At 50.8% G+C, this 70,711-nt stretch overlaps 3 protein-coding genes across 3 annotated transcripts in view; 1 reads left to right on the top strand and 2 right to left on the bottom strand.

Moving 5' to 3' along the window:
- Positions 1-7,783: 7,783 nt before the first annotated feature.
- On the bottom strand, positions 7,784-20,382 carry LOC147096394 (zinc-binding protein A33-like). Its single transcript, XM_085975164.1, has 6 exons — positions 19,942-20,382; positions 19,756-19,851; positions 19,429-19,662; positions 16,886-16,908; positions 16,671-16,786; positions 7,784-9,847 (listed from the first exon to the last, which is right to left on the bottom strand). The coding sequence occupies exons 1-6, from the start codon at positions 20,347-20,349 to the stop codon at positions 9,618-9,620; spliced, it is 1,107 nt and encodes a 368-aa protein (XP_085831290.1). The 5' UTR covers positions 20,350-20,382; the 3' UTR covers positions 7,784-9,617.
- Positions 20,383-33,031: 12,649 nt separating this feature from the next.
- LOC147096393 (zinc-binding protein A33-like) lies at positions 33,032-56,498 on the bottom strand. The gene is made up of 6 exons (XM_085975176.1): positions 56,002-56,498; positions 55,816-55,911; positions 55,489-55,722; positions 51,092-51,114; positions 50,877-50,992; positions 33,032-35,098 (listed from the first exon to the last, which is right to left on the bottom strand). The coding sequence occupies exons 1-6, from the start codon at positions 56,410-56,412 to the stop codon at positions 34,539-34,541; spliced, it is 1,440 nt and encodes a 479-aa protein (XP_085831302.1). The 5' UTR covers positions 56,413-56,498; the 3' UTR covers positions 33,032-34,538.
- A 9,819-nt stretch (positions 56,499-66,317) lies between these two features.
- LOC147096384 (uncharacterized) overlaps positions 66,318-70,711 on the top strand; it is a 419,163-nt gene continuing 414,769 nt past the window's right edge. The window contains exons 1-2 of the mRNA XM_085973814.1: positions 66,318-66,365; positions 66,806-67,063. Of these exons, the coding sequence (XP_085829940.1) occupies positions 66,318-66,365; positions 66,806-67,063 (306 nt within the window). The remainder of the gene's footprint in view (positions 66,366-66,805; positions 67,064-70,711) is intronic.

The following is a 70,711-nucleotide window of genomic DNA, read 5'->3' as shown; positions in this document are numbered from 1 at the left end:
GGAGCATGCTCACTCTCAGCGGGGAAATCAGTGCGTTCGAGAGGGTGGTTTCTGGGGCGCGGGGAATTGTGGGTGCTGCGGCCGCCATTAATCAGCTGCAACTGGAAGAGTTTTATTGCAGGCTGACGGAAGGTAGGTCCCTGGCCACCTGCGTAGGTCTTTTTGTTCCTCCAGTTTGAGCTGGAGTGGAGATGAAGGAGAAGCTGCTGGGTTTAACCCCCAGTTCTTCTGAGCCCAGGAGCACCCAACAATTTCCAATGTGAGTCTGTCAAGGGAGGTGGATTCTGGGGGAGATTAGGTTGCTAAACAGACACTGTCCCTACAATAGGTTGGGGTTGTTTTCTTTGGAACAGAGGAGGCTGAGGGGAGACTTGATTGAGGTGTATAAAATTATGAGGGGCCTAGATATAGTGGATAGGAATGACCGATTTCCCCTGGCAGAGGTCAATAACCAAGGGTCATAAACTTAAAGTAATTGGTAGACGGATTAGACGGGCATTGATGAGAACTTTTTTCACCCAGTGGGTGCCTCAAAGGGTGGTAGAGGCAGAAACCTTCAACAGATTTTATAAGTACTGGAATATGCACTTGAAGTGCCGTAACCTATAAGGCTATGGAGCAAGGTATGGAAAGTGTGATTAGGCTGGATAGCTCTTTTCAGCCGGCACAGATAAGATGGGTGGAAAGGCCTCCTAAATTTCTATGATTCTATTAAAATAGAAACATAGAAGATAGGAGCAGGAGTAGGCCATTCGGCCCCTCGAGCCTGTTGCAGCATTTAATGAGATCATGGCTGATCATCCAAATTCAGTACCCTGTCCCTGCTTTCTCCCCATATCCCTTGATCCCTTTAGCCTTTAGAAATATATCTAACTCCTTCTTGAATGTATTTAATGAATTGGCCTCAACTGCCTTCTGTGGTAGAGAATTCCACAGGTTTACCACACTCTGGGTGAAGAAATTCCTCCTCATCTCAGTCCTAAATGGCTTACCCCTTATCCTTAGACTGTGACCCCTGGTTCTGGGCTCCCCCGCCATCGGGAACATCCTTCCTGCATCTAGTCTATCTAGTCCTGTTAGCATTTTATAAGTTTCAATGAGATCCCCTCTCATTATTCTAAACTCTAGTGAATATAAGCAAGATCGACCCAATCTCTCTCCCTACGCCATTCCTGCTATCCCAGGTATCGGCCTGGTGAATCTTCGCTGCACTCCCTCCATGGCAAGAACATCCTTCCTCAGATAAGGCGACCAAAACTGCACACAATTCTCAAGGTGTGGTCTCACCAAGGCCCTGTACAACTGCAGCAAGACATCCTTGCTCCTGTACTTGAATCCCCTCGCTATGAAGGCCAACTTACCATTTGCCTTCTTAACCACTTGCTGCACCTGCATGCTTACCTTCAGCGACTGGTGCACAAGGACACCCAGGACTCGTTGCACTTCCCCTTCTCCCAATCTATTGCCATTCAAATAATAATCTGTCTTCCTGTTTTTGCCACCAAAGTGGATAACCTCGCATTTATCCACATTATACTGCATCTGCCATGTATCTGCCCAATGACCCAACCTGTCCAAATCATACTGGAGTTTCTCGGCATCCTCCTCACAGCACACATGCCTACCCAGCTTTGTGTCATCTGCAAGCCTGGAGATATTACTTCTAGTTCCTTCGTCTAGTTCATTAATGTATATTGTGAATAGCTGGGGTCCGAGGACCGATCCCTGCGGTACCCCACTAGTCACTGCCTGCCACTCGGAAAAAGACCCATTAATTCCAACTCTTTGCTTCCTGTCTGCCAACCAGTTCTCTATCCAAGTCAGTACTTTACCCCCAATCCCATGTGCTTTAACTTTGCACGCCAATCTCTTATGCGGGACCTTATTAAAAGCCTACCAACTGTCCAAATACACCACATCCACTGGTACCTCCAATCCGTGGGAACTATTCCAGTGTCTATAGAATTTTGGAAGATGACCAGCAATGCATCTACTATTTCTAGGGCCACTTCCTTAAGTACCCTAGGATGTAGATTATCAGGCCCTGGGGATTTATTGGCCTTCAATCCTGTCAATTTCCCTAACACCATTTCCCTACAAATACTGATTTCATTCAATTCCTCCCTCTCATTAGACCCCATGTTCCCCGACATTTCTGGAAGTTTATTTGTGTCCTCTTTTATGAAGACAGGACCAAAGTATGTATTTAATTGGTCTGCCATTTCTTTGTTCCCCATTATAAATTCCCCTGATTCTGGCTGCAAGGGACCTACACTTGACTTCACCAATCTTTTTCTCTTCACATATCTATAGAAGCTTTTACAGTCAGTTTTTATGTTCCCTGAAAGCTTACTCTCATATTCTATTTCCCCCCTCTTAATTAATCCCTTTGTCCTCCTTTGCTGAATCCTAAACTGCTCCCAATCGTCGGGTTTGCTGCTTTTTCTGGCCAATTTATATGTCCACTCCTTGGATCTTATGCTATCCCTAATTTCCCTTGTTACCCATGGTTGAGTCACCTTTTTTGTTTTATTTTTATGCCGAATGGAGGAACAAATTCTGTAGTTCATCCATGCGATCTTTAAATGTTTGCCATTGCCTATCCACTGTCAACCCTTTAAGTAACATTCCCCAATCCATCCTAGCCAACTCGCACCTCATACCATCATAGTTTCCTTTGTTTAAATTCAGGACCCTAGTCTCTGAGTCAACTACTTCACTCCCCATCTTAATGAAGAATTCTATCATATTTTGATCGCTCCTCCCCACGGGGCCTTGCACAACAAGATTGCTAATCAATCCTTTCTCATTACATAATACCCAGTCTAAGATGGCCTGATCTCTCGTTGGTTCCTCGACATATTGGTCCAGGAAACCATCCCGTATACACTCTAGGAATTCCCCCTCCACATTATTGTTACTAATTTGGTTAGCCCGATGTATGTGTAGATTAAAGTCACCCATGATAACTGCTGGGCCCTTATTGCACGAGTCTCTACTTTCCCATTTAATGCCATCCCCGACCTCAGCATTTCTGTTTGTGGGTCTGTGTACAACTCCCACTAACGTTTTCTGCCCCTTGGTATTTCTCAGCTCTACCCATACAGATTCCACATCATCAGAGCTAATATTCTTCCTTAAAATTGTGTTAATCTCCTCCTTAACCAGCAATGCTACCCCACCTCCTTTTCCTTTTTGCCTGTCCTGCCTGAATATTGAATACCCCTGGATGTTGAATTTCCAGCTTTGGTCACCCTGAAGCCATGTCTCAGTAATTCCAATTACATCATATCTGTTTACATCTATTTGAGCAGCTAATTCATCCACCTTATTATGAATGCTCCTCGCATTAAGACACAAAGGCCTAGAAATTCAGTTTGGGGCGCCCAGCTCACCTGGGCACCGAAATTACCGCTGCGCGCGGAGCCACTTGCGCCAGCGGGATATTCAGTTTCAGCGCCCCAAGTGGAAGCCGGCCGCTAAACAAGCGGGGCGCTGAAAATGAATATCGGCGTGCAAAGTGCTGCAGCGCCACCCGCTGCAGCACGGCAGCCTGCGGTACTGCAGGCCCTCCTCTGACTCTTAAGGGGGAGGTGCCTGCAACAGCGCGATCCCCGCTCGCGAGTGCCGGCAAATGAGCCCGGCACCAAGGAGAAGTACCAGGCTCTCTGGAAACAGCCGGCAATGCCGCGGGGGGAGGGGGGGGGTGTAGGAGGCCGGGGACGGAGGTGCGGGCAGGCGGCCGCCGAAAAAGCGGCCGGCCGCACCTCCACCTTAACTCGCCCCACTACCGGCACAGGTAGGCCCCTGTGTACCGGTCGCTGTTTGCGGCCGGCGCGGAGGAGGTGGCAGCGACCAAATATGGCCAGCAGGGCGATAGCGGGGCACTGCACACACCGATGACGTCATCGGTGGCGGCGCAGCGCTACAGGCTAACGCCGCCATTAGCGCCCTGCTAAATATCGCGGTAGGTTTGGACACTGGCGCAAAAGCCCTCTTTGGGCGCAAACTGGTGGCGCAGGCCACTGAATTTCTAGGCCAAAGCCTTCAGGCTTGTTTTTTTAACACTCGTAGTCCTTTTAGAATTATTATTTACTGTAGCCTTGTTTGATTTACACCGTTAATTTCTCTGCATTCCACTTTTGCTTTTCTACTTCCTGTCTTTTCTTTCTATCCTTGCTTCCCTTTCCTCTGTCTCCCTGCACAGGTTCCCAACCCCCTGCCATTTTAGTTTAAACCCTCCTCAATAGCACTAGCAAACACTTCCCCTAGGACATTGGTCCCGATCCCGCCCAGGTGCAAACCATCCAGTTTGTACTGGTCCCACCTCCCCCAGAACCAGTTCCAATGTCCCAGGGATTTGAATCCCTCCCCCTTGCACCATTCCTCTAGCTATGTATTCATCTGAAATATCCTTCTATTTCTACTCTGACTAGCACGTGGCACTGGTAGCAATCCTGAGATTACTACCTTTGAGGTTCTATTTTTTAATTTACCTCCTAACTCCCTATATTCAGCTTTTAGGACCTAATCCCGTTTTTTACCTATATCGTTGGTACCCATATGCACCACAACAACTGGCTGTTCATCCTCCCCTTCCAGAATGTTCTGCAGCCTCCCCGAGACATCCTTGACCCTTGCACCAGGGAGGCAACACACCATCCTGGAGTTTCGTTTGTGGCCGCAGAAATGCCTATCTATTCCCCTTACAATAGAATCCCCTATCACTATAGCTCTCCCAGTCTTTTTCCTCCTGTCCTGTGCAGCAGAACCACCCATGGTGCCAGGAAGTTGGCTGCTGCTGCCTTCCCCCTATTCTTCTATGATGTGGGATACAGGGCACTGGAGCTTCTTCTTCCTTTCTCCCATATGGGAGTAGAATAGCCAATCAGATCTCAGGCAGATATCCAGGCCAAAGCTCCCGGTGTAACAGCGGATATCTTGTAGGCTGCCTGTGAATTTCCTCTGCGGGCAGCGCTCAATGATGTGCTCCAGGGTCTGATTAGGAGCTCCACAGTCACAGGATGGAGATGTTTTAATCTTCCATCTATGGAGAAGGTGGCAGCATCGACCATGAGCGGTTCTGGGGCGGTGGATGGTTGTCCATACAAAGCTAGGTGGGAATGTAAGTTGGGAGGAGGATGCAAAGAGGCTTCAAGGGGATATAGACAGGCTAAGTGAGTGGGCAAGAACATGACAAATCGAATATAATGTGGAGAAATGTGGTTATCCACTTTGTAGGAAAATTAGAAAATCAGAGTAATTTTCAAATGGTGAGAGATTGGGAAATGTTGGTGTTCAGAGGGACCTGGATGTCCTTGTACATGAATCACTGAAAGTTAACAGGCAGGTACAACAAGCAATTAGGAAAGCAAATGGTATGTTGGCATTTAATACAAGAGGGTTTGAGTATAAGAGTAACGACATCTTACTGCCATTATATAGGGCCCTGGTGAAGCTTCACCTGGAGTATTGTGTACAGTTTTGGTCTCTTTACCTATATAAGGATATAGTGGCCATAGAGGGAGTGCAACGTAGGTTCACCAGACTGATTCCTGGGATGGGCGGCTTGTCCTATGTGCAGAGACTGAATAGACTAGGCTTATATTCTCTAGAGTTTAGAAGAATGAGAGGTGATCTCATTGAAACATACACAATTCTTACAGGGCTTGACAGGGTAGATGCAGGGAGGATGTTTCCCCTGGCTGGAGAGTCTAGAACCAGGGGTCACAGACTCAGAATAAGGGGTCGGCCATTTAGGACTGAGATGAGGAGAAATTTCTTCACTCAGAGGGTGGTGAATCTTTGGAATTCTCTACCCCAGAGGGTTGTGGAGGCTCAGTCGTTGAGTATATTAAAGGCAGAGATCGATAGATTTTTAGTTTTTAAGGGAATCAAGGGATATGTTGATAGGGCGGGAAAGTGGAGTTAAGGTAGATCAGCCATGATCTTATTGAATGGTGGAGCAGGCTCGAAGGGCCAAATGGCCGACACCTGCTCCTATTTCTTATGTCCTTATGTCCACTGTTTGTGAGGAAGGTTTGATCTTTGGAGCTAAGGCGGGTAAATGGAGTTGAGGTGCAGATCAGCCCCGATCTCATTGAAAGGTGGAAAAACTCTCCAGGGGCTGAATGGCCCACTCCTGTTCCCACAACTAGCTCAGTCTGCTAATGGGCAGAGGGGCTGCCCTTCAGGTCAGATTAATCCAAGGCCGCGTCTGCCTCAAGTGGGTGATTCAGATCCCACGGCAAAGAGGAGCCGGGGAGTTCTCCCGGTGTCCGGCCCAACATTCGTCCCTCAACCAGCACCGCCAAAGAGAGATTAACTGGTCATTCATCTCATTGGCTCCCTGTGGGATCTTGCTGTGTGTAAAATGACTGCTGCAGTTTCCTTGCTAACCACGGCTACTGCACTTGCGAGTAACGCATTGCGGGTGCAGTGAGTTTCTGGGCTGGGTTGAGACGCTGTTTGATCACAAGTCTTTCATTGTTACAAAGTGCACCGCCAGCACCTGCTGGCAGGATATCAGTGCTGCAGGAAAGAATTCCCCATTAAAAACGGCCCAAGAAGTGGTGACTGTCTCTGAAGGTTCACAAGGACAGTGATGCCCCAGGAGGGGGAGGGGAGGGGGAGGGGGAAGGCCCCCATTGGCTCAGAGGATAAATGCCCCCAGGATTTAATGTCCTTCGGTTATACAACAGCCTTGGAGTTGATGGTGTTAGTGGAGGGTTTTGTATGGTTCGCGATATTTTCAGGCCTCCTTGGAGTTCTCCCCGGTGTCCGGGTCAATATTTCATAGAATCACAGAATCACACAGCACAGGAGGAGGTCACTCAGCCCTTCGTGCCTGTGCCGGCTCTTTGAAAGAGCGAAACAATTAATCCCACTCCACTGCCCTTTCCCCACAGCCCTTCTCTAGTCTCTCCACGTAACTGAAGTCCCGCATCCCTGGTACCAGTCCAGTAAACTGTATTTCCCAGAACTGGACACAATACTCCAGCTTGGGCCGAACCAGTGATTTAGGAAGGTTCAGCATAACTTCCTTGCTATTGTAATCTATGACTCTGTTTATAAAGCTCAGGATACCGTATATTATTTAGTACCATCTCACCTTGTCCTGCCACCTTCAAAGATTTCTGTACAAACACCCCCAGGTCTCTCTCTTCCTGCACCCCCTTTAAAATTGGACCATTTATGTTATATTGCCTCTCCCCATTCTTCCTACCGAAATGCATCATTTCACACTATGTTGAATTGCATCTGCCATGTGTCTGCCCATTTCACCAGTCTGTCTATTTCCTCCTGAAATTTATTACTATCCTCCTCACTGTTTACTGCCTGTCCGAGTTTTGTCATCTGCAAACTTTGAAATGTTGCCTTTTATACCCAAGTGCAATGGAGTTAAGATGCAGACCAACCAATATCTAATTGAATGGCGGAAGAGGCTCGAGGGGCTGAATGGCCTACTCCTGTTCCTGTGTCAGCCTAGAAACTGAGTGTCAGCAGGTAATGAGCTCTGGAAAATAAGCCGGACCCATTCTCAACAAAGATCCACCCAATGCCAATCACCAGATAGCGGGAGAAACAGGCCCCCTGGCTGATCCTTCCCCACCCCGGTATCCTAAGGCCCATCTCTGCACCTCCACTGTCTCTCTGCTTCAGATAGTGTGTCTCACCAGCAATCCAGCCTGGACCCTCCCTGGTCTGTGTGTCTCAGTAAACACACCAAGCAGTGCTCGGCAATTCTGACACCACCTTCTGATTTAGACACAGACTCTGCAGACAGATGAAGCAGATACTTTTATTTCTGTGTGCAGGATACAAGGAGACAGCACTTTACAATTTATTAAACACTTTCAATACTTGGTTACAATGATATACTTTGTTTTCTATTAAACTCTGCAGGATACAACATTTAAAGCCAGCTCATCAAACTCTGAAACACAGTTGCAATTTTAGAATATGAGGTTGATCTGAATATGAAAGACAGACAGACAGACTTGCATTTATATAGCGCCTTTCACATCCTCAGGTTTGCCAAACCGCTTTACAGCCAATGAAGTACTTTTGAAGTGTAGTCACTGTTGTAATGTGGGAAACGCGACACAGTTCTTGCACAGCAAGCTCCCACAGACAGCAATCTGATTTTGTTTTACTAATGCTGGTTGAGGGATAAATAAAACACTGATATACAACATGGGTTCAGCCCCAGCTGGAGCATTGGGTCCAATTCTGGGCTCTATCACTCCGGTTACACCAGGCGGGGGCTCTTAAAATCGGCCCGATCAGCCCAGGATGGGAATTGTAAGGATACAGAGTCTGGAGCAAGGTGCAAATAAAACAAACAACACGTTTAGTTCATGCTTCTGGGGTGTAATTAATCCCCGAATCGCTGTGTGCTTAATAAATGCCGCTTCTATTGTGCAGTTTAATAACAGCGCTGGGCAGCAGAGGTGTTGCACTAATTCATCTCAAACACCGCCATGTAGCGCCACCTTCCGCCTGTGGAGCAACATTACAGGCAGGAAGGTCACCGGGTTCCTGCAGCTCACAGCTCATTCCACCCAGTCAGTTCCTCTCTACAATTCACCATCCATTTGTTTCTTCTCTCCCCTTCCTTCTATTCCCCAGCCCTACACAGGCCCTTGCTGATCTTTCAGTTCCCAGTTCCGATGCAGGGTGTATTCCCGGAATGTTAACCTGTCTTCTCTCTCCACAGGTGATGACCTTGTCCACTCTCTATTCTAAACACTCCACACACTTGAATGTTCTGATCATTTCCATCGCCTGGGTTTTCCCATGTTTCTGACACTCCCTCCTGTTCCCTTTTGATTTCACTTCTATCTGGTGCCCCTTTTACTTTTTCCTTCCCTCGGGTATTATTTAATTTGCCGTGTCTCGGATGGTCCCTTTGTCATGTCCTTCCCACTGGTGTTCTATCTCACCCTAGTTCCTCTCCCCTGCCCCTCTTTACCTTTTAACTTCCCAGCTGGAGTCTGTGGTTCCCTTGGTGTATTTCTGCCCGTGTTTTAATTCTCCTCTGTCTCTGGGCCCCGATGATTCTCGATGTTCTTGAGGTTTTTATTTAATTTTATAGGAGTCTCTGGAGCAGTTGCCATGAGTTTGTTCCCCTGCACCGATTAAACAAACAAATCTCACCAACAAGACATTGTCAGTCGGTTGTAGCCGCCCTGACCTCAGGTGACATTTGGACCATCCGCACCACCTGTGACTGAGACCGACGCCCATCAGTTTGCAGCTGGCAGGAGGCAGGGTGAAATTATGGGATGGGCCTGTTAGTGACCTTTAACCCCGCAGATTGTCAGCGCGGCGGAGTTTTCCCCGCCGTCATTCGATCCTGGATTGAAGATGGGAAAGATTCTCTCAGTGAAAGTGTGGGTGTAAATGTGGAGATGGGACATGTCGTCCGCATTGTAAAATGACACCTGTCCGCCCTCATAGTCCAGGTACACCCCGATCTTCCGGGGCTTCACACTCGGGGTGAGGCGGGTCAGTGAGGGGGAGGTGTAGGCAAAATATTCACTCTCGGATTCCAGCCCCACAGCCCAGTATCCGGTCTCAGGTTCCAGGTCGATTTTCCCTTTCCTCCCGGCAGACTATTGGGTCACTCCGATCTCCCAGTTAGTCTTGTCCCCCACCTCCACCTCCCAGTAATGTCTCCCTGATGTGAATCCCTCCGATCCCAGGACGCAGAACCACCAATCAAACCTCTCTGGGTTGTCCGGGAGTGGCTGCTCATTGTCTCCGAGTCTCACACTGGTCCGGGCCTCAGACAGGATGAGCTCGGGATGGGCTGTGTTCGGATCCAGAGTCAGAGAGGCTGGAGCTGGGGGAAAGTTAAAATAACACAGTCAGTGATTAAAAATGGGCCACTGATTTACTATCGCCCATTTTGCGTTACCACCCAGACTCATTTTACCCGCAATCTCTCTGAGGCGTGACCCACACACCACTAATCAGCGCTGTCGATACGGGGAGAGGGGGAAAGTACCGAGAGCAGGAGAAGAGAGAAGGGAAGGAAAAAATTTAAAAAGAAAAAGAAATGACATGGGAACAACTGCAGAAAGGAGAGAAGCAATAAACAGCAGGACAAAGTAAATGTAGAAACCATCGCAGAGGAAGTGGGAAAGACAGGATTGCAGCAGCAAAAGAAAGAGATACCACAGAAGAAGGGAGGAAAAGAGCGAACAAAGGGGAAAAGGGAAGGAAGGGGAAGAATAAAGAATCCAAGAGGGAAACTAGAAAAGTGGAAGCAAGAGAATGAAGAAGTTGAGGAGGAAGCTGCGGCCCACATCATGAGCTGACCAACAGTCAGACCAGGAATCATCCTGTGGAGGCTCAAGTCGTTCAGTATTTTCAAGACAGAGATCGATAGGTTTTTGAATATTAAGGGAATCCAGGGATATGGGGATAGTGCAGGAAAGTGGAGATGAGGTAGAAGATCAGCCATGATCTTATTGAATGGTGGAGCAGGCACAAAGGGCCAAAAGCCGACTCCTGCTCCTATTTCTTATGTTCTTAAATTGGCCCTCCTCCAGTTCAGTATTTTTACACTAGATTGCTTCCTGTCCTTTTCCCTAGCTAATCTAAACCTTATGATACTATGATCACTGTTCCCTAAATGTTCCCCTACGGACATTTGCTCCACCTGACCCACTTCATTCCCGAGAATCAGATCCAGCAATGCATCCTTCCTCATTGGGCCAGAAACATACTGATCAAGAAAGTTCTCCTGAACACATTTCAGAAATTCTTCCCCCTCTGCCCTTTACACAATTACTATCCCAGTCTAAATTAGGATAGTTGAAGTCCCCCACTATCACTAATCTATAGTTCTTGCACTTCGCTGGAATGTCCCTGCAACTTTGCTCCTGTAGATCCTGCCCACTAGTTGGCGGCCTATAGAATACACCGAGCAGTGTAAAGGCACCTCTATTTTTCTAAACTCTAACCAAATAGATTCTGTCCTTGATCCCTCCAGGACATCCTCTCTCACCAGCACTGTAACAGTCTCCTTAAGCGATACTGCCACCCCACCTCCTTTCTTTCCTTCCCTATCTTTCCTGAACACCTTATATTCAGGAATATTTAGTACCCAATCCGGCCCTTTTGTGAGCCAGATCTCCGTTATTGCTGCGGCATCATATTCCAATGTGGCTGCTTGCTCTTGGAGCTCACTAACCTTATTTACCGTGCTTCGTGCGTTTACACACATGCACTGCAAACCTAGAGAGTCAGAGTCATAATGGCACAGAAGGAGGCCATTCGGCCCATCGAGTCCGTGCCGGCTCTCTGTAGAGCAATCCAGTCAGTCCCATTCCCCTGCTCTATCCCTGTAGCCCTGCAAGTTTATTTCCCTCAAGTCTACCCTTGAAAACATTGAGTGTCTCCACTTCCACCACTTCTGCAGGCAGTGAGTTCCAGTCCTCACCACTCGGTGTAAAAAAGTTTTTCCTCACATCTCCCCCCCCTGTATCTCTTGCCCAAAACCTTAAATCTGTGTCCCCTAGTCCTTGTACCATCAACTAGTGGGAACAGCCTTTCCCTGTTTAGCCTATCCAAACCCGTCATAATCTTGTACACCTCTATCAAAGCACCCCTCAACCTCCTTTGCTCTAATGAAAACAAATCCAGCTTCTCCAACCTGTCCTTGTAGCTAAGCTCCCCCATCCCTGGAACCATTCTGGTAAATCTCCTCTGCACCCTCTCAAGGGCCTTCACATCCTTCCTATAGTGTGGTGACCAGAACTGGGTGGAATACTCCAGTTGTGGCCTAACCAGCGCTTTATAAAGGTTCAGCATAACTTCTCTACTTTTGTACTCATTACCTCTATTTATGAAGCCCAAGATCTCATATGCTTTGCTAACTACTCTCTCAATATGTCCTGCCACCTTCAGGGACCTATGCACATTAACTCCCAGGTCCCTCTGTCCCTGCACACTCTTTAAAACTGTGCCATTAAGTGTATATTGTCTCTCCCTGCTCCTTCTGCCAAAAGGCATCACCTCACACTTCTCTGTATTAAATTCCATCTGCCACTTGTCTGCCCATTCTGCTAGCCGTTCTATGTCCTGTTGCATTCGATTGGTATCATCCTCACTGTTTGCCACACCCCCAAGTTTGGTGTCATTGGCAAATTTAGAAATTCTATTCTGTATTCCAATATCCAAGTCATATATATATATATCAAAAGAGCAGTGGCCCCAGGACTGACCCTTGGGGAACACCACTGTCTACCATCCTCCAGTCTGAAAAACAGCCATTAACCACAACTCGCTGTTTTGTCCTTAAAAGCCAATTCCTTATCCAAGCTGCCACTCACCCACCTATTTCCTGAGCCTCAATTTTGTTAACCATCCTTCTATGTGGTACTTTGTCAAACACCTTCCTAAAATCCATGTAGACAACATCCATTGCATTCCCTTCATCAATCCTCCCTGTTAATTCATCAAAAATTTCAATTCGATTAGTCAAACACGATCTGCCTTTTACAAATCCGTGTTGGCTCTCCTTAATTAGCTTAAACCTCTCCAAGTGCCCGTTAATTTTTTCCTGCATTGTTTCTAAAACATTACCCACCACTGATGTTAAACTGTGTTATCAGGGTTGTCCTTACACCCTGTCTTGAACAAAGGTGTCACATTATTGTTTCTAAAACATGACCCACCACTGATGTTAAACTGTGTTACTAGGATTGTCCGCACACCCTGTCTTGAACAAAGGTCTCACATTATTGTTTCTAAAACATGACCCACCACTGATGTTAAACTGTGTTACTAGGATTGTCCTTACACCCTGTCTTGAACAAAGGTCTCACATTATTGTTTCTAAAACATGACCCACCACTGATGTTAAACTGTGTTACTGGGATTGTCCTTACACCCTGTCTTGAACAAAGGTCTCACATTATTGTTTCTAAAACATGACCCACCACTGATGTTAAACTGTGTTACTAGGATTGTCCTCACACCCTGTCTTGAACAAAGGTGTCACATTATTGTTTCTAAAACATGACCCACCACTGATGATAAACTGTGTTACTAGGATTGTCCGCACACCCTGTCTTGAACAAAGGTCTCACATTATTGTTTCTAAAACATGACCCACCACTGATGATAAACTGTGTTACTAGGATTGTCCTCACACCCTGTCTTGAACAAAGGTGTCACATTATTGTTTCTAAAACATGACCCACCACTGATGATAAACTGTGTTACTAGGATTGTCCTCACACCCTGTCTTGAACAAAGGTGTCACATTTGCCACTTTACAATCCTCAGGCACCTCCCCCACATCTAGGGAAGATTGGAAAATTATGGCAAGCCCTTCCGCTCTCTCCTCCCCCAATTGCCTTAGTAACCTGGGGTGCAAGCCATCTGGACCAGGCGAATTGTCCACTCTAAGCATACCCAGCCTTTCTAGTACATCCTGTCTATCAATTTTCAGCCCTTCCATTGCTTCTACCTTTTCCACTTCTACCGATATTTTGTCTATCTTAGACATTCTTGTATTCTCTCTTAGGCCGAGCCCACCTGATCCCATACTATTTCTTACTCTTGTGCTATCTGTCTCTCCCAATCCTTTGTGCCCTTTGTTTCTGCTTTCTAATGCGACATCCTGGTGCCCATCCCCCTGCCAAATTAGTTAATAATCTTCCCAACAGCACTACTAACCTCGCCCCCCCCCCCCCCCCCCCCACCCGCGAGGATATTGGTCCCGGCTCAGTTCAGGTGCAACCCACTAGGCCAGTACAGATCAAACCTCCCCCAGAACCATTCCCAATGTCCCAGGAATCAAAGGCCCTCCCTCCTGCACCATATCTGCAGCCATGCATTCATCTGCTCTATCCTCTTATTTCTATACTCAATACAAGCAAAACTGGAATGACTGGGCAACCCCCAAACTCAGAGACCCCAGCACCCACAGAGAAGGAATCCATCTTCTACTGGAACCTACACCAGACACAGTCCAGGACAGATGATTCTTCCTGAAGCAAGCCCATCGATCCCACATCACATGTTGTGGCATTGGGCCAATAGGACAGGCACCAATTATTCTCTCTCCAGACATCAGAGCCTCAACTCTGCATGACCCAGAATCCAGTCCCACCTCTGGGCTCAGCTCATCTCCTCTGATGCACCCTAAGGTAGAAAATGCAGGACAGAACTATTGCATCAAACAACCTCACCTCTGACCCTACTGACATAAACCTCCAGAAGTTTATTTCCCGATGACTGAAATTCCTATACCATGTACTCGAGACAAAGTCCCAAACACTCTTAGGTTTATCACAATCGTGTTAATACATAAGAAAATAAGAACGCCACCAAGTGTTCATCATGTAAACCCTTCCATACTGACTATAAGTTACTGGCCAGGATCCTGATCTCAATAATAGGCTTTGATCTTGTGGCTACCCCCACATCTATATTGTGCACCAGCTATCTCTGTAACTCTTGCCAATCCTCCTGCATTAGAAGTCAGACTAAGGTTCGTTTCCATGCTTCCTCAGGATTTCTGAACTGACTTTGGCCATGAATATAATCATGGTTTGTGCGGTGGAGATGCATCTACAGGAGGTTGTGCTGTAGAGGAAAGGATCCGAGGAGATCTTCTCCAGCTGAAACTTGCTAATTATTGGACGGCTCTGGAGGTAATGGTTCATCTGAAGGTACCTTTATTGGTCAGGTTGGCAGAGAGTGGAGGATGGGATACCAGTCAGGAGAACGTGGGAATCGTCGAGACTGGAGGTGACAAAAGCAGGGATGGGAGTTTCAGCAGCAGATGGGCTAAGGTTGTGCTGAAGACAGGCAATGTATCACAGGTTGAAGTAGGCAGTCTCTCTCACTGTCACAATATGGGGTCAGAAGTGCAGCTGGAGATTGACTAGGACAGCAAGGTTGCAAACTGTCTGGATCAGCCTGAGACACTGGCCAAGGAGGGGATGGAGCAATGGTGCAAAGTTTGTGACAGGTTCCAAATTACATTACAACCGTGACTACACTTCAAAAGTACTTTATTGGCTGTAAAGCACTTTCAGATGTCGTGAAAGGCGCTATATAAAGGCAGGTTTTTTTTTCTTTAGTAGCAATTTCTCTGTGGCCAGGAGGTGCATGAATTGTCCTGCCTGTTGGTGGCTGCTCCTGGGCATTCCATCCACCACTGCATTTCCTCCCACCCTCACCTCACTGCCTGCCCGATCAATGGGGTCACTCAAAAACCCAACCTCGCTCAATCCAAACTGCCTTTTCACCCTTCCTTTTCTCAGTTTGAGGCTTTCCCTACTTTGTTGTAGACTCTGTGACTGTGTTAAACCTGTGGATGTTTATCTTCTCTATACTGTGTCGGATCTTGAATCCTTCAATAAGATCACCCCAAGCCCTCCCTTATCCAGTGCAAAGACTCCCAGATTCTGCAGCCTCTCCTCCTGACAAAGGTGCCTAATCCCACCTATCAGATTAGTTGCCTTTTACCGCATGCTCTCCAATGCCCACAGGTCTTTCTGATAACATGTTGATCAAAATGATACCCAGAACTCCAGCCGGGGCCGGACCAGTCTCCTCTACAAATTCAGTCTCACACCCTGAGATTGGTGCTCTAGTCCTCTGAACTCCAGCCGGGGCCAGACCAGTCTCCTCTACAAATTCAGTCCCACACCCTGAGATTGGTGCTCTAGTCCTCTGAACTCCTGCCGGGGCCGGACCAGTCTCCTCTACAAATTCACTCTCACACCCTGAGATTGGTGCTCTAGTCCTCTGAACTCCAGCCGGGGCCGGACCAGTCTCCTCTACAAATTCAGTCTCACACCCCGAGATTGGTGCTCTAGTCCTCTGAACTCCAGCCAGGGCCGGACCAGTCTCCTCTACAAATTCAGTCTCACACCCTGAGATTGGTGCTCTAGTCCTCTGAACTCCAGGCGGGGCCGGACCAGTCTCCTCTACAAATTCAGTCTCACACCCTGAGATTGGTGCTCTAGTCCTCTGAACTCCAGCCAGGGCCGGACCAGTCTCCTCTACAAATTCAGTCTCACACCCTGAGATTGGTGCTCTAGTCCTCTGAACTCCAGGCGGGGCCGGACCAGTCTCCTCTACAAATTCAGTCTCACACCCTGAGATTGGTGCTCTAGTCCTCTGAACTCCAGCCGGGGCCGGACCAGTCTCCTCTACAAATTCAGTCCCACACCCTGAGATTGGTGCTCTAGTCCTCTGAACTCCAGCCGGGGCCGGACCAGTCTCCTCTACAAATTCAGTCTCACACCCTGAGATTGGTGCTCTAGTCCTCTGAACTCCAGCCGGGGCCAGACCAGTCTCCTCTACAAATTCAGTCCCACACCCTGAGATTGGTGCTCTAGTCCTCTGAACTCCAGCCGGGGCCGGACCAGTCTCCTCTACAAATTCAGTCTCACACCCTGAGATTGGTGCTCTAGTCCTCTGGTTATACAGATCCCTTTACTGCTTTGGCACACAGTGCTGATGGCTTCAGCTACTTACCCAGAGGAACCCACAAGAAAGCAAAATATATGAGAATGGAGAGGCTCCCGGGGATTAACAACCGACAATGTGATCATTTAATCTGGGGTCTGGGAGCCCGTTCAGTCTCTTCTCATCTGGATTTATAAATCAGGAAAAGGAATATAAAAGAGTTTTACCGGGGTGAATGGTGTCTATCATTTCTCTCCATGCTGTGTACTGTAAAGGGCCGTTGAACTTTCCGATAGACAGGGCACCATCTGCCACTGACTGTACTTTATATTCCTCACTGATCCTGTAAATATTAAACAGTTGATGTTATAAGTTCTCCATAAACAATTTTCTGAGTTATTTTACCAAACTGTGCAGAGTTTCAGTAAAGAGCATGTCCTACCTCCTCTTCCGACAAGCTTCCTCCTGAAATAAATAAAACACAATCTGAGTTGAGAGAGACTGAGCGTCTGTATCCGGACAGCAGAAATTACACCCAGATTGTTACAAGCTGTTGGTAATCGGAATTCTCACCGCTGCCGACACACATGTTGAAAGTGGATATAACAACAGAAAATGCTGGAAACACTCAGCAGGCCTGGCAGCATCCGTGGAGAGAGAAACAGAGTTAACGTTTCAGGTCTGGGACCCTTCATCAGAACTGGAGAAGGCTGGAGATGTAACAGATATTAAGCAGGTGCAGAAGAAGGGAAAGGGGGAGGGGAGGGAGGAAGGAACACTCTGTGCTAAGGGAGGAGGCAGGAGAGATTAAATGGGGAAGGCAAAAACATAAACAGCCTGAAAAATTGGGGATGGGGTTATAGTCTGAAATTGTTGAACTCAATGCTGAGTCCAGAAGGCTGTAAAGTGCCTAATCGAAAGACGAGGTGCTGTTCCTCGAGCTTACGTTGAGCGTCACTGGAACAGTGCAAGAGGCCGAGGACAGAGAGATCAGAGTGGGAGTGAAGCGGAGAATTAAAGTGACAGGCAACCAGAAGCTCAGGGTCACCCTTACGGACTGAACGGAGGTGTTCCGCAAAGTGGTCACCCAATCTGCGTTTGGTCTCCCCAATGTAGAGGAGACCGCATCGTGAGCAGCGAATACAGTATACTAGATTGCAAGAAGTACAAGTGAATCGCTGTTTCACCTGGAAGGGGTGTTTGGTGCCCTGGACAGTGGGAAGGGAGGAGGTAAAAGGGCAGGTGTTGCATCTCCTGCGCTTGCACGGGAAGGTGCCGGGTGAAGGGGAAGGGCTGTTGGGGGTGATAGAGGAGTGGACCAGGGTGTCGCGGAGGGAGCGGTCCCTTCAGAATGCTGAAAGGGGAGGGGAGGAAAAGATGTGTTTGGTGGTGGGATCACGTTGGAGGTGGCGGAAATGGCAGAGGATGATCCGTTGAATGTGGAGACTGGTGGGGTGATAGGCGAGGACAGGGGGCCATCTGTTCTGACGATGCCACCTTCCATACCAGTGCTTCCGATATGTCTTCCTTTTTCCTCAACCGAGGATTCCCCTCTACTGTGGTTGACACGGCCCTTGACCGTGCCCGTTCCATTTCCCACACTTCTGCTCTCACCCCTTCCCCTCCCTCTCAGAACCACAATAGGCTTCCCCTTGTCCTCACCTTTCACCCCCACCAGCCTCCACAGTCAACCTGGTTCTATTCCTATCTATCTAGTCGTATCCAGAGAATCACCTGCAATGGTTTTTGTTCCCACTCCTGTGTCCCCTCCTATTTCTCATCTATCTGCTGCCCCTCAGTGACATCATCTGTAAATACAAGGCCAAGTTCCACATGTACACTGATGACACCCAGCTCGACCTCACCACCACCTCTCTCAACTCCTCCACTACCTCTGTTTATCCGACATTCAATACCGGATCAGCAGAAATATCCTCCAACTAAATATTGGGAAACGCAAACCCATTTTCTTCGGACCCCACCAGAAACTCCATTCCTGACCCATCTTCTCCATCCCTCTCCCTGGCCACTGTGTGAGGTTAAACCAGACCTTTCGCAAGCTTGAGGTCCTATTTGACCCTGAAATTAGATTCTATTCCCATATCCACCTCCGTTATCAAGACTGCCAAATCCACCTCTGGAACATCGCCCGTCTCCACCCCTGCCCCAGCTCATCTGCCCCTGAAAGCCTGACGCAGGCCTTTGTTACCTCTACACTTGACTATTCTAATGATCTCCTGGCTGGCCTCCCATCTTCCACCCTTCACAAACTTGAGCCCATCCAAAACTCTGCTGCCCGTATCCGAACTCACACCCACCAAGTCCCGTTCACCCTCACCCGCTGTGCTTGCTCACCTATATTGACGACAGTGTCTCGACTTTATAATTCTCATCCTTGTTTCCAAATCCCTCCATGGCCTCGTCCCTCCCTATCTCGGTAACCTCCCACAACCCTATGAGCACCCGAGATCTCTGCGCTCCTCCATTTCTGGCATCTTGCTCATCCAGGATTTTTATCGTTCCACCATTGGCGGTCGTGCCTTCAGCTGCCTGGGCCCTGAGCTCTGAAATTCCCTCCATAAACCTCTCCGCCTCTCTAATTCTCTCTCCTCCTCCAAAACGCTCCATCAAACCATTCTCTTCGATTAATCTTTTGTTTACCCATACTAATATCTCCTTATGTGTCGTGGTGTCAAATTTTGATTGGTAACGCTCATGTGAAGCACTTTGGGTCATTTTACGATCTTAAAGGCGCTATATAAATGCAAGATCTCGTTGTTGAGACTGCAGGAATTCCTGGGAATCTGCAGACAGTGTGGGGGCCGGGTAGGTTGGTGACAACAACAGAACCGCCCGGCATAAACAAAACAATCAATTTAAAACAGTTTCGAATTATTCAGCAAATGCTGCATTTATTTCAGTTATCATCGGTTATTTTGTGACTGTGTGACGTTTCACTGAACTGACCCGCAATATAATCCTCACCTTCAGAAATGTCAGCCCGTCTTTTTGTTCCATCTGTTTCTCCATCTTTGAGAGTTTCTCCTGAATAGAATATAAATTCTCTTGAATTTCTCGGAGGTTTTTCTCCATTGTTTTTAGAATCTCCCCCTCTTGTTCCCTGAGATCTCTGATTAAACGCTGCTCTTTCTCACTGAGAATCTGGTGCATTTTAGCGAACTCAGATGTGATGCGGGTCTGCAGACTGCTCGACTGTTCCTACCAAATGAAATGTGAAACATAATTAATGTACCGCGATAAAGGGAACAAAACTAACCGAGATCCCAGAAAATCAGCACAGGGAGACCTTACCCTAACTGCGGAAATCTGCTGTTTCTGTTTTAATTCCGTTTCTAGAGCCACAGATTTCTTCTCTGAGAGAGAATCTAAGGAAGATTTCAGCTGATCCTGGGATTGGGAGAGAAAATCACAGAATTAAAGTGTTAGACCATGAAAATGTGATAAATTAATCAGGTGAACAATTCTGTTCCCTTTTACCTTGTAGATTCCAACAGCTTCTTTAATGGGCATGAAGCGGTGCTCTCTGTGTTCCCGCGCATCTCTACAAATCACACAGATCAATTTCTTGTCAGTTTCACAAAACAGCTTCAGTTCTTCCTGATGTTCCTCACAGTGAAGTTTACTTTCCTTCTCTTTCGGATTCAGGTTTAATTTTCGTGCTTTCTCGGCCAGATTCGCTAAGGCCCAACTGACTCTGAGGTTTATTTCCGGAAACTCCTCTCTACATTCCGGGCAGGAGTTTGTCTCCTTTTCCCAAAACTGTGTGATACAGGAGCGGCAGAAGTTGTGCCCACACTCCAGTGAAACCGGGTCGGTGAAGTAATCCAGACAAATGGAACAATTTAAATCCTCTGTGAAACTCTCCACCTGGTGTATGGAAGCCATGATTCAGTTTCAGTCCTTCCTGATTGAAACTGAGTGGGCGGGGCTCTCCCGGGGGAAGCGGATTGGCCGGAGCGCCTGTCACTCAGAGTGAGGGGGCGGGGCTCTCCCGGGAGAAGCGGATTGGCCGGAGCGCCTGTCACTCACAGCGAGGGGCGGGTTCCAGGGGCGGGGCTCTGCCGGGGATGTGGATTGGCCGGAGCGCCTGTCACTCAGAGTGAGGGGCGGGTTTCCGGGGCGGGGCTCTCCTGGGGGAAGCGGATTGGCCGGAGCGCCTGTCACTCAGAGTGAGGGGTGGGTTTCCGGGGCGGGGCTCTCCCGGGGGAAGCGGATTGGCCGAAGCGCCTGTCACTCAGAGTGAGGGGCGGGTTCCCGGGCGGGGCCTCAGTGGGAGTCGGACTCGGAGCTCAGGCAGTGAAAAATATCAAACCAAAAACACAGACGTCCAGAAAACGAGGAATTACGCCTTACTTATTGTCAGACACTAACACAATACAGAAACACACTCAGAACCAAAAAAGAGCAATATATTAAGAATACACTCAACTCCATGGAGGAATCCATTGATTCCAATTGTTTCTGGGAAAACTTGAAAACACTACACAAAAAACAACACGACGATTTGGCCATTCAAAATGGGGACACATGGGTAAACCACTTTGAAAAATTATACCAGAAAAACACACTAAGACCAGAGCAACACCAAATATGCAAAAAACTGGAAAAGCTAGAAATGGCCATAAAAGATAACCAAAACCCGCTAGACGCCATAATAACAGAAAAAGAACTTCTTGAAAAACTCAAGGACCTGTGACCAGGAAAAGCCTGCGGGACAGACGGCATACTAAACGAGATGATTAAACACACAGACAACAAAATGAAACTGGCTATCCTAAAACTCTTCAACTTGGTTCTGAGTGTCGGTTATTTCCCTGATATCTGGAACAAAGGACTCATAACGCCCATATACAAAAGTGGGGACAAAATCGACCCAAACAACTATCGAGGCATCTGTGTAAACAGTAACCTGGGGAAGGTATTCTGTAGCATCATAAACAAAAGACTTATAAACTTCCTTGAGGAGCACAATGTCTTGAGTAAAAGCCAAATTGGATTCCTGCCAAACTATAGAACATCCGATCATATCTTCACCCTACAGACCCTAATTGACAAACACGTTCACCATAACAAAAGCAAAATCTACGCATGCTTTGTAGATTTCCAGAAGGCTTTCGACTCCATCTGGCATGACGGTTTATTCCTGAAACTTATCGAAAGCAGGGTAGGAGGGAAAACATATGATGTAATTAAATCAATGTATACAAACAACAAATGTGCTGTTAAAATTGGAGACAAACAAACAAAATACTTCCCACAGGGGCGGGGGGTGACGCAGGGCTCGCCAATCTCACCGACACTCTTTAATATTTACATAAATGGATTGGCAAAACTACTTGAACAATCTACAGCACCCGGCCTCACCCTATATGAATCCAAGGTTAAATTCCTCCTCTATGCAGACGACCTGGTTCTGCTGTCACCAACTAAAGAGGGTCTACAGCAGAACCTGGACCTGCTGGAGTCATACTGCCAGACTTGGGCCCTGACAATAAATCCCCAAAAAACCAAAGTCCTTGTGTTCCAGCAAAGATCCAAACAACATGGACCCAAAATAAATTTCACAGTAGGAACAACCAAAATTGAACAAACCACTAACTACACATACTTGGGCTTAAAAATCAGTTCTACGGGAAACTTCAAACTGGCTGTGAATGAACTGAAAGAGAAAGCAAGAAGGGCTTTCTATGCCATCAAAAAATCAATCCAAATAGAAATCCCAATTAGCATTTGGCTCAAAATTTTCAAATCAGTAATTGAACCAATTGCACTCTATGGCAGTGAGGTATGGGGACCGCTAACTCAACAAGAATTCGCAAAATGGGACAAACACCCAATTGAGATCCTACATGCAGAATTCTGTAAAAGTATCCTCCGGACTCAAAGGAAAACAGTAAACAATGCATGCAGGGCGGAACTAGGCCAATATCCATTAATAATCACTATCCAAAAAAGAGCCACCAAATTTTGGAATCACCTACAAATGAGCAACCCCCAATGCTATCACTACGACGCCCTGAAATGCCAAGAGCTGACCATAAAGAAGAATACCCTCAGTCAACTAGTCCTGGGACTCAGTGAAGTAACTACTAACAATACTAACAATAACCAGCCCCAGGACAGTGACAGGGTAACACAAAGAATTCGACCCAACACAATCGTCGCTAAGCAAAAGGAAAAATATCTGACATATTGGGCAGAAACAACAAAAACCCAAAGCAAACTCAATTGCTACTTGGCCCTAAACAGACAATACAACATAGCTGATTACCTGACCATGGTAAAGGATAACAAACTGAGAAGAACCTTGACAAGGTACAGACTTAGCGAACATAGCCTAGCGATCGAAAAAGGCAGACCAGGCTGCCAAGAGAAGACAGGATATGCTCTCACTGCAGTCAGGGAGTAGTGGAGACAGAGATGCACTTCCTCACAGCCTGTGGAAAATATCAGGACATCAGGGAGAATTTCTACCAAAAATTCTCACAAATATGCCCTGAATTCAGAAATCTGAATGACAACCAAAAACTCCCATTCATACTGGGAGAGGAGAGAAGCTGTGTAACACTGGCGGCACACTATGTTACAGCTTGCCATGAACAGAGGGACAACCAGTAAACTAAGAAAAGAATATATATAAACAATGCGAATGTATATTTATACACTCAGGGATATACCTGTTTATACACTGTATGAATAGAACTGCGTTTATGTGCTCAACCATAAATGTATTTTGATGCTTTGGCAACATAAGATGTAACTTATCATGCCAATAAAGCGATTTGAATTGTGAATTGTGAATTGAGTTGGGGCCGAGCGGCAGTGACGCCGCGCTGGGCTCTGGTCTCGGCCAGTTGGAGCGGCTCACGGCGGCTGCCGCCTGGTTTTATACTCGGGGGTTTATTTCAAACTTTGGATTCTTGAAGTTTGGTGAGCGAGCTGGACAGTCGCTTCTTCACCGATAACCTGCTGACCAGAGAGGACTGGGGTAAGAAGGAGGGTGGACTGGGGTAAGGAGGAGGAGGGGGGGGACTGGGGTAAGGAGGAGGGGGGACTGGGGTAAGGAGGGGGAGGGGACTGGGGTAAGGAGGGGGAGGGGACTGTGGTAAGGAGGGGGAGGGGACTGGGGTAAGGAGGGGACTGGGGTAAGGAGGGGACTGGGGTAAGGAGGGGGTAAGGAGGGGACTGGGGTAAGGAGGGGGAGGGGAGGGGACTGGGGTAAGGAGGGGGAGGGGAGGGGACTGGGGTAAGGAGGGGGAGGGGAGGGGACTGGGGCAAGGAGGGGGAGGGGACTGGGATAAGGAGGGGGAGGGGACTGGGGTAAGGAGGGGGAGGGGACTGGGGTAAGGAGGGGGAGGGGACTGGGGAAAGGAGGGGGAGGGGAATGGGGTAAGGAGGGGGGGGAGGGGACTGGGGTAAGGAGGGGGAGGGGACTGGGGTAAGGAGGGGGAGGGGACTGGGGTAAGGAGGAGGGACTGGGGTGAGAAAGGGGAGGGGGGAGAGGGGAGGGAGGGAGGGGAGAGGGTAGGGGAGGGAGGGAGGGGGGAGGGAGGGAGGGGAGGGGAGGGGGGGAGGTGGGAGGAGGAGGAGGGGAGGGGACTGGGGGGAGGAGGAGGAGGGGAGGGGACTGGGGGGAGGATGAGGAGGGGAGGGGACTGGGGGAGGAGGGGGAGGGGACTGGGGGGAGGAGGAGGAGGGGAGGGGACTGGGGGGAGGAGGAGGAGGGGAGGGGACTGGGGGGAGGAGGAGGAGGGGAGGGGACTGGGGGGAGGAGGAGGAGGGGAGGAGACTGGGGGGAGGAGGAGGAGGGGAGGGGACTGGGGGTAGGAGGGGAGGGGACTGGGGAGGAGGAGGAGGGGAGGGGACTGGGGGGGAGGAGGAGGGGAGGGGACTGGGGGGAGGAGGAGGAGGGGAGGGGACTGGGGGGAGGATGAGGAGGGGAGGGGACTGGGGGGAGGGGACTGGGGGAGGAGGAGGAGGGGAGGTGACTGGGGGGAGGAGGAGGAGGGGAGGGGACTGAGGGGAGGAGGAGGAGGGGAGGGGACGGGGGGAGGAGGAGGAGGGGAGGGGACTGAGGGGAGGAGGAGGAGGGGAGGGGACGGGGGGAGGAGGAGGAGGGGAGGGGACTGGGGGGAGGAGGAGGAGGGGGGGAGACTGGGGGGAGGAGGAGGAGTGGAGGGGACTGGTGGGAGGAGGGGAGAGGACTGGGGGGAGGAGGGGAGGGGACTGGGGAGGAGGAGGAGGGGAGGGGACTGGGGGGGAGGGGACTGGGGGGGGAGGAGGAGGAGGGGAGGGGACTGGGGGGAGGAGGAGGAGGGGAGGGGACTGGGAGGAGGAGGAGGGGAGGGGAGTGGGGGAGGAGGAGGAGGGGAGGGGAGGGGACGGGGGAGGAGGAGGAGGGGAGGGGACGGGGAGGAGGAGGAGGGGAGGGGACTGGGGGGGGAGGAGGAGGGGAGGGGACTGGGGGGAGGAGGAGGGGAGGGGACTGGGGGGAGGAGGAGGAGGGGAGGGGACTTGGGGGAGGAGGGGGGGACTGGGGGGAGGAGGAGGAGGGGAGGGGACTGGGGGGAGGAGGAGGAGGGGAGGGGACTGGGGGGAGGAGGAGGAGTGGAGGGGACTGGGGGTAGGAGGAGGAGGGGAGGGGACTGTGGCGAGGAGGGGGAGGGGAGGGGACTGGGGCGAGGAGGAGGAGGGGAGGGGACTGGGGCGAGGAGGGGGAGGGGACTGGGGCGAGGAGGAGGAGGGGAGGGGACTGGGGGGAGGAGGAGGGGACTTGGGGGAGGAGGAGGAGGGGAGGGGACTGGGGCGAGGAGGAGGGGAGGGGACTGGGGGGAGGAGGAGGAGGGGAGGGGACTAGGGAGGAGGAGGAGGGGAGGGGACTGGGGGGAGGAGGAGGAGGGGAGGGGACTAGGGAGGAGGAGGAAGGGAGGGGACTGGGGGGAGGAGGAGGAGGGGAGGGGACTGGGGCGAGGAGGGGGAGGGGAGGGGACTGGGGCGAGGACGGTGAGGGGAGGGGACTGGGGCGAGGAGGGGAGGGGACTGGGGCGAGGAGGAGGAGGGGAGGGGGCTGGGGCGAGGAGGAGGAGGGGAGGGGACTGGGGCGAGGAGGAGGAGGCGAGGGGACTGGGGCGAGGAGGAGGAGGAGGGGAGGGGACTGGGGCGAGGAGGAGGAGGACGGGAGGGGACTGGGGCGAGGAGGAGGAGGGGAGGGGACTGGGGTGAGGAGGAGGAGGGGAGGGGACTGGAGGGAGGAGGAGGAGGAGGGGAGGGGACTGGGGCGAGGAGGGTGAGGAGAGCCGGGGAGGGTGAGGAGAGGGGGTGAGGAGAGAAATTGGGGCCGAAATTGAGGCGGGGATGGGGTTGGGAGAGAGGTGGGGATGAGCTCACACCTCATTCTTCTAAACTCCAGAGAGGAGGAGGAGGGGTTGTAGGGTGAGGAGGAGGAGGGGGTAATGGGGCTGATGAGGGAGGATCAGGAGTGTGGGGTTGAGGAGATTGGCGGTGAGGGGGATTGGGGGAAGGAGGAGTTAAGTCTCTCATCTTGTAGTTCAGTATTTTTATGTCTTTCTGCCTCTGACTTACCAGCGTGTTATTTCTGTTGCTGTCTGCTGGTCAGTAACTTCTGCAGTGAGGCCATTGTTTGCTTTGGGGAATTGACGCTGTGTTTTAGAAGTTAGGACAAGGGCTCTCTGTGTGGTCAGGGGGTCGGGGCGAGGGTGGTGTGCCAGTGTTTACAGGGGCTCCCTGGGTGTGTGTCACAGGGGGTCCTCAGCAGGGAATAATTTGGAAGCCTCTCCTGTTGGTAGTCTGACAGTTTCTAGCAGAGGGCAGGCCATGCTGCAATAATGGGGTGTATTAATCCTGTAGAAAGACAATTTGCATTTATATAGCACCTTTCACCAGCTCAGGACGTCCCAAAGTGCTTTACAGCCGATGAAGTACTTTTGAAGTGTAGTCACTGTTGTGATGTAGGAAACGCAGCAGCCAATCTGCGCACAGCAAGCTCGCACAAACAACAATGTGATGATGACCAGCTCATCTGTTTTAGTGATGTTGGTTGAGGGATAAATATTGGCCCAGGACACTGGGGAGAACTCCCCTGCTCTTCTTCCAAATAGGAAACTTGGTGTTGCCTGACTTTGCATTTTATTTAAATTTCAGGATATCTTGTGAGCTGGAGGAGGGCGGGAGTCTTATTGTGAATCTGTAATGTTGTTGAAGTATAGAAAGCTCAGTACTTGTGTTTATAGTTCAGCTGATGCTGCATGTCTTAACTCAGTGTGTCCTGGCTCAGTGTGATTGGGACAGTCAGGCCACTTACTGTGTTGATGCAAAGCAGTTTGAGATTGATGGCGAGGGGAGATCTGCAGAGTAACTCTGAAGATCAATAGTTTCCATTGACCGTGGGCCAGGAGAGAGTTTGACTCCACTTCAGCTTTGCACCAGCTGCAACCATTATGAAGTGAAGTTAAAGTTGGTCCCACTAAGAATTTTTTTAAACATTCACATTTAATCCTTCTAATCTGACTCTATTGTCAGCACCTAGAATCCTAGAAGCTCACAGCACAGAAGGAGGCCATTCAGCCCATCGTGCCTGTGCTGGCTCTTTGAAAGAGCTACCCCATTAGTCTCACTCCCCTGCTCTCTCCCCAGAGCCCTGGGACTGTCTCCTACTCAAATATTTCTCCAATTCCCTTTTGAAAGTTACTATTGAATCTGCTTCCACTGCCCTTTCAGGCAGTGCATTCCAGATCACCACAACTCGCTGCGTAAAAATGTTTCCCCTCATTTCCCCCCTGGATTTTTTGCCAATTATCTTCAGACCTCATTTATTTTCAATTCCAGGAGAAAATGAACACAATCCTACATTCTCTGAAGCAGAAGAAAACCTCTTTTTTTAAATTTTGAATTTAAGCAGCAAGAGAGCATCTGTGAAATGAAGGTGAATTCTCAGTGGGCCGTTGTGGGCTGCGCCTGTACGGGTAGCATGTGATGCACCCCATGCCTGGATAACAGAACTCTATCCCTGTGCATTTTCAGCAGCGTGGCTCAGCGTTTATTAAGCATGGTGATCAATGTGCTTGTGACCTGCGATAGTTTTGCTTCCTGTGAAAACAAAAAGTTTGTTCAAGAACAGTCGAATCAATCGCAGAACCTCATCGACTCTGAATTGTCTAAATTGCGCTATATTTTGGACGAGAGAGAGTGGAACTTGGTCGAAGAACTGAATGAGGAAAAGGAGGATATTTTATTCAGAATGGAGACAAATCTGCAAGAAATCCAAGACAATTCACAAGAAGCTTTTTCTTGTATATAAATGACCTGGACTTGGGTATAGAAAGTACAATTTCGACGGTTGCGGATGATACAAAACTTGGTAACATCGTAAATAGTGAGGAGGATAGTGGCGGACTTCAGGAGGATATAGACAGACTGCTGAAATTGGCAGATGCAATTTCAGTGTGAAGTGATGCACTTCAGGATGAACAACATGGAGAGGCAGTATAATCTAAATGGTCCTATTTTGAGGGGCTGCAAGAGCAGAAGGACCTGGGGTGCCTGTTCACAAATCTTTGAAGGTGGCGTACAAGTTGATGAGGCAGTCAAGAAAGCTCGTGGGATACTGGGCTTTGAATTCAAAAAGAAGGAAGTGGTGCTAAAGCTTTTCAAATCACTGGTTAGGCCTCAGCTGGAGTACTGTGCTCAATTCTGGGCACCACACTTTAGGAAAGATGTCAAGGCCTTGGAGATGGTACAAAGGAGGTTCACCAGGATGAGATACTTCAGTTATGTGGAGAGATTGGAGAAGCTGGAATTGTTCAAATTAGAGCAGAGAAGGTTAAGGGGAGACCTAATTGAGGTTTTCACAATTATGTGCGGTTTTGATGGAGCAAATAAGGAAGAAACTGTTTCCTCTGGCGAGTGGGTCAGTAACCAGAGGTCATAGATTTAAAATAACTGGTAAAAGAACTAGAGGTGAAATGAGGAGAAATGTTTACAGACGGAGGGGTTGTTAAGATCTGGGACAGACGACCTGACAGGCTGGAGGAAGCAGATTCCATAGGAACTTTCAAAAGGCAATGGGACATGTACTTGAAGAGGACTCATTTTCAGGGTTCTGGGGAAAAGCTGGGGTGTGGGAATAAATTGGACAGCTCTTTCAAAGAGCCGGCACAGGCATAACGGGCCAAATGGCCTCCTCCTGTGCTGTAAGGTTCTATGATTCTAAGCTCAGCAAAGGTTACCGTACATAGAGATGGGATTGAATGAGCAGGACACACTCACCTTGCTCACGGTAACACGGTTACTTTGGGCTCTTAACTTAAATGCAACGAGAGAGGAGTTTAAAAAAAATTACTTCCATGGCTGCTGCTCCTGGGCATTTCTCAATCCCAGATTATGTGAAACTGGCTCATTCTATGGCCACTGCTCCAAAGTCTCCTCAGTCACTAACCATCATCAAGTCAAAATGTGCATTGCCTCCCGTGGCTTCGCTAATGCAATGGGCCGTGAAGCAGTCCTACATTATATTTATCAAACTAGATTCAGAACCACTTTGGTATCCACTTGGTTGGTTGCAGGAGACATTAACATAACCTGCTTTCCCATTCCCTTCTCATCTCTTCACAGAGTAAAATGCCTGCTGCCTTATTCTGATCTGATGGTGTGTAGTTAATGGGGTAACTTTGCACTACCTGTTGGAGGAAAATTTAAAATGGCACCGTAGTGCCTGCTGAAATACTTGACATTTATTGACATTTTGCAGACACTGGCGTAACAGACAGCTGACTTGATCTGCTTGCACCAACTTGTGATATCACTTGTACAGACGTAAGACAGGAACGGCGAGTCAACTGTTGGGGTAAAAGTGTAAGAGCGAAAAATTATGTTTAGGAAGAACAAGGGGGGTAAAGGGTATTTAAGGGCGGGGTTACGCAACTGGCAGGACATAGGTATCACTGTGAGAATAGGGTTGCGAAATACCAACATGTCACATGAAAGAAGCTAGCTAACAGTAATATAATTAAGTTGTTTGTGAAAGAAGCTAGCTAACGGTATAATAATATAATTAACTTGTTTTTGACAGAATGTGATTAAGGGTTGCTAAGGTATCGGATTGGCCAAAGTTGAAGGATGCTAAAGTACCAGATTGGCCAAGGAATTAATGTAATAACTGCTGATATGGTACCTTTCCTGTTTTTAAACTGTATAAAAGAAGCTCGGCTACTATTGTAAAACCGAGAAGCTGGCAGCTGAGACCGCGGGGTCTACTGTTCTTCTTCTCCCAGAGCGCTCTGTACATTAAACTGTGCATTTTGACTTCTCTCAAACTATTTGGTTGTGTGAGTTTATTCACATAAGTCTAAGTTGGGTAACGCGTCGACCTCGTATATCACTTGGCCCGCTCAGGCTCCAATTAGACCCGAACACTACCCACGGGATGAACATCTTTAATCTCCTGGGTGTCTTTGACATCCAGGGCCACATCACATCCTTCCTGTCCACTATCCCCAAATACTTAATTCTTTATTTTTTATTCATTCACAGAACAGGTTGTGGAAATCTGAAACTCTCTCCCTCAAAAGACTGTGGATGCCAGGATCAAACAAGTCAAAATTTCCAAGACTGAGATGGGTAGATTTCTGCTGGTTAAGGGCATCGAGGGATATGGAGCAAAGGCGGGTAAATGCAGTTGAGGTACAGATCAGCCATGATCGAACTGAATGGTGGAACAGGCTCGAAGGGCTGAATGGCCTCCTCCTGTTCCTGTGCACCATCCTCTGCAGTCAGCCATGTTTATAATATTCCCACAACACTGTAGTTCCCGAGTGCTACAGTAGACTCGACTCAGAATTGCTGATTCCTAATGCATTCAGCATTCACGTATTTAGTTTACTGTAGATGTTCCCATCTTTTGGCCCCTAGTTTACCCTTGTTAATGTTACCTGGTTCTTGTATATCACCCACCTGCTGTCTAGATTCCACTCTTTAATCAATGTCATGTGGGATCACATTTCCTCCTGGCCTTCTCCCTCCTATCCAATGGAAATGCTTCTTGCAGCTACTTCAACGTTCCTGACCAGTTCCATTGTTTTTATTTGGCCATCTCGCTCCCTTTGTTATCACAAGGAGAACGTCATTTACTTTTCAAAGTCCCAATATTATTTTCGCAGCAGATTGACAGACAGTTAGTCATATTCACGATTTTCTTTGCAAAACATCTTTTTCACCATAAACAGGAAGTATAACAAAGGAAATTGCCTTGATTTTCTAGGCCATCCTTACATGGGAGGTTTCAGAGCCCTTACATTGTCATTTAGCCCTTCCTGCTCCTCCAGTACCTTTTGTCATTTATCTTCAATGTGCACAGACCTATCTCTAGGTAACCAACTCATCATCATTACCACACTCATCACTACCCACCTCCCTACAGCCAGAATCTCCCTGCACCTCACCAACTGCATCTTTGTCCTAACCGTGTCCTCTGGCTTCTGAACTACTTCTTCCTCCATGACTTGGTCTTCTGCATTAGGAGTTAGTGCTTGATCTAATTGAATGGTGGAACAGGCTCGAGGGGCTGAATGGCTGACTCCTCCTATGTTCCTGTATCTGTACATTGTTGTGTCTTTAAAAGCGTTCTTCCTGTCATCAGTGCATCCTCTATTATCTTGTGTAAGAAGTCACACAACACCAGGTTGTCGTCCAACAGTTTTATTTGAAATCACAAGCTTTCGGAGCGCTGCTCCTTCATCAGGTGAAGTGACTTCACCTGACGAAGGAGCAGCGCTCCGAAAGCTTGTGATTTCAAATAAAACTGTTGGACTATAACCTGGTGTTGTGTGACTTCTTACATTTGTCCACCCCAGTCCAACACCGGCATCTCCACACTATTATCTTGTGTACTCAGTTTCCTCCAGCACTTATTTCTGTTTCTTGCTGACCCTGTACCTGTTTGCAAAAATCCCAGTCACAGCTCCCCAGTGACTCGCCCGTAATATTGAGTACCAGCCCATCCACTTCACTAAACTTTGACTCAATTAGTCCAATACTATCCACTCGCCTTTGCTAATTAGCTTTACAATCGTTTCCTTCCATTAGTTCTCGTCCAGTCCTCTCAAAGGCCCAAAGCTTTGCCTTCAGGTTTTTGGCAGCTGAGATCAGCGAGTTGCTCCACACTTTACTATTGACTCTCGAGCTCTTTCACAGAATCACAGAAACCCCACAGTGCAGATAGAGGCCATTTCGGCCCATCGAGCCTGCACCGACACATATCCCACCTGATCCCCGTAACCCCTACCCCAACACACATCCCACCCTGTCCCTGTAACCCCACGTATTTAATCCCCCTAACACTAAGGGTCAATTTATCATAGCCAATCAACCTAACCCGCACATCTTTGGACTGTGGGAGGAAACCGGAGCACCCGGAGAAAACCCACGCAAACACGGGGAGAATGTGCAAACTCCACACAGACAGTCGCCCGAGGCCGGATTCGAACCCGGGTCTCTGGCGCTGTGAGGCAACAGTGCTAACCACTATGCCACCATGCTGCAAGGTCGAGCCTTGTTTAGTCTGTTTGAGCTCTGCCAGCAGTCTGCTGACATTTGTGTTTCTCTCTATTTCAGGAGAGTACGCCCGAGGAGCAGAGGTACGACACGCTCTCCAAAAATAACTGAACATTATAGAAACATAGAAGATAGGAGCAGGAGTAGGCCCCTCGAACCCGCTCTGCCATTTAATGAGATCATGGCTGATCATCCAAATTCAGTACCCTGTCCCGGCTTTCTCCCCATATCCCTTGATCCCTTTAGCCTCAAGAAATATATCCAACTCCTTCTTGAATATATGGTGTGGAGATGCCGGAGTTGGACTGGGGTGGACAAATGTAAGGTCTAAGGACAAATGGTGTTGTGTGACTTTCTACATTCTTGAATATATTTAATGAATTGGCCTCAACTAGCCTGTGTGGCAGAGAATTCCACAGGTTCACCACTCTCTGGGTGAAGAAATTCCTCCTCATCTCAGTCCTAAATGGCGTACCCCTTATCCTTAGACAGTGACCCCTGGTTCTGGACTCCCCCCTGCCATCGGGAACATCCTTCCTGCATCTAGTCTGTCTAGTCCTGTTAGAATTTTATAAGTTTCCATGAGATCCCCTCTCATTCTTCTAAACTCCAGCAAATATAAGCCTATTATAAAGTAGCATATTGAAGAGCTTTTATTTTCTGCTGTTAAATATTTGATATTTACATTATTAGTGAAGACGACTATCAGCCAAACATAGCGGAAGGCAGCCTGTCTCTGGGAGCATTTAAAGGACCCACCCAGTATAGAGTGTGGAGACCTGTAATGGACATTCTCAGCCCTGGTACCGAGGGCCTTTCCTGTTTTCTTACTTAACCTGTAAAATCCCCAATAATTGTGCTCATCTTAACAATACCAGACAAGAGTACAAGAATGTAAATATTATTCATACTGACTTAATATAAGAAAATAAATGAAATGGAAGTATGTAATGTCTGATTCATGAATTATATAATGTAACAATGAAATAATAATCACAACTATTTGAGAATCAACCAATTTATTCATTTCATTAGTAAGAAACACTGATCTAAATCATTAACCGGTCACAGTGGCTTGTTTCATGGCTTAAAACTGAAAAAATAATGCACAAGGATATTCACAACTGATTTGGTGAAATCATTTTCGATCACCACCTGACTCCCCAAAGCCTTTCCACCACCTACAAGGCACAAGTCAGGAGTGTGATGGAATAATCTCCACTTGCCTGGATGAGTGCAGCTCCAGCAACACTCAAGAAGCTCGACACCATCCAGCACAAAGCAGCCCGCTTGATTGACACCCCATCCACCACCTTAAACATTCACTCCCTCCACCACTGGTGCACCGTGACTGCAGTGTGTACCATCTACAAGATGCACTGCAGCAACTCGCCAAGGCCTCTTCAACAGCACCTCCCAAACCCGCGATCTCTACCGCCTAGAAGGACAAGGGCAGCAGGCGCATGGGAACACCACCACCTCTCCAGGTTACCCACCATCCTGACTTGGAAATATATCGGCCGTTCCTTCATTGTTGCTGAGTCAAAATCCTGGAACTCCCTCCCTAACAACACTGGGAGAACCTTCACCACACAGACTGCAGCGTTTGAAGAAGGCGGCTCAGCAACACCTTCAGGACAATTAGGGATGGGCAGTAAATGCTGGCCTTGCCAGCGACCCCCACATCCCAGGAACAAATAAAAAATACAGAAGGAACTTTCAACATGGAATGTTCGCACTTCTATGAAAAAAGAATAAGAAACGTACTTGAAGGGGGCGGAACACGAGGGAGGTTGAAAATATTTGTGAACAAAATGAAGTAAATCAGAAAGTAATGGTTAAATGACGTCAGAAATATATATTTTTTTAATCTGTAGATTTTAGGAGCGAGAGAGAGATCTGTCAAAAAATGAAAAGAAACTTTGTCTGATTTCCGAGCGGCCTCCAGCGGGTGTTTGAAGAACAGCTGGTTCGGTCGCTCAACGCGCCCACACTCCGCCCATTTGTATCTGAAAATTACAATCCGGGTCCTCTGTACTTCACGGGTCCCCGGTTTGTGAATGACGTCATTTCCCCCTGAAAGAGGTGGGCGTTCCCGCTGCCCATCTCAGGACCCTACCCAAGGTGGCGATGGCTGAAGCTCCAGTGTAAACTTTAGTGCCATTTCCAGGCGACTCTCACTCCGGTTACACCAGGCGGGGGCTCTTAAAATCAGCCCCATTAGTTCAGGATAGGAACAGGAAGAGGCCATTCAGCCCCTCGAGCCTGTTCCACCATTCAATGAGATCATGGCTGATCTGTGACCTAACTCCAGACACCTGTCTTTGGCCCATATCGCTTAATACCTTTGGTTAACAAAAATCTATCAATCTCAGGATTAAAATTAACAATTGACCCAGCAGCAATTGCTGTTTGTGGAAAAGAGTTCCAAACTTCTACTACCCTTTGTGTGTAGAAGCGTTTCCTAATTTCACTCCTGAAAAGCCTGGCAATTTTTAATGGACCTGTTAGTGGCCTTTAACCCCGCAGATTGTCAGCGGGGCGGAGTTTTCCCTGACTTCATGCCATCCCGGACAGAAGATGGGAAAGATTCTCTCAGTGAAAGTGTGGGTGGTAGTGTGGAGATGGGACATGTTGTCCGCATTGTAAAATGACACCTGTCCGCCCTCATAGTCCAGGTACACCCCGATCTTCCGGGGCTTCACACTCGGGGTGAGGGGGGTCAGTGAGGGGGAGGTGAGGGAGGTGAGGGAAACATAGACACTTCCGGGAAACAGCCACACAATCCAGTATCCGCTCTCAGGTCTCAGTCTGATTCTCCCTTTCCTCTCGGCAGACTCTCGGGCCACTCCCACAAACCACTCAGTCTTGTTCCCCACCTCCACCTCCCAGTAGCGTCTCCCTGATGTGAATCCCTCCGATCCCAGGACACAGGGCCAGCGAGCAAACCTCTCCGGGGTGTCAGGGAGCGGCTGCCATTTGTCTCCGAGTCTCACACTGGTCCGGTCCTCAGACAGGATGAGCCGGGGATTCGCTGTGTTCGGATCCAGAGTCAGAGAGGCTGGAGCTGGGGGAAAGTTAAAATAACACAGTGATTTAGTTTCTTGCTGTGATTTATTCAAACTCCTTTTAAAGTGCCCACTCGGGCTCTGGGTTATATTCATGGAATCTGCTGTCACTCCAGGGTTTACACCCGGGGGGTCGATTTACGTTGTTTCCCGACTCTGCGCCCGGAGATAAAAACCCGAGAACCACTGGAAAGAGCGGGAGGGGGAGGAGGGAGGGGGAGTGGAGAGAGCGGAAGGGGTCAGGAGAGAGGAGAGAGAACGGCAGGGTGAGGGGAGAGAGAGGAAGCGGGAGGGGGGAAGAGAGGAGAGTGGGAGTGGAGAGAGGGAGGAGGGGGAGGGGAGAGTGGGGGAGGAGAAAGAAAGACTTGCATTTATATAGCGCCATTCACGGCGACCAGGACGCATCAAAGCGCTCTACAGCCAATGAAGTACTTTTGAAGTGGAGTCACTGTTGTAATTTGGGAAACGCAGCAGCCAATTTGCGCACAGCAAGCTCCCACAAACAGCAATGTGATATTGACCAGATCATCTGTTTTTTTGTTATGTTGATTGAGGGATAAATTTTGTCCAGGGCACCGAGGATAACTCCTCTGCTCATCCGCGAAATACGTCACCTCCGACAGTGCAGCACTCCCTCAGTACTGCACTGGGAGTGTCAGCCTAGCTGTCTGTGCTTAAGTCCATGGAGTGGGACTTGAACCCACAACCTTCTGACTCAGAGGAGAGTGTGCTACCCACTGAGAGCTGACACTTGGAGAGAGAGAGAGAGGGGGGAGGGGATGGGGGGTGAGGGGGGAGGGGATGGGGGTGGGGGGGAGGGGATGGGGTGGGGGGGAGGGAGGGGGAGGGTAGTGAGAGCTAGGGGAGGGGAGGGGCTAGAGATTGGGAGGGGAGGGGGAGGGGAGAGAGAATGGGAGGGAGAGGGGAGAGAGAACAGGAGGGGAACGAGAGCTGCAGGGGAGAGAGAGATGGGGATGGGAGAGTTTGGTATGAGGAGGTGAGAGAGAGGGGGGAGGAGTGAGGGGAGAGAGCAGGAGGGGGAGGGAAGAGAGGACAGAGAGGGGGAGGGAAGAAAGAGGGCGATGGGGAGGGAGAGAGAGGGCGGCAAGTTGAGGGAAGAGAGAGGGCGAGGTGGAGGGGGAGGAAAGAGTGGGACGGGGAGGAAAGAGAGAATGGGAGGGGAGAGAGAGCGGAAAAGGGAGGGAGGAGAGAGTGGGAGGGGGAGGCAAGAGAGAGGCGGGGGAGGGGGGAGTGAGAGAGCGGGAGGGATGGGAAGAAAGGGAGAATGGGAGGTGAGAGAAAGCGGGAGAGGGAGGGAAGAGAGAGGGCAAGGGGAGAGGGAACGGGAGGTGGAGGGAAGAGAGAAGGGGAGGGGGAGGGAGAGAGAGAGAGGGGAAGGGTGTGGCGAGAAAGAGGGGGAGGGAGAGAGAGGGAGTGGGAGGGGAGAGAGAACGGGAGGCAGGGTGGGGGGGAGAAATAGGGGATGGGGAGGGAGAGAGGGAGGGTGTGGGGAGAGAGGGGGAGGGAGAGAGGGAGGGGTGGGGAGAGAGGGAGGGGTGGGGAGAGAGGGAGGGAGGGAGGGTGTGGGGAGAGAGGGAGGGTGTGGGGAGAGAGGGGGAGGGAGAGAGAGGGGTGGGGAGAGAGGGAGGGAGAGAGGGAGGGAGGGTGTGGGGAGCGAGGGAGGGGAGGGAGGGAGAGAGGGAGGGTGTGGGGAGAGAGGGAGGGTGTGGGGAGAGAGGGGGAGGGAGAGAGAGAGGGGTGGGGAGAGAGGGGTGGAGGGAGGGAGAGAGGGAGGGTGTGGGGAGAGAGGGGGAGGGAGAGAGGGAGGGTGTGGGGAGAGAGAGGGGGAGGGAGAGAGGGGGGGAGGGAGGGAGAGAGGGAGGGTGTGGGGAGAGAGAGAGGGGGAGGTGTTAAGTCCGTGAATGATTGAGACACGGACTAGCAGGAGTGAAAACAAACAGATCTTTACTGGTGGAAGGCAATAACGAAACTAAACAACAGAGGCTCTCTAGCGCCTTTTATACAGGGGTGGTCACTGCCGGTACTGCAGTCTGAGACCAGTTATTCTCTTAAAGGTATATACACAACAATTCCTCCCCTTTTAGATAAACAGTACATAACATTCATTTAACAACTAATGATAACGAATTACAATCACAATTACTGTTGCTAGATACATTGGTTAAGTTTAAGCAATTATAAGTTCAGTCTTTGAGGAGGCTTCCTGATTCTGTCTGGATAACGCCTCTTTGGGGTATCAGGTTCTTCTGGCAATGTTGAGTCGGAATCAATGTCGTTGTTTGGTTCATCTGCTTCCAATATTACCGGTTCTGCGGTAGCTGCAATTGGAACGTCGATTTCATCACCAGGTGTATCAGATCGTGGTGTGGAGTTGACGTTTTCCAGTGACTAGAATCTGGTCAGCATGGCATCTTACAATGCTCTCCCCAACGTCCACGGTATACATGAGAGGTCCTTGTCGTGTACAAATCGTTCCTGGTTGCCATTTCTCAGTGCGGTAGTCCCGGGCCAAAACTGGTTGACCTATCTTAAAACTCCTGGTCGGCCTTTCATTCATATTCTGAAACTGCCTGTTCTCCACATCTCTTCGGATGTTTGGCTTAACCAAATCCAAGCGGCATCGTAGTCTTCGATTGAAAAACATCATGGCTGGAGTTTGGTTGGTAACCGCATGTGTCGCATTCCGGTAGGCAAACAAAAAGTTGTCCACCTTGTGTTGTAGGGGTATATCTTCATTACACATTGCCTTGATAGCCTTCTTGAATGTTTGGACAAACCTCTCGGCCAATCCATTAGTGGCTGGATGATATGGGGCAGATGTGTAATGCTTAACACCATTGTTCTTTAAGAACCTCCGGAACTCTTCAGACACAAACTGTGGTCCATTGTCAGAGCAAATCTGTTCAGGCAGCCCATTCCTGGCGAATATGGTTCGTAAAACTGTGATAGTTTTTCCGTGGTGGTTGAGGACATTTTTATTACCTCTGGCCACTTTGAATGTGCATCCACCGCAATTAAAAACATCGAGTCCATGAAGAGACCAGCAAAATCAATGTGCACCCTTTGCCATGGAGATGAGGGCCACTCCCATGGATGCAGAGGAGCTTGTGGTGGGGCGTTTTGGACCTTCTGGCATCCTGCACAGCTCTTGGTCATCTCTTCGATTTCTCTATCGATTCCCGGCCACCACACAAACGCTCTGGCTAAGCTCTTCATTTTTACCCCACCCAGATGACCCTCACGAAGCTCATTGAGCACTCTATCCGTCAACTTAGCTGGAATTACTACTCTGGATCCACACATCAAGGTTCCTCTGCACACTGACAGCTGTTCTCTTCTCGGCGAGAATGCTGGCAGCAGTGGTTCGCCATGTGCTGGCCATCCCTTCACCGTTAAATCATAGACCCGTGATAGTGTCGGGTCATTCCGTGTTTCCTTTTCTATGTTTGCATTCGTCACAGGGAGACATTCGACTATGGTCGAGTGGAATAACTCCATTGGATCCACTGCAAGGTCTTCTTCTTCCACCATCGGCAACGGTAGACGTGACAATCCATCAGCATTTCCATGCTGTTTAGTTCCTTTGTACTCGATGTCATATTGGTGTGCCCCTAGGAAAAGGGACCATCTCTGCAGCCGTTGTGCTGTCATTATCGGTATGCCTTTCTGAGGGTTGAAAATGGAGACAAGAGGTTGATGATCGGTTAGTAGAGTAAATTTTTGACTGTGCAGATAGTGATTGAACTTCTTCACCCCCCACACTCGGCTGAGGGCCTCTCTGTCAATCTGGGCGTAGTTACGCTCGGCAGAAGTTAACGAGCGTGACGCAAAAGCTATCGGCCTCTCCAAACCATCAAGGAATTTATGTGACAGTACCGCCCCAATGCCGTAGGGAGACGCATCACACGCCAGCCTGATTGGCAGTGCTGGGTTGTAGTGAGCCAATACTTCCTTTGAAGTGATTAAGTCCTTACTCTTCTGAAAAGCACGCTTACAATCATCGCTCCATTTCCATGCTACCCCCGTTCGTAGCAGGGCGTTCAGTGGGTGCAGAATTGTCGACAAAAACTTATGATAGTAATTCACCAACCCGAGGAATGACCTCAGTTGCGACACATTTTCAGGCGCTGGGGCCTTAACAACCGCTTCAATTTTGTCAGGGGACTTATGTAACCCCTCTTCATCAATCACGTGGCCACAATACGATATCTGTTTCTAAAAAATTCGCACTTGGGGCGGTTGGCTCGCAGCCCATGTTCCCGTAGTCTAGTGAGCACCTGTTCTAGGTTGTTAAGGTGTTCACTGTCATCTTCACCTGTAACAAGGATGTCGTCCAAGTAACACTGAGTCCCCGGAATCCCTTGCAGGACTTGTTCCATCGCTCTTTGCCATATCGCCGGAGCTGATGCTACTCCGAATACCAATCGATGATACTGGTAAAGACATTTGAGAGTGTTTATCGTGAGATACTTCCTAGAGGAGTCTTCAACCTCCATCTGCAAATATGCTTGTGCTAGGTCAATTTTTGTAAAACGCTTCCCTCCAGACAGCGAGGCGAAGATGTCTTCTATCCTTGGAAGAAGATATTGTACTGTGCGAAGGACAGGGTTCACCGTCACCTTGAAATCCCCACAGATGCGAATCTTCCTTGGCTCTCCGGACTTATTGCTTAACGTTTTCTTCATGACAGGAACGATGGGTGTCGACCACTCGCTCCAGTCGACCTTAGACAACACGCCCGCCTTCTCCAGATTCTCCAGCTCTGCCTCGACGGCTGGGCGAATTGCATATGGTACCGGTCTCGCTTTGAAAAACTTGGGAACTGCATTCTCTTCTATTTTTATCGAGGCGGTTATGCCTTTAAGCGTGCCCAGTTCTTGTTGAAATACCTCTTTGGCGTTAGCTAAGATTGTTGACAATCGTCCAGGAGTGACGTCTTCATCTTTTTTACCGTCCACCGTCATTGCATGAATGGAATGCCAATCTAAGTTTATCTTCCTGATCCATTCCCGTCCCAATAACGGTGGTCCACCATTTGGCAGTATGTAGAGATACAATTTCCGTATTTTCTTGCCATTGTATTCGACAGGCACCCTTATTTTTCCTCTGGGGTATACTTTTTGCCCCGTATACGTCGTCAAGACGATGGCTGTCTCTCTCAAGGGTATGTGTGAAAATAGCCGCTCGTAGTCTCGTCGATTCATGATGGTTAGCGCTGATCCTGTATCCAATTCCATTTTAACTTGGGACCCTGCTATCGTGAGTGTGACCCAAATGGTTCGGTGATCCTCTTTTGCGATTACATTGTGAAGTTTGAGACAGCTTAGTCTCCTGTTTCCGGATTCACTATCGCTCATCTGGTCTTTGGAACTACTGTCGGTCATCTTTTGTACTTTCTTGTACGGTTCCTTAGTAGCCTTTTTGTTGTCGCTGGTCTTCTTCCCAGACCTACAAACTCGTGCAATGTGTCCAATCTTCCCGCATTGTCTGCATATTTTGTCTTTGGACCAGCAGTCCTTCTGGTCATGGTTAGTTCTGCTGCAGCGATAACATTTTGCAAATCCCCGTGTCATTTCGTGGGTGCCGTATTCCTGTGGTTTTTGTTGAATTTCTGCAGCTCCCCTGGCTGCCGCTTCATACGATACTGCCACGCTGAAAGCCTTATCTAGCGTCAGCTCTTTTTCTGAGAGTAACTTCTTCTGTGTTCCTTCACTCAGGAGTCCACAGACAAATTTGTCCCGTAGGGTATCTGCCAGTCCTGCTCCGAACTGGCAGTGCTTTGATAGCTTGCGTAGTTCCGTAAGATACTCAGCATTGCTCTCATCTTTGTGCTGAGTTCTCCTGTGGAATTTAAATCTTTCTGCTATCAACAGCGGTGCAGGGTTTAAGTGTTCCTGTAGGACAGCAACAATTTCGTTAAAACTCTTCGCCTTCGGTTTGGCTGGAGTAATCAGATCCCGCAATAGGCCGTACGTTCTAGCGCCCATTAAGTTTAGCAATATCGATGCCTTTTTCCCCTCCGCTATTTCGTTTGCCTCGAAATATACCTCGACTCTTTCCACATACGTGGTCCAGTCCTCTAATGTGTTATCAAAAGCAGTGATACAGCCAGTCTTCGGCATCTTGCAAATCTAAAATGGCGCCTCCCGCGCTTTGCCTTCTTCCCCGATTTAACAAAATGGCACCTCCCGCGCTTTGTCTTCTTCCCCGCTGTTGTTAGCGCTGCTTTCCACGGTTTCCTGCGCGTTAAATATTAATTCTTTTTCTTTTATTATCTTCCCGTCGTGGAGCGGACCCTCTGGGACACTTCCCTCCCTCTTCTGAGGTCCGAACGCTGCCCAGCTTCGAAGCACTGGCCGCGCCCTGTGTGCTCCACCCGCTCTCTCTCTCTTTGCTTCCCGACTCGCTGCCCGGCCCCGTTGAAAAGCCACCCGATCGAGCTTCAGCCCGCCGCAGCCCAGGAAGGATCAGAGCACTACCTGCCACCAGCCCGATTAGCTGGGAAACCACGGACCGAGGAACCCAGCCTGGCTCTGGACAGTCTCTCCTGCAAGTTTTGAAATCGATGATTGACGGTCGACGCCCGTTTCCCGAGTTTCAATGGCCTCTTTTTTTCTTTTCTTCTGGCTCCGAACTTCAACAACGTCGTCGGAGCTGCTGCTGAGTTGCAGGTAAGTTCGTTTCTTACTCGTCGCCAGTGTTAAGTCCGTGAATGATTGAGACACGGACTAGCAGGAGTGAAAACAAACAGATCTTTACTGATGGAAGTCCATAACAAAACTAAACAGAGGCTCTCTAGCGCCGTTTATACAGGGGTGGTCACTACCGGTACTGCAGTCTGAGGCCAGTTATTCTCTTAAAGGTACATACACAACAGGAGGGAGGGGAGGGGGGGGGGAAGGAGAGAGGGAGGGGAGGGGGGGAGAGAGGGAGGGGAGGGGGGAGAGAGGGAGGGGAGGGGGGGAGAGAGGGAGGGGAGGGGGGGAGAGAGGGAGGGGAGGGGAGGAGAGAGGGAGGGGAGGGGAGGAGAGAGGGAGGGGAGGGGGGGGAGAGAGGGAGGGGAGGGGGGAACGAGGGAGGGGAGGGGGGAACGAGGGAGGGGAGGGGGGAACGAGGGAGGGGAGGGGGGGGAGAGAGGGAGGGGGGAGAGAGGGAGGGGGGAGAGGGGGAGGGGAGGGGGTGAGAGGGAGGGGAGGGGGGTGAGAGGGAGGGGAGGGGGGTGAGAGAGAGGGGAGGGGGTGAGAGGGAGGGGAGGGGGTGAGAGGGAGGGGAGGGGGTGAGAGGGAGGGGAGGGGGTGAGAGGGAGGGGAGGGGGTGAGAGGGAGGGGAGGGGGTGAGAGGGAGGGGAGGGGGGTGAGAGGGAGGGGAGGGGGGTGAGAGGGAGGGGAGGGGGTGAGAGGGAGGGGAGGGGGGTGAGAGGGAGGGGAGGGGGGTGAGAGGGAGGGGAGGGGGGTGAGAGGGAGGATGTGGGGAGAGAGGGGGAGGGTGTGGGGAGAGAGGGGGAGGGAGAGAGAGGGGTGGGGAGAGAGAGAGGGGGGAGGGAGGGAGAGAGGGAGGGTGTGGGGAGAGAGGGAGGGGAGGGAGGGAGAGAGGGGTGGGGAGAGAGGGAGGGTGTGGGGAGAGGGGGAGGGGCGGGAGGGAGAGAGGGAGGGTGTGGGGAGAGGGGGGAGGGGAGGGAGGGAGAGAGGGAGGGTGTGGGGAGAGGGGGAGGGGAGGGAGGGAGAGAGAGGGAGGGTGTGGGGAGAGGGGGAGATAGAGAGGGGTGGGGAGAGAGAGGAAGATGGACGGAGAGAGGGGGAGGGTTGGGTAGAGGGAGGGGGAGGGGAGAGAGAAGGGGTGGGGAGATAGGGGAATGTGGAGGGAGAGAGAGATGGGGAGAGAGAGTGAGGGGGTGGGTGAGAGAGGGGCGGAGGGAGGGAAAGAGGGGGAGGGGGGAGGGAGGGAAGACGGAAGAGGAGGGGAGTTAGTTGTGCTTATTGGAGCTTTCTTTCGTCTCTGCCATCCTGCTCTGATCTTGAGCCACTGTGAGGAACTCTGCAGCCCCAGTCTCCCGCTATTCTCAGTGCCTGCAGAGTCCATCAGTGACAGAAGCTCTAATGTGTCCTGGAGACACAGTGGGTGAAATTGGTCTTGGACTGTTTTAGGTGACAGTCAATCAGCAGCTCGTATCGCGCTCCCTCAATATTCGTTTCCATTAACTTCAATGGGAATTAATATTGGGCACAATGTAAAACGGGCCACTGATTTACTATCGCCCATTCTGTGTTACCACCCAGACTAATTTTACCCGCAATCTCTCTCTGGAGGCGTGACCCACTCACCACTAATCAGCGCTGTCGATGTGTGGAGAGGGGGAAAGTACCGACAGCAGGAGAATAGAGAAGAGAAGGAAAAAGGGAAAGAGAAAACAATGAGGAGGGTGAGGCAGAACCACTGAATGACTCTGGCTAACTGTATATAATTCTCTTTAACGAGGTTCTAACACCAGCCTAAACCTGTACCATTGTGTTAGGCATTACTGTGTTTTGTATATAGAGTTTGCATGTACGGGGCGTGGCCCCTTTAAGAGCGCGGGAAAACGCGGGCAAATGCGATGATGTCACGTCGCAAACCACGTGACTGTCCTAGGAGTCCTCGTGGCATCTCCGTTGAGTAAAGACCTGTTTGATTGTTCTCCTGTGTCGATCTCAGTTATTCGTAGGATTTCGTCAATTCCTACATTGGTGACCCCGTTTTTGTGAACGTTTTCACAAAAGAGCACAGCATGGAAGCAAACGCCGTTTCGCTAAAGCTACCGCAGTTCTGGGAGCAGCAAGCGCCCTCGTGGTTTATTCAGGTCGAGGCCCAGTTCGCCCTGAGGAACATCGATGCGGATCAGACCAAGTATCTTTACGTGGTCTCCGTACTCGACAGCTCTACCGCCTCTCGGATCGTCAGCCTCCTCGAAAAAACCCCCAACGGAGTGCAAGTATGAAACCCTCAAAGCGCGGCTGCTGCAGGTTTTCGGGCTCACAAAATCGGAGCGCGCCTGTCGATTACTCGCTATGCCCGGGCTCGGGGACTCCAAGCCTTCAGAGTTGATGAGCCAAATGCTCACACTCCTGTGCTCAGAACGGGAATGTTTCCCATTCCGCGAGATTTTCCTCAGCCAACTGCCTGAACAGGTACAAGCTGCCCTGGTCAGATCTGAAACTGAAGACTGCGCAACACTCGCGGCGGAGGCTGACAAAATTTTCACTCTAACTCGGCAGCACTGCGCAGCCACGAGGCACCCATCCCCCGCAGACGCCACCCCAGCTCGTCAGCCTGCTGGGCTGTGTTTCTACCACGCGCAGTTCGGCGCGAAGGCGAAGCGTTGCCGCCCTCCCTGCAGTTTTACCCAAAAACAAAGCCAACATCAACGGACACTGCAACCACCGAGGAACGGGACTAACGGGCACCCCGCGGCCGCGATGGCGATCGGCAACGTGGGAAAATTGCTATTCATCACCGATACTCTCTCCGGTCGTCGTTTTCTGTGTGACACCGGAGCACAGTGCAGTATTTTGCCCGCATCCCCCCTCGATGTGCAGACGGCGAATCACGGCCCCGCCCTTGAAGCAGCCAATGGCGGAACAATTCGGACCTTCGGCAGACGGCGAGTGGAGTTGTGCCTCGGGGGGCAACGTTTTCACTGGGAGTTTGTTATGGCCAAAGTTTCCCAGCCCCTCCTCGGCGCGGATTCCCTGTGCGCCAACAGCCTCCTGGTTGACGTTAGGAACCAGCGGCTGATCAACGTAGCAACTTTTAATTCTCTTCCGTGTTACCGCAGTAACACTACGTCACGCACCGTCTCCTGTGCGTTCCCGACTCCTGATGAGTTCGCTCGCCTGCTCGGCGAATTCCCCGACCTGACAAGACCCATGTTCTCCTCCACCGCCACGAAACATGGTGTGAAACACCACATCACCACCAACGGCCCCCCGGTCTACGCGCGAGCCCGGCGCCTGGAACCTGGCAAGCTGGCGGTTGCAAAGGCGGAGTTCGCAACCATGGAACGGTTAGGGATTATTCGCCGGTCGGATAGTCCCTGGTCTTCACCCCTCCATATCGTCCCGAAGCCTGGCGGCGGATGGTGGCCATGCGGCAACTATCGACGCCACCACTCCTGATCGGTACCCGATCCCCCTCTGCCCATTTGGCAGGGAACACCATGTTCTCTAAAGTCGACCTCGTCCGGGGCTACCACCAGGTCCCAGTTCATCCAGAAGACGTCCAGAAGACCGCAGTCATCACCCCATTTGGCCTCTTCGAGTTCTTACGAATGCTGTTTGGGTTAAAGAACGCTGCCCAGGCTTTCCAACGCCTGATGGACTCCGTGCTGCGGGACCTCAAGTTCCTCTTCGTCTACCTAGATGACATTCTAATTGCCAGTCCTACTAAGGAAGAACATACCTGTCACCTACGCACCCTTTTTCGATGCCTCAGCCAACACGGCCTGATTATCAACCCGGCCAAGTGTCAGTTTGGCCTGCACCAAATTGATTTCCTGGGGCATCGCATCACCTCAGAGGGAGCGGTTCCTTTATCTTCGAAGGTAGAGGCGGTGACATCCTTTCCACGCCCGCAGAACATTAAGGCCCTGCAGGAATTCCTAGGCATGGTAAACTTTTACCACCGTTTCATGCCTATGGCGGCACTGCTCATGCAGCCCCTGTACGAGGCCCTCAAGGGCAAGACTGGCAAGAACCCGGTAGACTGGACGGATGACATGGCCCGAGCGTTCGCCGACACCAAAAGCGCCTTAGCCAGTGCGACTATGCTGGCGCACCCGCTGCCAGGAGCCACCATCGCCCTCACCACCGACGCCACGGATTACGCAGTCGGTGCCCTGCAACAGCAGTGGGTGAACGGGACGTGGCAGCCGTTGGCATTCTTCAGCCGTCAACTGCGGCAGAACAGGAGAGCATATAGCACGTTCGACCGGGAGTTGCTCGCCCTTTTTCTGGCCATCCACCATTTTCGGTTTCTTCTGGAAGGACGTCCTTTCACCGCCTTTGTGGACCATAAGCCGCTCACCTTTGCAATGTCCAAGACCGCCGAACCGTGGTCAGCCCGACAGCAGCATCAACTGACCTACACATCCGAATTCACCACGGATATACGGCACGTGGCCGGTAAGGACAACCTGGTGGCAGACTGCCTCTCCCGCGCGATCATCAATACGGTTCATTTGGGCATCGACTACGCCCTCATGGCAGCGGACCAAGCCTCAGACCCGGAAGTCCAAGCTTACAGAACGGACATCACTGGCCTCCAGTTGGCTGACGTCAAGTTCCATTCGGCAGGTACCACGCTGTTGTGTGACGTCTCCGTACAGGATCCTCGCCCTGTTGTGCCGGTCGTCTGGCGCCGCAAGGTGTTTGACGCCATACATGGGTTGTCACACCCAAGAATGAAGGCCTCTCAGAAACTGATGTCGGCGAAATTTGTATGGCATGGCATGCATAAGGATGTCCGCGACTGGGCCAACACCTGCGTGGTCTGCCAAAAGGCCAAGGTACAGCGCCACATCAAAGCTCCGTTGGCCACCTTCACAGTTCCGGAGCGCCGTTTTGACCATGTCAACGTGGACCTGGTAGGACCACTCCCACCCTCCCATGGTTTTTCACACATCCTGACCATAGTTGACCGCACCACCAGATGGCCGGAGGCGGTCCCCCTGTCGTCCACGACTTCGGCGGACGTGGCCAGGGCGTTCATTTCCTCCTGGATCGCCCGTTTCGGAGTGCCCGCAGACATTTCGTCAGACAGGGGACCGCAATTTTCCTCCGAACTCTGGAATGCAGTGGTCCAAGGACTCGGTGTCAAATTACACCGCACCACAGCCTACCACCCACAGGCGAATGGCCTCTGCGAACATTTCCACCGCTCAATGAAAGCCGCCCTGAGGGCCAGCCTCCAGGACACTGGATGGGCAGACAAGCTACCGTGGGTCCTGTTGGGCCTTCGCACGGCCCCCAAAGAAGACCTTCACTCTTCATCGGCGGAACTCGTGTATGGTCAGCCGCTGCGAGTTCCAGGGGACTTCCTACCAACATCGACGGAGCCATGGTCCACGTCTGCCCAACTTGCTAGTCACCAAGAGGCGGCCAGATGTTTCGCACTGGTGTCCACTTTGCACCACGGGCTGCAGAGGTCACACGTGCCCACGGAGCTTCACAAGGCTGAGTACGTATTTATTCACCATGACGCACATAGGGATCCGCTCAAGGCCCCGTATACCGGTCCTTTCCGCGTGTTGGAAGCAGGGGACAAAACCTTCACGGTAGATGTCGGTGGTAAATCGGACCACATTTCGGTCGACCGCTTAAAGCCGGCACATTTGGACCTCGATCGCCCCGTCGAGACAGCACAACCGCTGAGACGGGGTCGGCCACCCATCGTCGTTACGGCAGACCAAGTGCGACCGTCCGCCAGACCGCCAGCCGCCCAGCAGCCTCCGCCTCGAGAGTACAGGAGTCGTTCTGACAGGCTCATCAGACCCCCTCACCGTTTGACTTTGTCCGTTAAAGCGAATTCTGTGGGGGGGGGGGGCGCATGTGGCAGAACCACTGAATGACTCTGGCTAACTGTATATAATTCTCTTTAACGATGTTCTAACACCAGCCCAAACCTGTACCATTGTGTTCGGCATTACTGTGTTTTGTATATAGTTTGCATGTACGGGGCGTGGCCCCTTTAAGAGCGTGGGAAAACGCGGGCAAACGCGATGACGTCACGTCGCAAACCACGTGACTGTCCTAGGAGTCCTCGTGGCATCTCCGTTGAGTAAAGACCTGTTTGATTGTTCTCCTGTGTCGATCTCAGTTATTCGTAGGAATTCGTCAATTCCTACAAGGGAAGCTATTGCAGAAAGGAAGAGAGAACCAAAAACAACCGAGGGAAACTAAATTAAAAAGCTCAGCAGAGGAAATGGGAGAGACAGGAGACACCATGTACTGGAGACAAAGTCCCAGACACTCTTAGATTGATCACAATCAGCAGTGCAATTCCAGATTGAATAGAACAGCAAGGGTCTGGTTGAGCCTGAGACAGTGGCCAAGGAGGGGGTGGAGTTGGTGGCCAGGATGTAGACTTGTTGACAATTTCCAAACTGATGGCTTAAATCTTCACAATGTTTAACTAAAAAAAATTCTGGCTCCTCCATAACTGGATTCCAGATAATCTGTTGGACAACACACTGGCGGTGGAGGGGTCAAGAGGTGGTGGAGAGGTAGAGCTGGGTACCATCGGTGTACATCTGGAAACTGAGCCTGTTTCTGTGGATGAGGTTGACAAGTGGCAACATGTAGATCAGTGAGAGGAGAAGACCAAGAATAAATACTGGAGAATCTCCTGGGGTGCCATGCGGGGGCGGGAAGAGAAACCATTGCTGGAGATACTCTGGCTACGATCAAATCGGTAAATGTGAACCAAGTAAAGGCAGTCCCACTGAGTAGGACAATTGAGGAGATACATTGGAGGAGAATGGTCAATGTTTGCAGAGAGCTCCAGGAGGATGAGGAGGGAAAATGCGCTATACTCACTGTCACAGAGCATGTCATTTGTGACCTTTATTGGGGCCACTTTGGGGCTATGAAGACAGGGATGAAAATCTGGTTAGTGTGGTTCAAACATGCAGTTGTGGCAAAATGGCCGGGGATTTCAGAAATGATCACACAGTCAAGGACTTTGTAGAAGAAAGTAAGGTTGGAGATCAAGTGCACGGACAGAGGGATAGAGGGTGGGTAATTTTGAGGAAGGGTGTGATGACATTGGATTTGGAAAGGAGCTGGATAGGACGTGAGGAGTGGGAACCATTTACAATGTGAGCTAGCATGAAACCAGGAAGAGAAGTTGGGTGGGCAGCAGTTTAGTGGGAATGGGGTCAATGGAGCAGGAGGTGGGTCCAGCAGAGAATACAATCCCAGTAAGACAGGCAGCCTGGCTTCTGATTATTTTACATATCCATGGTGCAAGTAACCAAAGAGAATAATGCAGCGAGAGAATAAAAATAAAAATACCAAACATTGAACCGAATGTTGATGTTTTATCCAGTAGGAATATTGGTATAAAATATCAGAACATATATTGATGAGAATTTAAGAACTGAAGTAAGAACTGTGAATAACTCAAAGCAGATCAGAGAAAGTGGGTGAGAGTCTAGGTGGAAGTGAGTGATGATGGGATTAGTGTCACTGTGTGAAGCTGCTTTCAAAGGTGATGCGATGACTTTCTAGCGTGGTTCTAAACTCGGGTTTAAGCAGCTGTTTTCAAAGGCCACAAGGAAAGTACTGTTGTGAGTAAAATATTTCACAGGTAAGACAGAGTCCAGCATAAGGGATGCGTTGGAAATAAATACACTGCAATTACATCTGAAGGAGAAACTGACATTTCTAATGTTCCTGACAAATGTCTCAAAGCACTTCACACAATGTATTACTTTTGAAGTGTATTTTCTGCTGTGATATAGGGCAGGGTGTCCAATAGGGCAGGGTGTCCAAATTAGACCTCCCCTCTCCTCAGCCCTCACAATTCCACTCTCCAAGCCCAGGCAGCTCAGTCCTATTTGGGTTTACAGTTTTTTGCCAGCTTCTCATCAAACTCTCTCTTGAAGCTGCTGATACCCTCAGACAACTCTGCCTCCCTTACTTTCCATACCCTCCGCATAAAGTATTTGGGAGTGATTTACGTCTCACTATCGCCCGGATTTAAAGCGTAAACGGAGCAGTAATGAGACAATAATCACACGCAGCGCTTCCCACCTGGTTCCCACCAATGCCCGCCGGGATATGGTGTCGCAGCCGGAAAATAGGAATCCAGCGCAAGGAGTTCGTTCGCTCCGGTGTCCTGGGCAATATTTGTACCTCAACCAACATCACCAAAACAGGTCATCTGGTCATTATCACATTGCTGTTTGTGGGAGCTTGCTATGCACAAATTGGTTGTGGCGTTTCCTACATTACAACAGTGACTACACTTTAAAAACTCTTCATTGGCTGTAAAGCGCTTTGGGACGTCCCGAGGTCGTGAAAGGCGCGATATCAAAACACACTCTTTTTTTCCGTCTGTCGTAATAGTTTCTCTGTGGTCAGGAGGTGCATGAATTATTCTGCCTGCTGCTGGTCGATCCTTGGTTTTCCAGCCGCCCAGCGTATTTTCCTGTAACCGCACCCACCGTCCCAACCCACTCCGCCCACCTTTAAACAGCTTCTGCTCACTTGCCTCCAGGGAGGAGTCGGCGGATTTCCTGTCTCCCGTCTCCCTCCTCAAGGATCACCGAGCACCTTCCCATGCTCCAAATCCATGGGCAACTCGCCAACAACATTGTACAGAAGCCCAACCCTGAGAATGGATTTGGCCTCTGACCAATTTCATGGAGCGAGCAGTGGGCTCACTGACTCACTGCCTGCCCGATCAATGGGGTCACTCAAAAACCCAGCCTCGCTCAATCCAAACTGCCTTTTCACCCTCCCTTTTCTCAGTTTGAGACATCCCTACTTTGTTGTAGACTCTGTGACTGTGTTAAACCTGTGGATGTTTATCTTCTCTCTGCGGTTTAGGATCTTGAATAATTCAGTAAGATCACCCCAAGCCCTCCCTTATCCTGAGCAAAGACTCCTGACTTCCAGACTGGACACGGACATCAGTGATCATTTAATCTGGGGTCCGGGAGCCGTTCAGTCTCTTCTCAGCTGGATTTATAAATCAGGAAAAGGAATATAAGAGTTTTACCGGGGTTAATGTCGTCTATCATTTCTCTCCACGCTGTGTACTGTAAAGGGCCGTTGAACTTTCTGATAGACAGGGCGCCATCTGCTACTGACAGTACTTGGCCTTCATCACTAATACTGTAAATATTGAACAGTTGATGTTATAACTCAACATTTAACACTTTTCTGAGTTATTTTACCAAACTGTGCAGAGTTTCAGTAAAGAACATGTCCTACCTCCTCTTCCGACAAGCTTCCTCCTGAAATAAATAAAACACAAACAGTGAGGAGGATAGTAAAAGACTTCAGGAGGACACAGACAGGCTGGTGAAATGAGCAGACACAGGGCAGGTAGAATTTAACACAGTGAAGTGTGAAGTGATGCATTTTGGAAGGAAGAATGAGGAGAGGCAAAATAAACTAAATGGTACAATTTTAAATGTGGTGCCAGAAGAGAGGGACCGGGGGGATCACATTCACAAATCGCTGAGATAATTAGCAAAAAAAGAGGGTGGGGATTTCTTGACAATGACTTGTGATGATCTGGAATGCACTGACTGACAGGAAGTAGATAGAAGAACTATTTATAAAAAGGCATTGGAAATATACTTGAATAGGAAAAAATGCAGGGCTATGGGGAAAGAGCAGGGGGAGTGGGTCTAATTGCACAGCTCTTTCAAAGAGCCGGCACAGGCACAATGGGCCTTTTGTGCTGTGGGATTCTATGATTGTCAGTACAGGTAGACTATCCTTTATCCGAAAACCTCGGGACCAGCCGTGTTTCGGTTTTCGGAAAATTTCGGATTTCAGAAGGTATTTTATAAGACTGGGAAATTTGTCGGGGGTGGGGGTCGGCGTCGGCGGGGGGGTCGGCGGGGGGCGGCGTCGTGCGCACGACTTACGCCGAACAAAAAAACTTTCGGTTTTTTGAGGTTTTCGGGAGTTCGGATAAAGGATAGTCTACCTGTAGTTGAAAAGCCTGATTTGTGTGTCAGATACTGGAACTCAACATCAGTGTCACTCACAGACACACTGACTCTCACATCTGTAGTGTATGTAACCGTTCCGCCCTGACCTTCGACTAGTAAAGACCTGTTAAAATTTACTCTTGTGGTCTGTGTAGTAATTCTCAATATAACACACAGACTTAACAGTGGCGACGAGTACGATCTTACCCTGCGGCAGAGATACATCCAAGGCAGTTTAACGGGCGTCGAGAAGAGGCATCCGCCCTCATCATTCTGCTGAGAAGACGACTCGGGTCTGCAGAGCAAAGGAAGAATTCTGACACGAAGCCTTCCATCAGCAACAGGCAGTGATCATCCCTTCTATCACGGTGGTGGGTAAGCCGATCAGCGACGAGCAGCAAGTCGGCCACGTTGACTGTGAAGTAGGGGAGGGAAAAACGGAGGATATAAGGGCGGAGAACTCGACCATGGCCGGGGAAAAGAGCCGGACAGAAGTCGGGGCCAGAGGCGCTGAGACTGGGGCAGCGTAAGGCACGGGAGCCGCGGTGAATGCAAACGCAGCCGGTGCGAAAGACCGGGCTGCAAGCGGGCTGGGAGACGCAACAGCGTCGAGAGAGAGCTCGACCGCGACCGGTGAAAAAGGCCGGGCAGCTACCGAGGCCGCGAGGCGCAGCGACCGGGACAGCGTAAGGCGCGGGAGAAAATAAAAAAAAACGCAGAGAACTCAGCCGCAGCCGGGGGGGGGAAGGACCGGACTGCAAGAGGGGCTGGGAGGCACGATTCGAGAACCGCTGGGGAGGGCGAACGCAGCAATACGGCAATCGCCATTACAGCCAGCGGGGGAGAAAGGCAAACGCGGGAAGCCGCCATTTTCGTAGGCGGGGGAAGACGACAAGCGCGGGAAACCGCCATTTTGAAAAAAAAAATAAAAGAAAAATTTCTTTTTGTTTCTCAAGAAGATTGCGAGGATGCCTAAGCGTGGTAACATCAACGATTTCGATCCCGATGTTGAAGATTGGGCCACGTATGTAGAACGCATAGAGATATATTGTAAGGCAAATAAAATATCAGATGAAGATAAAGCACTAACCTTACTAAACTCAATGGGTGCGAAGACATACGGGCTATTGAAGCATCTTCTATCACCAGCTAAACTGGCGGATCAGACTTTCGCTAATATTGTTGCTGTCCTGAAGAATCATTTGAACCCCACACCGCTGATGTTAGCGGAACGATTTAAATTTTATGCGAGAACGCAACTGAAAGAGAAAAGCAACGCGGAGTATTTAATTGAACTGCGTAAGCTAGCGAAATACTGTCAGTTTGGGGAAAGACTGACAGAGGCACTGAGAGACAAATTTGTGTGTGGATTGTCGAAAGAAGGAACACAAAAGCGGCTGCTTGAAGAGAATGATCTTACACTTGATAAGGCTGTCACTATTGCAGCATCGCACGAAGCCGCAGCGAGAGGCACTGCGGAAATGCAGCTGAAGGCAGCGGTACTCCGTAGATCAAATGGCTTTGGGTACAACGAAATGTTATCGTTGTGGAAAGACAACACACGATCAGAACCAATGCTGGTTTAAAAACCAGGAATGTAGAAAATGTGGCAAGCTTGGTCACATAGCTAAAGTGTGCCGGTCAGGAAAGAAGACCAGCAACAAAAAGTCACCGCAGGAAAAGTGCAGGAAGGTACATAAGGTGGCTGAGAAGAGTTCGGATGAACAGAATTCGGATTCAGACTCCAACAGCAAGGAACTGGGTAGTCTGAGAATTCACAATATGAGTAAGGAAGCTGACCTACAAACTATCCGGGTCACACTGCAGATAGCAGGAGTCCAAGTGAAGATGGAATTGGACACCGGATTGGCGTTGACGGTCATGAATAAGCAAGATTACAAAAGGTTATTCACACATATTCCCCTACGGGATACGGAGATAGTATTGCAGGCATACACGGGGCAAAAAGTATACCCCATCGGAAAGATAAAAGTCAAGGTGGTACACAAGGGCAAAGAACACCAAGGAATGGACATATATGTACTACCTGAGGGAGGTCCACCACTTCTGGGACGGGAGTGGATCAGGAAAATAAATATGGACTGGCACTCCCTAAAAGCAATAACGGTAGATTCCGGAAAAAACAAAGATGTCAAACCTGCACGATTGTCCAGAATATTGGATGAGGGCATATGCAGCAGTAACAGTGACAAAGCAGAGAGTGAGAACTCGGTGAAGACAATCAGCTCAGACTCTGGAACTGATGATGGTAAGACCAGCCCATGTGCAAAAGACAAGTCTAAAATGGACTTGCAGACTAATGATGGAAAAACGAAGGAGTGCATAAATGCTTCAGGAGAGAACAAAGTATCAGAACAGAATTCCACTGAACAACAACAACATAGTTTGACAGAGAATTCTGAGTCTGTCCAGTCTACAGACATGCACATTTCTGAGGAACACCGGGCTCGAACTCAACTCAATTTCAAACTACAACAGCAATTAGAACAAATGATTCGCCGTTTTGAGCAAGAGATGAATGCAAAGAAAAAGTTCTTTGACACAGAGTTGGAGAATCTGGGAAGACAGCAGAAGCAGCTGATTGAGAAAATGGAGCAGGAACACACAAACCGTCTGCGTGATGAGGCCAAACGAATCAAAGCTGAGCAAGAAAGGGAATATGTCAAATTCATCGATCAGTTGAAAGCTAAGAAGAAAGCGCACCCTTTTGTGAGCAGTGTCAGCAGTAATAAGCCACTCAGGGAATTGGTGGCAGAGGCAAAAGCTGAAGTGATGGAGGAAATAGAAGACAATAGAGAAGAAGCAGAAGATGATGACTCATCTGAACCATTATCACCCCTACCTGGTCACGCACGTGGTCCCTCCGAACTGAGCCAAATCAGTCTGGAAGTAGAAAAACTTCCCAAGGTACTCGAGCCTTTAGAAGTCAGCAATGCTGGTTCTGAAGTTACGAAAGTTCAAGCTGTTAAGTCCAGTGAAGGACTATTAGATGAGTCACCTCAGCAACGAGAACCTACTACACCACCGAGAACTACTACACCACCGAGGCGTTATCCGGACCGAGTCAGGAAGCGCAGGAGGCGCCTCCTCAGAGACTGAATCTGTGAACTGTTTTTACATGAAGTTGTGTATATATGTTATGATGTTATGTTTAATGGGGAATATATACGGTTAAACTAAAAAGGGAGGATTGTAGTGTATGTAACCGTTCCGCCCTGACCTTCGACTAGTAAAGACCTGTTAAAATTTACTCTTGTGGTCTGTGTAGTAATTCTCAATATAACACACAGACTTAACAACATCCACTGCACCAGACACACCCACACACTCACAACATGGAACTGGAACTGGATTGCAATCTCAGTTCCACGAAAATATTAAACTTGCGCAACACAGAAATAATTACAAGCAAAATATCAAGATCAGGACATCCCATTCCAGGGAGGTCGCAGGCATTCCCGGGAATCTGCGGACAGTGTGAGGGCCGGGTAGTTCAGTGACAACAACAGAACCGACCCGGAATAGACAAAACAATCGATTTAAATCAGTAACGAGTTATTCAGCAAATGCTGCATTTATTTCAGTTATCATCGGTTATTTTGTGACTGTGTGAAGTTTCACTGAACTGACCCGCAATATCCTCACCTTCAGAAATGTCAGCCCGTCTTTTGGCTCCATCTGTTTCTGCAACTTTGAGAGTTTCTCCTGAATAGAATTTAAATTCTCTTGAATTTCTCGGAGGTTTTTCTCCATTTTCTGTAGAATCTTCCCCTCTTGTTCCCTGAGATCTCTGATTAAACGCTGCTCTTTCTCACTGAGAAGCTGGTGCATTTTAGCGAACTCGGATGTGATGCGAGTCTGCAGACAGCTCGACTGTTGCTACCAAATGAAATATGAAACATAATTAATGTACCGCGATAAAGGGAACAAAACTAACCGAGATCCCAGAAAATCAGCACAGGGAGACCTTACCCTAACTGCGGAAATCTGCTGTTTCTGTTTTAATTCCGTGTCTAGAGCCGCCAATTTCTTCCCTGTGAGAGAATCTAAGGAAGATTTCAGCTGATCCTGGGATTGGGAGAGAAAATCACAGAATAAAAGTATTAGACCATGAAAATGTGATGAAATAATCCGGTTATCAAATCTGCTCCCTTTTACCTTGTAGATTCCAACAGCTTCTTTAATGGGCATGAAGCGGTGCTCTCTGTGTTCCCGCGCATCTCTACAAATCACACAGATCAATTTCTTGTCAGTTTCACAAAACAGCTTCAGTTCTTCCTGATGTTCCTCACAGTGAAGTTTACTTTCCTTCTCTTTCGGATTCAGGTTTAATTTTCGAGCTTTCTCGGCCAGATTCGCTAATGCCCGACTGACTCTGAGGTTTATTTCCGGAAACTCCGCTCTACATTCCGGGCAGGAGATTGTCTCCTTCTTTTCCCAATACTGTGAGATACAGGAGCGGCAGAAGTTGTGGCCACACTCCAGTATTACCGGATCGGTGAAGAAATCCAGACAAATGGGACAATTTAAATCCTCTGTGAAACTCTCCGCCTCGTGTCTGGAAGCCATGATCAGTTTCAGCACTTCCTGATTCAAACTGCTGGGGTCGTGTTTCTGTGGGCGGAGCCACCCCGGTTCCCAGTCTGAGATCACTCTTCAACAACAACAACTTGCATTTATATTGCGCCTTTAACTTAGTAAAACGTCCCAAAGCGGTTCAGAGCAGCGCTAGCATTACATTCCAGATCACAACAGCTGGCTCTTCAAAAAATGTATTTCCTCATGTCGCCTCTGGTTCTTCTGCCAATCACCATAAATCTGAAACAAAATTTGACACCGAGTCACATGAGGTAATATTAGGACAGGTGGCCAAAAGCTTGGTCAAAGAGGTAGGTTCTAAGGAGCGTCTTAGAGGAGGAGAGAGAGGTCGAGAGGCTGGAAGGTTTCGGTAGAGAATTCAAGAGCTTCAAGAGGAAATCTGCCATCCTTACCCGGTCTGGCCGCCCGACATAGGCAAACTCACAGAATCATACCTTTCAGCCAACGTCCCAGTCTCCTCCATCACCATCCCTGGGTATAGGAGTGGCCCTGGGAGTCCTCAACATTGATTCAGGACCCCATGAAGCCTGGACAAGGAAACCTCCTGCTGATTAACACCTACCGCCCTCCCTCAGCTGATGAATCAGTAACGTCAGTGTTCTCGCTCAGGCCAACATTCCCAGCATCTAAGCTTTGACCACGCTCGATCAACTCCGATGGACGAGTCACATTGTCCGCATGCCCAATACGAGACTCCCAAAACAAACGCTCTACTCGGAGCTCCAACACGGCAAGAGAGCCCCAGGTGGACACCCTCAAAGCCTCCTTGAAAAAGTGCAACATCCCCACTGACACGTGGGAATCCCTGGTTCAAGACTGCACAAAGTGGAGGAGAAGCATCCGGGAAGGCGCTGAACACCTCGAGTCTCTTCACCGGGAGCAAGCGGAAGCCAAGCGCAAGGAGCGCACGTGAACCCAAGCACCCCACCCACCCGGCCCTTCAACCACCGTCTGTCCCACCTGTGACAGAGACTGTAGGTCCCACATTGGACTCATCAGTCACCTGAGAACTCATTTTTAATGTGGAAGCAAGTCATCCTCGGTTCCGAGGGACTGCCCAAGAACTCCTCCATGTTGAACACCTCTTTGAAGAGGCAGTGAATATAGCGAGGGCACAGAATGTACTCTGGGTGGGGGACTTCAATAACCATCACCAAGAGTGATTCGGTAGGACCACTGCCGGCTGAGCTGGCCAAGTCCTGAAGGACAGAACTGCCAGACTGGGCCTGTAGCAGGTGGTGAAACAACCAACACAAGGGAAAAACCGACTTGACCTCGTCCTCACCAATCTACCTGTCGCAGATAGAAACATAGAAGATAGGAGCAGGAGTAGGCCATTCGGCCCCTCGAGCCTGCTCCACCATTCAAAGAGATCATGGCTGATCATCCAAACTCAGTACCCTGTCCCTGCCTTCTCCCCATATCTCTTGATCCCTTTAGCCTTAAGAAATATATCTAACTCCTTCTTGAATATATTTAATGAATTGGCCTCTACTGCCTTCTTTGGTAGAGAATTCCACAGGTTCACCACTCTCTGGGTGAAGAAATTCCTCCTCATCTCTGTCCTAAATGGCTTACCCCTTATCCTTAGACTATGACCCCTGGTTCTGGACTCCCCGATCATCGGGAACATCCTTCCAGCATCTAGTCTGTCCAGTCCTGTTAGAATTTTATAAGTTTCAATGAGATGCCCTCTCATTCTTCTAAACTCCAGCGAGTACAAGCCCAATCGACCCAATCTCTCCTCATACGTCATTCCTGCCATCCCAGGTATCAGCCTGGTGAATCTTCGCTGCAGTCCCTCCATGGCAAGAACATCCTTCCTCAGATAAGGCGACCAAAACTGCACACAATACTCAAGATGTGGTCTCACCAAGGCCCTGTACAACTGCAGCAAGACATCCTTGTTCCTGTACTCAAACCCTCTCGCTACGAAGGCCAACATACCATTTGCCTTCTTAACCGCCTGCTGCACCTGCATGCTTACCCTCAGCGACTGGTGCACAAGGACACCCAGGTCTCGTTGCACTTCACCGTCTCCCAATCTATTGCTATTCAGATAATAATCTGCCTTCCTGTTTTTGACACCAAAGTGGATAACCTCGCATTTATCCACATTACATTGCATCTGCTATGCTTCTGCCCAATCACCCAACCTGTCCAAATCATCCTGGAGTTTCTCGGCATCCTCCTCACAGCACACACGCCCACCCAGCTTTGTGTCGTCTGCAAACTTGGAGATATTACATCTAGTTCCCTTGTCTAGATCATTAATATATATTGTGAATAGCTGGACTCTGCAGAGTCTGTGTCTAAATCAGAAGGTGGTGTCAGAATTGCCGAGTGCTGCTTGGTGTGCTTACTGAGACACACAGACCAGGGAGGGTCCAGGCTGGATTGCTGGTGAGACACACTATCTGAAGCAGAGAGACAGTGGCGGTGCAGAGATGGGCCTCAGCATCCTAGGGTTCGGGGTGGGGAAGGATCAGCCAGGGGGCCTGTTTCTCCTGCTATGTGGTGACTTGGCATTGGGTGGAACTTTGTTGAGAATGGGTCCGGCTTCTTTTCCAGAGCTCATTAATTGCTAATTACATAAATTTCTAGGCTGACACAGGAACAGGAGTAGGCCATTCAGCCCCTCGAGCCTCTTCCGCCATTTATTAGATATTGGTTGGTTTGCATCTTAACTCCATTTCACTTGGGTATAAAAGACAACATCTCAAAGTTTGCAGATGACACAAAACTCGGACAGGCAGTAAACAGTGAGGAGGATAGTAATAAATTTCAGGAGGATATAGACAGACTGGTGAAATGGGCAGACACATGGCGGATGCAATTCAACATAGTGTGAAATGATGCATTTCGGTAGGAAGAATGGGGAGAGGCAATATAACATAAATGGTCCAATTTTAAAGGGGGTGCAGGAAGAGAGAGACCTGGGGGTGTTTGTACAGAAATCTGTGAAGGTGGCAGGACAAGGTGAGATGGCTGCTAAATAATACAGTATCCTGAGCTTTATAAACAGAGTCATAGATTACAATAGCAAGGAAGTTATGCTGAACCTTCCTAAATCACTGGTTCGGCCCGAGCTGGAGTATTGTGTCCAATTCTGGGAAATACAGTTTACTGGACTGGTACCAGGGATGCGGGACTTCAGTTACGTGGAGAGACTAGAGAAGGGCTGTGGGGAAAGGGCAGTGGAGTGGGATTAATTGTTTCGCTCTTTCAAAGAGCTGGCACAGGCACGAAGGGCCGAGTGACCTCCTCCTGTGCTGTGTGATTGTGTGATTCTGTGAAATATTGACCCGGACACTGGGGAGAACTCCAAGGACGCCTGAAAATGGCGCGAGCCAATTTGGCGCCAGACATTGGTCCCCAAATCTGTCCCTCACTGCGTCCATTTTACCCCCTTAAACCGGGACAATGAGGTCCAATTTCTACCCCATAACCACAAGCACAGAGTCAACTTCCACATCAACCATACAAAACCCTCCACTAACACCATCAACTCCAAGGCTGTTATATACCTGAAGGACATTAAATCCTGGAGGCATTTATCCACTGAGCCAATGGCGGCCTTCCCCCCCCTCCCCCTCCAGGGGCATCACTGTCCTTGTGAACCTTCAGAGACAGTCACCACTTCTTGGGCCGTTTTTGTAGTGTATGTAACCGTCCACCTTTAAGAGAACTATTTTAGGTGTGGCACTACTTTATCCTGGCTGCTGTATACTGTAATACCGACGGTGACCACACCGGTATATAAGTGCTGTGGCAGAATTTATTGGGCAGATTCGCCCTGACCTTCGAATAGTAAAGTCCTGTTTAAGTTACTCTTGTAGTCTGTGTATTACTTCGCTATACAACCCACAGACTTTACAGTGGCGACGAGTTCGATCTTACCCTGCGGCAACAATACTTCTGAAGAAGTAAACGAGCGTCGAGAAGAGGCACCCGCCCTCGTCGTTTTGCTGAGAGAAAACTCGAGTCTGCAGACCAAGAAAGGAGGAAGATTTCAAACACGAAGTCTTCCATCAGCAACAGGCACGGATTGTCCCTTCTGCCACGGTGGTGAGTGAGCCGATCAACACGAGAAGCAAGTCGGCCACGGTGACTGTGAGTAAAGGGAAAATAGAAACAAGTAAACGGAGGATAAGGGCGGTGCACTCGACCACGGTCGAGGGGGAAAGGAGCCGGACAGAAGTCGGGCCCAGAGGCGCTGAGACTGGGGCAGCGTGGAGCAGAAGCCGCGGTACAAGCGGGCTGGGGAGCGTCGTGAGACGACTAGACCGCGACGGCGAAAAAGGCCGGACAAATACCGCGACCACGAAGCGCTGCGACCGGATCGTAAGGCGCGGGAAGAGATAAAAATAAATAAACCGCGGAGAACGCAGCCGCAGCCGGGGAGGAAGCACCGGACTGCGAGAGGCTGGGAGGAGCGATTGGGTGAAAAAGGTCGGACAGTGACCGAGGCCACGAAGCGCTGCGACCGGGATCGTAAGGCGCGGGAAGAGATAAAATAAATAAATCATGGAGAACTCAGCTGCAGCCGGGGAGGGAAGCACCGGACTGCGAGAGGGCTGGGAGGCGCGATTGAGAGCCGCGCGAGCGGGAGAGACAGAACCCGAGCGAGAGCCGCGCGAACGGAAGAAACAGAGCCCGAGAGAGAGCGAGCGAGAGCCGCGCGAGCGGGAGAGACAGAGCCCGAGGAAGACTGAGCGAGATCCAGCCCAGCGGCTGAAACTGTTCGCCGTCAACGGGTTGTACCCAGCACCGGAGAGACAGAGCCCGAGCGAGGGAGACTGAGCGAGATCCAGCCAGCGGCTGAGACCGTTCGCCGTCAACGGGTTGTACCCAGAGCCGGTTGCCCGGCCGAGAGAAGGGAACGCGCTGAAGCCGAAGAGCAGGCTGCGAACCCCGAAAGCCAGCGGCCGTCGCCCGAGGGAAAAGCTTACCCCTCCCGCCAGGGGAAGAAAAGCGGGAACCGCCATCTTGAAAGTGGGCGGGGAAAGAAGATAAGCGTGGGAAACCGCCAGTCGGCGGAGAAAAAGACAGAAGCGGGAACCGCCATTTTGAAAGGGGCGGGGAAAGAAGATAAGCGCGGGGAAACCGCCATCTTGGAAAAAATAAATAAATAAATAAATAAATAAAAAGTTAAAGAAATATTTCGTTGTTGTTTATCAGGGAGGTGAAGATGCCTAAGCGTGGTAACATCAACGATTTCGATTCCGAGGTAGAAGATTGGGCCACGTATGTAGAACGCATTGAGATATATTGTGAGGCCAATAAAATAGAGGATGATGATAAAGCTAAAACCTTGCTAAACTCGATGGGGGCGAAGACATACGGGCTATTGAAGCATCTTCTAGCACCAGTTAAACTGGCGGATCAAACCTTCGATAATATTGTTGCTGTTCTGAAGGATCACTTGAACCCCACACCGCTGATGTTGGCGGAACGATTCAAATTTTATGCGAGAACGCAACGGAAAGAGGAAAGCAACGCGGAATACTTGGTCGAACTGCGTAGGCTAGCAAAATACTGCCAGTTTGGAGGAAATCTGACAGAGGCATTGCGAGACAAGTTCGTGTGCGGGTTGTCGAAGGAAGGAACGCAAAAGCGACTGCTCGAAGAGAACGACCTTACACTGGATAGGGCTGTCCTTATTGCAGCATCACACGAAGCCGCAGCGAAAGGAACTGCGGAAATGCAGCTGAAGGCAGCGGGCCTCGGTGTGGATCAAATTACTTCGGGTGCAACGAAATGTTATCGTTGTGGGAAGACAACACACGACCAGAACCAATGCTGGTTTAAAAACCAGGACTGTAGGAAATGTGGCAAACTGGGTCACATAGCCAAAGTATGCCGGTCAGGGAAGAAGACCAACAACCAAAAAAAAAAGCCATCACAGGAAAAGTACAACAAAGTACACAAGGTGGTTGAGAAGAGTTCAGATGAACAGAATTCAGATTCAGACCCAAGCGGCCAGGAACTGGGTAGTCTGAGAATTCATAATGTGAGTAAGGAAGCTGACCTACAAACTATCTGGGTCATGCTAAAAATAGCCGGAGTCCAAGTGAGAATGGAATTGGACACTGGATCAGCCCTATCAGTCATAAATCGAAGGGATTACAACCGGCTATTCTCACATATACCCTTGAGAGATACCAAGTTCGTATTGCAGACATACACGGGGCATAAGGTATACCCCATGGGAAAGATAAGAGTCAAGGTGAGAGACAGGGGCAAAGAACACCCCGGGATGGACTTATACGTACTACCTGAGGACCACCACTTCTAGGACGGGAGTGGATCAAGAAAATAGACATGGAATGGCACTACCTCAAAGCAATAACGAGTGAGGACTCGGGGCAGACAATCAGCTCAGACTCTGAAACGGATGACGATAAGACCAGCCCAAGCATGAAAGACAAGTCTAAAATGAACTTGCTGACTAAGGTTGGTAGAACGAATGTGGGCATAAAGGCTTATGCTCCAGAGGAGAACAAAGTTTCAGAACAGAATTCCTCTGAACAACAACATAGCTTGACAGAGAATTCTGAGTCTGTTCAAGTTACAGACATATATATTACTGAGGAACATCGAGCTCGAACGCAAACTTATTTCAGATTACGACAGCAATTAGAATTGAATTGCCGTCTCGAGCAAGAGATGAAAGCAATGAAAAAGTTCTATGATACCGAATGGGAGAATCTGGAAAGACAACAGAAGCAGCTGGGGAAGAAAAGGGAGCAGGAGCACACAAACCGTCTGCACGAGGAGGCCAAACGAATCAAAGCTGATTCGGCTTCTGAAGGGGCGTGCTCCAATCGGGTGGAACAAGATGTGCCGCAACTGAAGGCGCTTGTTAGCAGGTTGCAGGCAGAAAAAGCTGAGTTGGTCGACATGACTTCCGAGCTCCTACTGAAGTTGGGTGCAGCATCACCGGACGATTCATTAGTGGAAATTCGAATGATGGGGGCTGCAGATGATGGCGAAGTAGAAGCAGCAAAGGAGCCCCAGGACAAGGTTCTAAACAGCCCTGCAGCTAATGGAAAAGGGATGAGGACAGAAGAGTTAACAGTCAGCCAACTCATTCATATGCTGAGGGATAAAACTCTAAAATGGGAAAAACTTAAATACGAGCCTCAATCTTCAAAGGGAAGGGAGCTCTCAAAAGTCATTGGAAGAGCTGAGGTGGCAACCCAGACTGAGAAGTCTGCAGCAGAACAGCCCTTGGATGCCAAAAGTACACTGACGCACGGCAATGTAGAACAACAGAATACTGAAACAGCTACTGCAGTAGAGGGATTGAATAGTCCGATCAATCAATCTCTGAATGAAGTTGAAGTATTGAAATCACAAATGAGGTCATTAGTAAAAGACTTGCAGGAAGCCCAGAAAAAGCGGGATGAATCTGAACGCATGATGAAGTCTCTTCAGGACAGATGTCGGGATTTGGAACAAAAGTCGGCTAACGTCCAGCTGGGTAAGGAGGAAATAGAAGACCCTCTCGCTGGCCTAGCTCAGGACGACACCGAATATTACCATGATCTGTTGAGTGACACTGAATATTACGAGGACCTGGTCTGCCCAGCTTGTGCCGAGAACTCCCAAAGTGCCGAAATCAGGATGAATCACTTAAAGTCTAAGGAACATAGGGAGATGGTGGCGTTACAGCTGGCAGCTGACAATGGAGCCCCGAGAGTCTCCAAGAAGCAAAAAAGGAAAAGACGAAGCAGAAGATGATAACCATCTGAACCATTATTACCTCTACCCGATCACACACGTGGTCCCCCGAACGGAGCCAAATCAGTTGGAAGGTAGGAAAATTTCCCAAGGCAATCCAACTGTTTTTTGTTTGTTTAAAAAGTCAGCAATGCTGGTTCAGAAGTGATGGAAGTAAAGCTGTTAAGTCTAGGGAAGGACTATGGGATGAGTCCCTCTAGCAAGGTGACCCGACTACACCACGGAGGCGTGGTCCGGACCGAGTGTTAAATCTAGTGAAGGACTATGGGATGAGTCCCTCTAGCAAGGTGACCCGACTACACCACGGAGGCGTGGTCCGGACCGAGTCAAGAAAATCAGAGACTGAATCTGTGAACTATTTCCGCAGAGACTACCTCTGTGAACTGTTGTAACATGAAGTTGGATATGTTATGTTAATGGGGAATAAGTATGTTGTAAGCTAAAAAGGGAGGATGGTAGTGTATGTAACTGTTCTACCTTTAAGAGAACTATTGTATGTAACCGTCCACCTTTAAGAGAACTATTTTAGTTGTGGCACTACTTTATCCTGGCTGCTGTATACTGTAATACCGACGGTGACCACACCGGTATATAAGTGCTGTGGCAGAATTTATTGGGCAGATTCGCCCGGACCTTCGAATAGTAAAGTCCTGTTTAAGTTACTCTTGTAGTCTGTGTATTACTTCGCTATACAACCCACAGACTTTACAGTTTTTAATGGGGAATTCTTTCCTGCAGCACTGATATCCTGCCAGCAGGTGCTGGCGGTGCACTTTGTAACAATGAAAGACTTGCGATCAAACAGCGTCTCAACCCAGCCCAGAAACTCACTGCACCCGCAAAGCGTTACTCGCAAGTGCAGTAGCCGTGGTTAGCGAGGAAAATGCAGCAGTCATTTTACACACAGCAAGATCCCACAGAGAGCCAATGAGATGAATGACCAGTTAATCTCTCTTTGGCGGTGCTGGTTGAGGGAGGAATGTTGGCCCGGACACCGGGAGAACTCCCCGGCTCCTCTTTGCCGCGGGATCTGAATCACCCACTTGAGGCAGACGCGGCCTTGGATTAACATCTCACCTGAAGGGCAGCCCCTCTGCCCATTAGCAGACTGAGCTAGTTGTAGGAACAGGAGTGGGCCATTCAGCCCCTGGAGAGTTTTTCCACCTTTCAATGAGATCGGGGCTGATCTGCACCTCAACTCCATTTACCCGCCTTAGCTCCAAAGATCAAACCTTCCTCACAAACAGTGGACAACCATCCACCGCCCCAGAACCGCTCATGGTCGATGCTGCCACCTTCTCCATCGATGGAAGATTAAAGCATCTCCATCCTGTGACTGTGGAGCTCCTAATCAGACCCTGGAGCCCATCATTGAGCGCTGCCCGCAGAGGAAATTCACAGGCAGCCTACAAGATATCTGCTGTTACACCGCAAGCTTAGGCCTGGTTATCTGACTGAGATATTGACATCTGATTTGATTTGCTATTACCATACGGGAGATGAAGAATGTCCTTTTTCCCACATCAGAGAATAGAATCAGTAAAATTTATGGCCCAGAAGGAGGGCTTTCGACACATCGTGTCTGTGCCGCCCGGAAAGATCCATCCCGCCGAATCCCACTTTCCAGCTCAGATTCAGATTAGATTTATTTGCCACATGTAACAAGTACAATGGAATGCTTGTTCCCCGCAGGGACGCGTCAGCTATACATATAGCGCCGCGTTCAGAGTCAATACAATGGCTTCCCGTGGCAGTGGGAGCACGATTTCCCTCAGCCGCTCCGTCCTCCTCCTCACTGTTGCCGGCTCCACGTGTGGTGGCCTCCTTCTCCTGCTCTGGCCACCATGCCCGGCTCCCCTCCCCCCAGTCGGACTGCGAGTTAGCCGAACTGGAGCCGCCGGCCGACGTGCTGCAGCGTGTCGTTGAGTCTGCTGCTGCTGCGCTCCTCTGCCCGACTCGCCGAGCACCTCGCTCCGGTTGCGGGAGCGAGCAGCGAGAGCTGGCCGCCCGAAACAAGGAGCGCGATCTCAGCACCGGACCGTCACAGCCGCCATCTTGACTAGTTGGAGCACATCGGCCGGCAGCTCCTCGGCGGGAAGGAATTCCGACTGGGAGGAGGGGAGCCGAGCATGGCAGCCATAGGCCGACCCGGGACAGGGAGAAGTAGGCCGTGGAACGTGAACTAGCTCCTAGGCTTCGGGGGAAAACAGCCCAACCTGAGCAAATATTGCTCCCACACTGACCTATTGTACACACGCACATCACAGCAGGAGACACCTCGCCCGCTGACAGGAACAAAGATTGACGCCCCTTAAAAAATAAATATTTAAACCCAACCGGCCAGTTCCGAGCGCGAGCCTCTTTCAACCGAAATCATCGCCGCAAACCCCGCCTCCCGGCGGCGCTGATTGGCCAGTGGTGGCCCGGTGAGGAGCTCCCGGGGGAAGCGGATTGGTCGCAGCGTCTGTCACTCAGAGAGAGTGTGCGGGTTTCCGGGGCGGGGCTCTCCCAGGGGAAGCGGATTGGTCCGAGCGCCTGTCACTCAGACTGATGGGGCGTATTTCTGGGGCGGGGCTCTCTCGGAGGAAGTAGATTGGTCGGAGTGCCTGTCACTCAGAGTGAGGGGGTGCGTTCCCATGGCGGAGTTCTTCCGAGGGAAACGGATTGGCCGGAGCGCCTGTCACTCAGAGTGAGGGGCGGGTTCCCGGGCGGGGCCTCAGTGGGAGTCGGACTCGGAGCTCGGGCAGTGAGTTGGGGCCGAGCGGCAGTGACGCCGCGCTGGGCTCTGGTCTCGGCCAGTTGGAGCGGCTCACGGCGGCCGCCGCCTGGTTTTATACTCGGGGATTTATTTCAAACTTTGGATTCTTGTTGTTTGGTGAGTGAGCTGGACAGTCGCTTCTTCACCGATAACCTGCTGACCAGAGAGGACTGGGGTAAGGAGATGGAGGGACTGGGGTAAGGAGGAGGTGGGACTGGGGTAAGGAGGAGGAGGATGGACTGGGGTAAGGAGGAGGAGGAGGGACTGGGGTGAGGAGGGGGAGGAGGTGGGACTGGGGTAAGGAGGAGGAGGAGGTGGGACTGGGGTAAGGAGGAGGAGGAGGAGGGACTGGGGTGAGGAGGGGGAGGAGGGACTGGGGTGAGGAGGGGGAGGAGGGACTGGGGGGAGGAGGGACGGGGTGAGGAGGTGGAGGAGGAAGGACAGGGGTGAGGAGGTGGAGGAGGAGGACTGGGGTATGGAGGTGGAGGAGGAGGACTGGGGTATGGAGGTGGAGGAGGGGAGACTGGGGTATGGAGGAGGAGGGGAGACTGGGGTATGGAGGAGGAGGGGAGACTGGGGTATGGAGGAGGAGGGGAGACGGGGGTATGGAGGAGGAGGGGAGACTGGGGTATGGAGGAGGAGGGGAGACTGGGGTATGGAGGAGGAGGGGAGACTGGGGTATGGAGGAGGAGGGGAGACTGGGGTATGGAGGAGGAGGGGAGACTGGGGTATGGAGGAGGAGGGGAGACTGGGGTATGGAGGAGGAGGGGAGACTGGGGTATGGAGGAGGAGGGGAGACTGGGGTATGGAGGAGGAGGGGAGACTGGGGTATGGAGGAGGAGGGGACTGGGGTATGGAGGAGGAGGGGACTGGGGTATGGAGGAGGAGGGGGGACTGGGGTAAGGAGGAGGGGGGACTGGGGTAAGGAGGAGGGGGGACTGGGGTAAGGAGGAGGGGGGACTGGGGTAAGGAGGAGGGGGGACTGGGGTAAGGAGGAGGGGGGACTGGGGTAAGGAGGAGGAGGAGGGGGGACTGGGGTGAGGAGGAGGAGGAGGGGGGACTGGGGTAAGGAGGAGGAGGGGGGGACTGGGGTAAGGAGGAGGAGGGGGGGACTGGGGTAAGGAGGAGGAGGGGGGACTGGGGTAAGGAGGAGGAGGGGGGGACTGGGGTAAGGAGGAGGAGGGGGGACTGGGGTGAGGAGGAGGAGGGGGGACTGGGGTGAGGAGGAGGAGGGGGGACTGGGGTGAGGAGGAGGAGGGGGGACTGGGGTAAGGAGGAGGAGGGGGGGGACTGGGGTGAGGAGGGGGGGGGACTGGGGTGAGGAGGAGGAGGGGGGGGGACTGGGGTGAGGAGGGGGGGGACTGGGGTGAGGAGGAGGGGGGACTGGGGTGAGGAGGAGGAGGGGGGACTGGGGTGAGGAGGGGGAGCGGGGACTGGGGTGAGGAGGAGGAGCGGGGACTGGGGTGAGGAGGAGGAGGAGGGGGGACTGGGGTGAGGAGGAGGAGGAGGGGGGACTGGGGTGAGGAGGAGGAGGAGGGGGGACTGGGGTGAGGAGGAGGAGGAGGGGGGACTGGGGTAAGGAGGAGGAGGAGGGGGGACTGGGGTAAGGAGGAGGAGGAGGGGGGACTGGGGTAAGGAGGAGGAGGAGGGGGGACTGGGGTAAGGAGGAGGAGGAGGGGGGACTGGGGGGAGGAGGAGGAGGGGGGACTGGGGTAAGGAGGAGGAGGAGGGGGGACTGGGGGGAGGAGGAGGGGGGACTGGGGTGAGGAGGAGGGGGGACTGGGGTAAGGAGGAGGAGGAGGGGGGACTGGGGTGAGGAGGAGGAGGAGGGGGGACTGGGGTGAGGAGGAGGAGGAGGGGGGACTGGGGTGAGGAGGAGGAGGAGGAGGAGGGGGGACTGGGGTAAGGAGGAGGAGGAGGAGGGGGGACTGGGGTAAGGAGGAGGAGGAGGGGGGACTGGGGTGAGGAGGAGGAGGAGCGGGGACTGGGGTGAGGAGGAGGAGGAGGGGGGACTGGGGTGAGGAGGAGGAGGAGGGGGGACTGGGGTAAGGAGGAGGAGGAGGGGGGACTGGGGGGAGGAGGAGGGGGGACTGGGGTGAGGAGGAGGAGGAGGGGGGACTGGGGTGAGGAGGAGGGGGGACTGGGGTAAGGAGGAGGAGGAGGGGGGACTGGGGTGAGGAGGAGGAGGAGGGGGGACTGGGGTAAGGAGGAGGAGGAGGGGGGACTGGGGTGAGGAGGAGGAGGAGGGGGGACTGGGGTAAGGAGGAGGAGGAGGAGGGGGGACTGGGGTAAGGAGGAGGAGGAGGAGGGGGGACTGGGGTAAGGAGGAGGAGGAGGAGGGGGGACTGGGGTAAGGAGGAGGAGGAGGGGGGACTGGGGTGAGGAGGAGGAGGAGGGGGGACTGGGGTGAGGAGGAGGAGGAGGGGGGACTGGGGTGAGGAGGAGGAGGAGGGGGGACTGGGGTGAGGAGGAGGAGGAGGGGGGACTGGGGTAAGGAGGAGGAGGAGGGGGGACTGGGGGGAGGAGGAGGGGGGACTGGGGGGAGGAGGAGGGGGGACTGGGGTGAGGAGGAGGAGGAGGGGGGACTGGGGTGAGGAGGAGGGGGGACTGGGGTAAGGAGGAGGAGGAGGGGGGACTGGGGTGAGGAGGAGGAGGAGGGGGGACTGGGGTGAGGAGGAGGAGGAGGGGGGACTGGGGTGAGGAGGAGGGGGGACTGGGGTAAGGAGGAGGAGGAGGGGGGACTGGGGTGAGGAGGAGGAGGAGGGGGGACTGGGGTAAGGAGGAGGAGGAGGGGGGACTGGGGTGAGGAGGAGGGGGGGACTGGGGTGAGGAGGAGGGGGGACTGGGGTAAGGAGGAGGAGGAGGGGGGACTGGGGTGAGGAGGAGGAGGAGGGGGGACTGGGGTAAGGAGGAGGAGGAGGGGGGACTGGGGTGAGGAGGAGGAGGAGGGGGGACTGGGGTAAGGAGGAGGAGGAGGAGGGGGGACTGGGGTAAGGAGGAGGAGGAGGAGGGGGGACTGGGGTAAGGAGGAGGAGGAGGGGGGACTGGGGTAAGGAGGAGGAGGAGCGGGGACTGGGGGTGAGGAGGAGGAGGAGGGGGGACTGGGGTGAGGAGGAGGAGGAGGGGGGACTGGGGTGAGGAGGAGGAGGAGGGGGGACTGGGGTGAGGAGGAGGAGGAGGGGGGGACTGGGGGGAGGAGGAGGGGGGACTGGGGTGAGGAGGAGGAGGAGGGGGGACTGGGGTGAGGAGGAGGGGGGACTGGGGTAAGGAGGAGGAGGAGGGGGACTGGGGTGAGGAGGAGGAGGAGGGGGGACTGGGGTGAGGAGGAGGAGGAGGGGGGACTGGGGTGAGGAGGAGGAGGAGGGGGGACTGGGGTAAGGAGGAGGAGGAGGAGGGGGGACTGGGGTAAGGAGGAGGAGGAGGAGGGGGGACTGGGGTAAGGAGGAGGAGGAGGGGGGACTGGGGTAAGGAGGAGGAGGAGCGGGGACTGGGGTGAGGAGGAGGAGGAGGGGGGACTGGGGTGAGGAGGAGGAGGAGGGGGGACTGGGGTGAGGAGGAGGAGGAGGGGGGACTGGGGTGAGGAGGAGGAGGAGGGGGGACTGGGGTGAGGAGGAGGAGGAGGGGGGACTGGGGTGAGGAGGAGGAGGAGGAGGGGGGACGGGTGAGGAGGAGGAGGAGGAGGGGGGACTGGGGTGAGGAGGAGGAGGAGGGGGGACTGGGGTAAAGAGGAGGAGGAGGGGGGACTGGGGTAAAGAGGAGGAGGAG

The sequence above is a fragment of the Somniosus microcephalus genome, unplaced genomic scaffold, assembly GCF_052327205.1.
Source record: "Somniosus microcephalus isolate GS21.2 unplaced genomic scaffold, FLI_Smic_1.0 unresolved_chr1, whole genome shotgun sequence".
NCBI classification, from domain to species: Eukaryota; Metazoa; Chordata; class Chondrichthyes; order Squaliformes; family Somniosidae; genus Somniosus; species Somniosus microcephalus.
The sequence above is the reverse complement of the archived record's forward strand: the minus strand, read 5'-3'. Positions and strand labels throughout refer to the sequence as shown.

Coding starts and splice junctions, on each gene's coding strand:
- LOC147096393 (XM_085975176.1), bottom strand. CDS start 56,412: ATGGCTTCCAGACACGAGGCGGAGAGTTTCACAGAGGATTTAAATTGT. Junction 55,912..56,001: donor AAGCTGTTGGAATCTACAAG/GTAAAAGGGAGC, acceptor TCCCAATCCCAG/GATCAGCTGAAATCTTCCTT. Junction 55,723..55,815: donor AGCAGATTTCCGCAGTTAGG/GTAAGGTCTCCC, acceptor TTCATTTGGTAG/CAACAGTCGAGCTGTCTGCA.
- LOC147096394 (XM_085975164.1), bottom strand. CDS start 20,349: ATGGCTTCCATACACCAGGTGGAGAGTTTCACAGAGGATTTAAATTGT. Junction 19,663..19,755: donor AGCAGATTTCCGCAGTTAGG/GTAAGGTCTCCC, acceptor TTCATTTGGTAG/GAACAGTCGAGCAGTCTGCA. Junction 9,848..16,670: donor GATAGACACCATTCACCCCG/GTAAAACTCTTT, acceptor ACTTTCCCCCAG/CTCCAGCCTCTCTGACTCTG.